The sequence below is a fragment of the Sinohyriopsis cumingii genome, chromosome 19, assembly GCF_028554795.1.
Source record: "Sinohyriopsis cumingii isolate HCF-2022 chromosome 19, ASM2855479v2, whole genome shotgun sequence".
NCBI classification, from domain to species: domain Eukaryota; kingdom Metazoa; phylum Mollusca; class Bivalvia; order Unionida; family Unionidae; genus Sinohyriopsis; species Sinohyriopsis cumingii.
The window spans coordinates 20812159-20884247 of record NC_142979.1 but is presented as its reverse complement, the minus strand read 5'-3'; the positions used below and the strand labels follow the sequence as shown (position 1 = coordinate 20884247).

Below are 72089 nucleotides of genomic sequence, written 5' to 3'. Positions count from 1 at the left end.
GTTGCAACGATTTGATGAAAACAAATATGATTACCGAACAATCGAGTTCGATTGAAAAAAGCAAATGTCATTCGGTATATGGAGCAGCTGTATTTGAGTAAAATGTTTATCTTCTTTTAGACCATTCCTATATTATAAAGGATTCAAGAGACCAAATTACTGGAAAAAGAATTTGCTTGAAGTGTTGTTTGGGTTGTCATGTTGATAACGCCTAAAAGTTGTAAAGAATTAGGCACTCTCTAGACGTTTTGATAAGGTTTTAAATGACTTACAGTCGATACGGTGTAGCCTCAAGTAAGTTCGAGTTTCTAGACATTTTAACTTAGACTCAGATTGTCTTGATGCTTGCGCGAATAGCAATCAAAGACTAGGGACACAATTTAACTAAACAAAAAGAACCAAGACACTGAAATTAAAGAATGGTTAAATGCACAGCTTTCGTGCGTGTTACAAACTGAAGCAAGTAAACGGTTCCCTACAGAAGATTGTATGATCTACGGCATACAGATTATGTTGACATACATGCATTATGACAAATATAGCGATAGATAAAATAACGTCTTGGCAGTGATAGACGTTTACTCTAACTAATCCCGAAGGCGAGAATGTACAAACGAAGACACGGAGATGATATGAATGATCCTTTCAGAGAATTCTTCAGACTGTAAAACTTTGGAAATATACATTTTGATTAAGAATATGAGTTTCGCTGATAAAGATAAAATATCTAATACTTTCCAATTTATTCACAAAAGCATATTCAGTGTAAAGGTTTAGCAGAGCCTTAAACCTACAAGTTGGACTTATCCTAAACGCAGCTAAGCCAAACAAGGCATATGATATCACTCATCACAGATCAATATGCATCACTCCAGTTGATGAGACTGAACAGACGTTTTGCATATTTCTTAAGAAACTCTTCATGTGGCGTTCTATAAAATGTACCATAATAAATGTGGCCAGATACTTCATCACCAGAATACGCTGCGCCCGCAAAGCATGTGTACGGTACACTTTTTATTTTGTTATCTATTATTGCAAATAATCTTCCATCGTCTATAGGAGCTACATCCAGAACATTACTATCGTATTAGTCATAGTCTTTGTAGTAATATCATACTTAGCTTCTACAAGTGAGCCAACGTGTCTAAATGGATTATTATGTCACGGTGCTCTTTTCATGCCATTTTCATACAACATCTTTCACAGGTTTGGTCGACACATGTAATATGAACTCCATGTTTGTTCGTTTGCTCTTGCGTGAAAACACATTTATAAGACGAGATGTATGTTTATATATTATGTTTATGATCTGAACATACATACATACATACATACATACATACATACATACATACATACATACATACTGGCATTGGAAAGGATGGACTGAATCCAAATAAAATATGGTCAAAATAAGTACTACCTGCTATGACATATGGATGCGAATTATGGTCCAACTTGAGCCAGTCACAGGTATATGATCTAGAAGTATGTCAAAGAAACGCTGCAAGAAGAATTATAGATCTTGATTAGCGCTCATCTACAGAAGCAACAATTAGCAGTCTTGGACTTTGATCAGTTGAGGGATATGTAGATAAAATCAAATTAGGTTTCTTCAATAAAATCTGCAGAGCTAATGGTTCACTAGCATAAAAAATTATATTCAACTTAACAATTCTTGACTTCCTGATACACGAGAGCGAGATCGTTGGTTTTGTTAAAGCTATATATCGTGTTCTTTTGAAATACCAGCTTGGCGGGTTTTTTTTTTTTTTCTCATTTATACGTGAACAGCCTATATTCTGTCCCGAAACCAATCTGGAGGAGGAATACTGAAACGGCAGTTTACTGCTGCGAAGAATCATTGTGGAGATCTGAGCTTGAAATGAAACCTGAACTTTTACATTATGCAAGTGTCCCTACTAATCTTCAACCACTTGCTGTCTCGAACCTTGGTAAATGCTTTCTAATAAAACTTGGACTTTCGCTAACATTGCCTATTTAATAATGTGTTCAGTTTCAACAGAGAATGAAAATAACTGTAAACTCTGCAATAGATTGACTACAGACAGAGTCAAGCATATGCTAATATACTGCCAAGCCCTAAACGACGAACGTAATACTATGTTTGAAAACATAATAGATGCAATAGACATTCTAGGCTTGCACTGGCTTTTATGTCAGGACAATGACTCATTATTTCATATCCTTTTGGGGAAGAGAGTGGACATCTTTGATTCTATGGATGATCAATCATGGCAGGCATTCATGTGTGTGGCGGCGGAAGGAATATACACACCGTACAGAAGAACAAATGAACTTGAAACTGATATCTGATATTATGCTTGTTCAGTAAATTGGGGAAATTTATCTTATAAATTATTTACAGGTTTTCTAAGGGAGAGCCAATGTGATAATCCATTTAAATCCTTCCAGTCGAATGTAGATAATTCCGTTTTTTTCCTGTCTTAATCTCTGTTCCTTATATATCTCGTTTGCAATGATTTCTCACTCGTGTTAGATATTGCGTTTTTTTCTTCTCTTATAGATTTATATATTACATGTTTAGTGTACTGTAAATCCATTAATGTCAAGCTATGTTCCTATCTCTGTTTTGTACTAATGAAACATTAACTGAATGAAATCTCGTCTGAAGAGTAAATAAAGTCATATAAATAAAGTCATACATACATACATACATACATACATACATACATACATACATACATACATACCAATAAACACATTGACATGCCTTTAGAATGAGGATATAGGACTCATCAAAGTGTGTCACATTAACTAACTTTTGTGAAGAGGACGTAGCCTACAGCAAGTTGCATCCATTCACTAAGTTTCATCAATCTTGATATAGCAAGATGTATACATTCTGCAAAAGACTTAGATAGACGTTAAAACAAAATTTAATCTTTAATATACAACTCCATGTGTGTTTGGGTTTTAAACGTAGCTTTAACAATTTTAATCATATTTATACAATGTCTGCAGTGTGCTAATTGATAATGATGTCTAGCAATGGCGCATCATTCCGCAGACTTGTAGCTTCGGGTCCCACCTAGTCACATTATCCTGACACCATGCCAACCAGTTCTAACATTAACCTCTTAATGCTGAGAGCCCAACGAGGCGGCTGCTAGTACAATTTTATGTCTTTGGTACAACTTGGCCTGGGTTCGAACCCACGACCTCTCGGATCCGAGGCAGACGCGCAAACCCCTCAGGCAACCGGAGCAGTAATGTATATATTAGTCCCCACAGTCCCACCCACAGGGAGTTGCTCCTTTGAACCTCATTCAAAACTGTTGACAACTACAAAGGAAGCAAATACAGTTTATTCAGTGATGGTTTATAAATGTTTTAAATGTTAGTACAATATCTCCTCGTGGAGGTGATTTAAAAATGAAACGGGTATCATTGTCATTTATTCGGCAATAAAACTGCATATGTGTCGAGCAGCAGGGAAGTCGTACAGACCAGGTGGCTCAGATAAATTTAACCCTCCCACCAAACATTTCTCCGTAGAAGCCTCAGATTTCAAAAATAAACCCTCCTGCGCAAATTAATCCGCAAAATTTCAACCCAAAGTGCATTTTCGGGCATAAAAAAAAGGCATCTTTTTTGGGGGGGGGGTGTTGTAAAATTTATTTGTGCCATAATGAATTATGGTGCAAGATTGGGTTGCGGATACTAATTTTATTTCACAATAAAACAATATAGTTGAAAATAAGATGAGTCGAAAAGTTAGCACAGTTGGAGAGCCTCAATCTGCTAGATTAGCGCGAGAGCAATTAGCGGCATTAAAGAAGCTAATTCCGACAAAACGATTATTTAAGAGAAATGTTCGTGGTTACGAAGATATGCAGCATGGAATTTCAGAAACTTCGGCAAAATGGTTGAAGCCAGTGACCGGAACAATTGAACAGGTTGTATATGGCGACGAAAAAGATCCAGATGCTAGAAAACGTGGAATATTTCCTATGTTGAAAGGTATTGAGGATCAATCACGAACATTACCCGAGCGATTAGCAATAGCAGCAGCGGCGCAACAACTTGCAATTGCTGATGGAGGACAACCTGGAGGAAAAAAACCTGGAGGAAAACCTTTAATGATAAAAGGAAAGTTTAATATTGAGAATTTAAGAGAAAATTTTACCGAGGAGGGATGGAATATGATATCGCGACCTCTCTCGGCATTGTATACTATAGAACAAATTGGTGATTTTGCGGAAAATTATTTTAGCGATCGAAATGAATATTTGACTCCAATAGGAAAAAAAAGATATGGGACTCGTGATAATTGGTACAGCATGGTATATAAAGTTTATACGGGAAAAACACATGTGAGTGTAGTAACGGATCCACGTTACAGAAGATTTTTAGAAGCGGCAAGAGATACACAAAGATTTAATAAGCAAGTAGCGGACGAAAGAAAACAAGAGGAAAAAGAAAGAAAACAACAGGAGAAGAAGGAAAAAACTAAAAAACGAGGGAGAAAAGAAACACCACAGGAAGATATTCAACAACAGGAGTCAATATTTCAACCAGAGGAATTAGAAGTTAGACCAACACCTAAAAAACGAGGAAGAAAAGCAGCACCACAGGAAGATATTCAACCACAGGAGCCAATATTTCAACCAGAGGAATTAGGAGCTAGACCAAAAGAGAAAACTCTACCACAGAAAAAAGAGAGAAAATCGAAAAAGAAAAAAGATCAGAGTGATGAACCGATAATTGTACCTAAATACATATACGATGAATCTGGTTGGTTTATTCCTGATCCTAGTTTACCTGCTGATAATTATTTGGATGAAGATAACATACATGTAATTCGTGAAGATGATGTTGCGAGAGTTGTAATTGCTTCAAAAACTGATTTGAAAACTAAAAAAATTTATTTGAAAAAAGATATTAATGCTGATAAAGTCAACGATCTTGTTTGGCATGCGATAGTTTATTTTGGTAGTTTAGGAAAACCAATAAATTATAAAGATGATGATTTTTCAAAATTTTTGTCGGATATTGTTAATTATCAAGTAAGGAAAGATGTAAAAATTTCAACACCCAAATTTGAGGGTTCTCTACCCAAATTTGAGGATTCGCCACCCAAAAGTAAAAGTTCGTCACCTAAAAGTAAAAGTTCGTCACCTAAAGATGAAAGTTCTGATTCATCCTCCTTTGATATTCGCCACTCTATTGAATTTCCTGAAATACGTGAAAAGTTTTATCCTCACACAGAACGCCCCTGGTGGAAAGACCCACCTCCGGAACCAACAGCTTCAAACTACAGGGGTCCCACTGAGAAATATTTATTATACGATCCTGAGGGTAAAAAACTAGAAAGACACCCGGCTGGGACTCCCCCATCTCCACCAGAAATATATTCACCACGGACGTCGTCGGGAACATCGCCGGGGTCATCATCAGAGGAGAAGAAGAAATCTTCAACGCCGTCAGACGATTTATTCTACGTAACGCCATTGGAATCTCCAGAATCACACACAGGAAGTGGATATTCAGTTTGTCCCGATAGTGTTGTCAACGATGTATCTCGTCTTGAAGTATTAATCGGAGGAAAGCGAGCAGGAAATAATTCCCGTGAGATAGTCAACGAAGCATCAGATATTTGTCAGCGATTATTCCGTGGTGGTATCATCGATTCTCACATTTACAAGGAGTTTGTCGATGAACTCATCGATTAAATCAACACAATTGAAATAATATGATTATTCACAAACATCAACGCAGACCTAATCAGGTCCGCATAGTAAACTCTCGATTGCCAGTATACAAATATATTCACGGTAATGGATTCGGCGATATCGTTGGAAGTCTTGTCACGCGAGTAATACCTAAAATTGGACCAATGGTAAAACAACTAGGATTGAAAGCGATAGGAAAGATAGGTGAGACTGCTGTTTCTGGTATCGGTAATTTGGCCAGTAAAGGCTTCAACGCTATCAAAAATAAAATATTAAGTTTAGTACGCAAAAAGCAACCTGTTAAATTACCCATTACCAGCGAAATGCCACCTGAAGTCAGTAAGGCCATAAATGATGCGGCAAATAAAAAAATAAATGATCTAGCACAGGAAGCTGCTATAACAAATCTAGTGCAGGAAGTTGCTAATATAAATCCAGCACAGAATGTTGCTAATACAAATTTAGCAAATACAAGTTTTGTTTCAGGTAGTGGTCTTCGTTTTAAACGATATTATTAGTAATAAATGTTCGCACAAGTGTCAAATGAAGTATTTGATATGGACGAGCCAGTAGGTAGGGATACATCAGTGCGAGATTTTCAGTATTTCTCGTACGATGTAGTTGAGCCAGATTCAAGAAATCGGAAGGAAATTCAAGTCCACGATACAACAAGATATTTTCTTCCATCTGAGGCGTATATCGAATTTGTTGGAAAAATTGTAAAGGCAGCTGATGGTACCAACTACGATGCAAATTTTGGTGTTGGTTTTGTCAATAATGGTATCATGGCATTATTCAAGAATGCCACTTACATGATTGATGGAAGAGAGATTGAATCAATTACGAACAACGTTGATATAGCAACGACTATCATAGGTCTAGCAAGATACTCGGATGATTTTACCAGATCAGCCGGTCCTAGTATGATGTTTGCCAAGGATAATTCCAACTACCCTGAACATTTACCATTTGATATTGGTAGACCGGTAGCCCCCAATGGCCAACCCGCTGATGTTCGTTCAGCGATGATTGCCCCCAATGGCAATTACAATCTTGGATTTGCCATAAGAAAAAATATGTTGAAGGGAGATGAACGAAAATTCTCCTGTGCAATTCCATTATCTCATATTTTTGGATTTTGCAGACATTTCAGAAAAGTTATTTACGGAGCGAAGCATACGATATCTTTCGTTCGAGATGCCAATGATGACAGAGCCATTTGGCGAGATCCTGGTGATCCTGGTAAAGTTGTCCTTGAAAAAATTACCTTGTGGATGCCAGCAATAGTTCCATCAATGATCATAGAAGAAAAATTACTGTCGTTTATGAATCAAGGAGGAAAATCCATCATGTCTTGGTTGACAACAATGACTGACTCCAACGAAAATGTTAATTTGGACGGAATTTTTACCTGGCGAATTGCGTCACAGCAGGGCTCTTCCGCACCTAGACATATCTTTGTTGCCCTGCAAAGCATGATTAGAGACGATCAATTACATAGTAACATGATATTCGATCGATTAGAGGCAACAAACGTATCGTTGAGAATAAATGGCCAACAGGAGCCATCCGAGGAAATAGCCATCGATTTTGAAAATTATTCCACGGCGCGCGCATATCATCGATTACTAAGTTTTATGGGACGTGATCAAAATATTGATACCGGATTGCAAATATCACAACTAGATTTTAATACTCTCTATCCCATCTATTACTTTTCCCTGGAACATCTCGATTTGGTAAAGCAGTCTGTCGTTGATATTCATTTCAAAGCCAGAATTAACACAGGAGGACCAGCAAGAGCCATCGCAGTAATTCTCAGTGATAGAACGATGATCCTGGAGGGTATCAGTGGTAGAATGAGAGTCATCGATGCACCCGTAGAGAACATGTAACAAAATTCTAAATTTAGATTAAGTGATTATTAATATGCCATACGATCACGTCAGCGTAACTCTGACTCCCGGTCAGGTGAAAAAACTTCATGCAGCAACAACAGCACGACGAGGTTTAAGTTTAACCTTAAAAAGTAATCAACTTCACGGTGGACCTAACAAACTATCGTTAACTAAAAATCAACACGGACATTTCACCAGAGCCAGATCAGCAAATACTGGTATTCGCTTGAATCTCTCGATAGGTGCAATCAGAGATATGATCAAAATAGGTGGTATTTTTCCTTTATTCGCCGCTATTCCAGGATTAATAGCTGCAGCGGCCCCCCTGATTGCAAAAACAATAGGATTAGGTGCACTTGGTGGGGCGGGTTCTGCAATAGCAGGAAAAGTTGTTGGAAAAATTATGGGAAAAGGATATCGCAAAAAAAAGAGAGGCGGACTTCTCTTACCCCTTCTTCTCGCAAAAATGATGCAGCCGCAACGACAAGGATCCGGCCTTTACCTAAGACGACCCCCGTACGGATCCGGGTTAAGTCGAGCTTACCAACCTCAAATTTAGATTTAATCAGTGAAGTAAAAAAAAAGAAAATAAAATTTTTTAGAGGCGTATTTATGCGAGATCAACTACCGGACAAACCAAATTCAACCGAGACAGGAATAATAAATCTCGATAAAAATTCCGGTCCTGGCACTCACTGGGTTGCGTATGCGATTAATCCTCGCGAAATCATCTATTTCGATTCATACGGATTAGCGCCGCCAAATGAATTTATCAAATATGTGTCAAAATTAAAACTTCCGGTTTGGTATTCAACACTCCCAACACAAACACTAGTAGATCCACCAATATGTGGCCGGGAGACAATTAATGTCCTTGATGCAATTTCAAAATCATCTCGTCCTTTTCGCAAAATTTTATTTGAATATACCGTAGATAAATATCATGGTTGACATTTACGGTAGGTCTCTCTTCAGAAAAGAAAAAAAAGACGTAGTCGACATCGATACATCAAAGTTTGCAACCAAGAGTGATATTAATAATCTTTTATCGCTGTCAGAAGTTGATCCTGGTGAAGTTGCTGTATTTCAAAATACCGAAGGGCGATTACAAACTAGTAACGTTAAAATAACTGACATAATCAAGCGAGACGAATACCGCGATCATATTAGTCAATTTACTCGCCAATCGGAGATGGTATTAAAATCTGTTGCTGATATCGCCGATATTATAGCAAAGTTACCCCTGAAGGCCGATAAAACATTACACGACGAACTTCAAGATAGAATGACAAAAAGACTTAACAAACTAAATAACGATCTTAAAAAACTTGACGATATTTTAGCTAAATTTAGCAAAAAATTTGACGAGAATATAAAAACATCAACTGATACTTCCTCCGCATCAGATAAGAAAGCCGATGACGATCTTAGCGAGAAAATAAAAAAAATCAACGAGGAAATTACTGGTATTCTTGCCAAAATTAACGAAGTAAATATCTTGATGAGCCAGAAACCATCGATCGACGATCTCAACAAAAAAATCAACGAGGAAATTATTAAACTCGGTAATGTTGTTGTTCCTGAATTTACCAAGGGGATTAACGTGATGCAAGTACAAATAAAATCCATCAACGATGAAATTAACGTGGTACGTGAATTGGCGCGTCAAAAGTTAGATACATCAACGTACGACGAAGAAATTCGAGATTTAAGCACAAAACTTCTTGCTGCAACAGCAAAGATTGACCAATCCGTCGATAAAACTGGTCACGCCACTGACGTAAAGCAATTAGGTAAAGAAATTGACGATATCAACACAAAAATATCGTCAATGAACCTTGGAAGATTATCGCGAATTTCGATACCAAAGGAAGTAGAAACAAAAAATATTGTCTGCAATGTGCCATTTGTGTTTAAGACATACAATTATGATTGGAACCCTGAAAACGGTAGTATCGGATTTTATTTCACTGTGCCAATTACCGGCATATATCGAGTATATGTTATTTCCAAGATAAAATTCAGCGTGATAATGGAAAGTGGCAGTAGAATTCATGAATTCCATCCTGGATTTTTTATTATTTCGATAGAAAAAAATGTCGGTACATCATGCCGTCTAGAACCGCCAGATAGAACCACCACAGGACCGGTGGATTATTTTGTAATTTTCGAATATTTATCGGGATTGGGAACAGTTGGTATTCCAGGATAAACATGGTAATCCCGTAATTGTTATCGTAGATTAATAAATGACAGCATCTGATTACCGTTACAATCAGGCGAGATCATGGCAGGATTCGTTGCGAAAACAACTTGACGATTATCAAACAAAAATAAATAAATACCAGCGCAAATTAGTTATCATTGATGTTGCTGTTTACGCGGTATCGGCCGTAGTAGCTGGTGCAGGAATAATTTTATCCGCGGTAACAATGATAGCGCCAATCGTAGCAACAATAATAATCTCGTCAACAACAGCAATCGCGGGTGTTCTTAATATCATCGCGAAAAAGATATCCTCGTGCGCAAATGAAAAGTTATCTTTGTACAAAAGTAAACTTGCTAAGATCAATGACGCATACTCGAAGTTATCATTGTTACTTTCTGAAAGTCTCAACGATGGTATTATATCCGATCTAGAATTTTCTTCAATGATTAGTATTTACTCGGAGATTGAACAAATGAATATTAATAATGTCCGAGTTAGCCCAGATCGTGACAAACACGACACCGCCAACAACAACGTTAATATCGCTAAGTTCAACGAAACCCGAGTTTAGTATTAATTTCTCAACCCCAATTAGCGTTAACGAAATTGCATTAACACAATTGCGCGTCTACAACAGCTGGCCTAATGTTAGATCGAAATCATTCGGTAATTTGATGCCAAATAATTCACTTGTTTTTGCAAATAAGAATAAACCCGATGGAACACCCGATTGGATCGTCGTTGGTATACCAACGGGCAGTTATGAAATTGATCAACTGAATAGCGAGTTTACCACTAGAATATCAAATTTAACCGGCGATGCTACTCCGGGAATAAAAATATCTGCACATGATCCAACACTATCGTCAATGATAGAAGTGAAATCACCGTACGTGGTAGATATTTACCAATCATCGATCAGGAATATATTAGGTTGGCCCGAGGTCGCACCTCTGATAAAACCAAAGAAATCGGATGTTATTATTCCAGGTTGGTATGAGGAGGCAATTCCAGAACTACCGGAACCAAAAAAGGAAGATTTTACAACCGACGAAGGATGGTATGGAGATATCAAACACAAGCCTCTGATCCACAGCGCCATCAATCTCATGAATAACCACAAAATTAACCTAGTAATATTCGCTTTCACTTTTATTAACGAAAGAATTCTCTCGTGGTTACCTCTTCCTAAAATCCCCCCAGATGTGAAAATCTTCGACGCTACCCACATTAACAGGATAATAGCCCCCATAGACGGTATCTTGGTAAGAAGAACTCTAGACGAGTTTATTCAAGAACACGAATTACAATTAAATTTATTGCGCGGATCATTTCATGAATGCATCCTAAATAAATCTGGTTCATGTAACGAAATTATAAAGCACGTGAAAATTTTAAATCAACTTGCGAATGATATTGAATATTATCATGATATGTTTATTCGGGCGATAGTCGACGATATATCAATTGCCGAATATGTTCTTCCTATTAGCAAATTCGAGTTGATCAAGAACTCGGGTGAGAAACAAAAATTCATGAGAGTATTTGAATTAACCGAGGAAACACTGCCAAATTTCAAATTTCCTAATTCTGATTTTGATGCGATGAGAAAATCCGTCACTGATACCATCGATGATTTATTTCCAAAATTACATGCCGCATGGACCAAAAAAATACATTCAGAATTGATTCTTAAACACAATAACGATCCTGACAAAGGTGGACGGCATATATCGCCGGGTATCGTTAATATAACGGAAGTTATCGCGATTTATCTTCACGCGGATGTTGTCGAGGGTAGTTACAACGTGGATTCGTCAGAATCAAATCAAGCTCATCAGGGTTTTATTTTATATTCATTTTCACCTAGCGCATCTCCTGGTTTTTTGATAATAAAAGAACCAATGAATCCGTTTTACCTGCGATGTCATAATCGATTATTGACAAGAATAAATTTCAAACTAACGGATCAGAAAGGAAATTTACTTGATATACGAGGAGAAACTGTAAGTATCAATCTTTTGGTGAAATCGTGAGAATCTCTGATTTTTAAATCACAAGTGAGATTTTCCAAATCTGTATCCCAGAAATATTTCTGGGGAAAAAAATAAATAAAACCCAGGAGAATTTTCAAAAAATTAATCTTTTTTTTTTGTTTTGCGGAGATATTCAATTATTCTTCGTCACTCTCCGAATCAAATATTATTGGTACATAGGAGAATTCGATCCAATTGCCGAGATTATATGAAAATGTAGCGTGGATTATTTTTTCTGCCGCTCGCCGCACTGATGCTGAACTAATATTATAATATTTCGCAGCTGATTTCATCGATTCGAAAGCGATCTCCTCACCTGTTTCTCGATTTATCGATTTAACCGCCTTAGCTGGTCGCCGTCCGCTACTGGTATTACCAAATCTTGCATTTTCACTCGGAGTTACCGCGCGAAGATTAGAAAGTTTGTTGTTAAGTTTATTTCCGTCAATGTGGTCGATAACCAAATTATCCTTGATGATTCCATGAAAACACTCGAATATAAATCTGTGAGAAAGATAATTTATTCTTTTATTCTCGTTGAAGTTACACGCCAAATACCCCGAATTACAAACATTACCGAGATGATACTTTGTTTTGATATTTCTGATATTACCATCGGCAGATGCTTCGTAATTCTTAATGGTAGGATGAGATCTATACTCGTGTGAGATTTTCATTGCAGGGATCGTTGATTTGTGATTCATATATGATATTCTGTTTGTTTAAATCGTAATTTGCTTTGAATCGATTAATATAATCTTCCTCACATTTTATCACTGACGAGGATCTTTTTTCATAATATCTCCGTAACTCACGATATTTTTTCCCTCCACAAGAGAAACATAATCTTGTTTTTCCTCGAATACCAACTTGGCAAACTAAACATCGTTGTGGTCCTTTGTTACCTCGTCGAATTTCGTATATATGAGCGCCACAATATTCACCTCTGCAGGATTTGTTACATGATTTTGTTGATCCAACTGTTATCCACGCGCATTGCTTCATTATATTTAGATATTTGTCTAAAATATAATAATGGATTTATTTGATCTTGATGAGGCAGAATATATCATTCCTGAAGTTGATAGTGCGAAGAAGGAATTTTTCGATGATGGAGCGATTCATGTTTGGTCGACATGGAAAACTAATTTCGTTGATGCTACGATGAATCTGGAGCGAGCGAAGAAGATAATCGAACATATAAAAAACTCACACAAAGAAGAGAGATTTATTTTCGGAATAAAATTTATTGCACAAATGCCCGATGACATTTGGATTATTCGTGATAAACGAGATCCGGTACGCGGCGGTAAGAAAAATGTTGTTCTTGATAAAAATTCAAAACCAGGATTGCTGCTGGGGATTGATGGTCCTTATTATGCTAGGGCGTATCCTTCTAGTGCTGTTGTTTATGGAATTTATCGGCTGAATAATAATCCTGATGTGAAAAATCTACCTACGATGAGGGAATCTCCGATAATAAACTGTGTAGCTGAGCGAGTTATCGAGCACATGAAAAATGCTCGTCGCGGATCTGGTCTGACTCAATTGAGATTGGATAAAATTAATTCATGGGCAAAGACAGTTGTTGATGGCGCATCAATCGATGATGTTGCTGCGTTAAGTAAGAAACTTAAATTTCCTATTACGGTTAAAACACTATCGGGTGAAATATTATATTCATCGCCGTATAATTCTCGAGGAACACCAATCGAAATTGTTGATCATAATTCACATGCGTGGAGTCAGTCGGTAATGATATTCCCACGAGATCGTGTTGTTAAGTTTTATCCCGTGGAATCCAAAGATAGTTCCGATGCAATGTTTAGATATATCAAACTATTAGCCAAGTCCGATCCAATATCGATTTGGTTATTCTCGAGCGAAGAAAGATACGATCAATTTATCTTGCCACGCGGAGATATTTACCGAGATGAAATATTACATGAATCGATGAAAAATATCGCGGTGAAGTATTCATCAAATCCAGATCGATTACTGACAAATTGCTTTACCATTTCGTCTGTTGCTGCTCATGCTGCTAGAGAAAGAAATTCGTGGAAACCTACAAGAAATGAATTTCTCAATGATATTCAACTTAGCTGTATCGAATACGGCCATGGAGGACTATGGAATACCAAATACTATTTCGAAGATATGATTTCCGTTGATATGAGCGCATGCTATCCTGGAAGTTTCCTTGGGTATGGCGATTGTGCAGATTACTTTGCTAAATTCGGCCATCCCACCAACGAGATGACGAGAGTTGCAATTAACGGACAATTACCTGATTTTGTAATGACAGGATTCGCTCATGTTACTTCATTCGAACTTGCTGAAAATTTGCATAAAATTTGTTATATTTGGTTTGGTCGGCATTTATCTCAGCGAAGATGGGTCCCTACGGTATTGTTGAGATATATGTTGGATTCGTCGATGTTGATATCATTGACGGTAAGTGAAGCGATTATATCGTATAGAAAGCAGACCGAGGTGTGGTTACCCACGGATTGTGAGAACGCGAAAGATATTGGAAGAAAAATAATTGGTAAATTTACTCAAGGAGGATCAGTTGATCATAAACATCGCCACGCTAGGTTATTTATCAATGATGCCGAGATGGATTTTATTATTGCTGATACAGTGTCTCGTGGAATATTTTGCAGTAGAGAAAATATTATTATTGATGGAGAAAAATTGGGTACAGTGATCACTTATCTCGATGGAGAATCCGCGCAGTATACTCATTTAAGATCATCGATGCTCGCTTATGTGAGTATTAATTTGCTGTCAATGATAAATAAATTTTCTGATATCGCGGTAAGGGTTGCAACGGATTCATTTTATATTGATAAGAAATATCAGTGCAGATTAGAAAATTTAATCACCGATGGTTCTTGGGGAACTTGGAGAATAAAAAACGAGGATATTCTAGATTATTGTGAGGACGCGGATGTAGAAGATTGCGATAAGTTTCATAAAGATAAATGTGATGAAATATCAACAGCATCATCTGCGTTTGATCCGATTTCACGAAACAAATTCGTTTACCTAAATGGTCCTGGCGGTAGTGGTAAAACAACACGAGCGATAAATTTATTTTCAAAATCTGATATGATCGTGTTGACTCCAACTCACAGACTAGCGCGAGAAATAAAGCAGCGTGGTGTTAATTCTTGTACTTATCACAGTTATTTCAAATATAGTGGTGGATTGTGGGATCCGGCTCGAATGGGAAACAAGTACGTTAATAAGATTATAATATTTGATGAAATTTGCACAGTAAATTTAGTTATACTAAAATCATTCCTAAGTTGGTTGGAAGAGAAAAACACCGCAGTAATAATGTGCGGCGATCACGGCCAACCTGATCCTATTGATGGCGAATCTCCTCATAGATGGCTTAGAAATTTTGTGGATTATTATAAAGAGATTGATACTGATTATAGATCTAATGATATTTTACTAACCGAGTTTAAAAAAATGATTCGGTTGCAACCTAATAAGTTTCAATGTGATGTGATGAGAAAAATAATTGATGAGACTCCGATGGATAATTTTCTAACTTTGTGGCGTCCAGATCATTTGATTGTTGCTAGCAGAAAAATTATTCGTGATACTATTCAGGAAATACTATTCAAACTTCACTGTGAGAAATTTCCAACGTTGAAGGTTCCGTTATGCTACAGGCCCGCTGATACTAGAAAACAAAATATTAATGTTATTTTGCCATGTGGAGAAGAAAAAATATTAGTTTTAAACGATATTATTTTCGTTGATATTAATCTTGTCAATGATGCGATAAACGCAGAAAGATCGCCATGGAAACTTGGATACGCAGCAACGATTCACTCGTCACAGGGATTAACAGTAGATGGCCAAGTTTGGATTGTCGATGATAGAATTTCCTGGTCAAATTTAGTTTATCTGGCCGTGTCTCGAGTAAGAAAATTATCTCAGTTAGGTAGAATTAGATTTCACATTAACGAAGATGGCGGTAATTGAGTATCCTTTGGAATTACTTGTAGTTCCTCTTTGGTAAATCCTCGTTGTGGTGCTAATGAATCTAGAAAATAAATTGCTGGCCTTCCCGATGATCTTGTTACGGCCGATATTTTATGTGTTGTAACACTCCAGTTTGGATCGGTTGCTCTTTTTTTGCCACCCTCGGCTTCTCCTTCTTTATACAAATACCTTACAATAACGCTACCTAGCACCGGCGAAATTATTGAACTTCGCTTTAGTGGTATATTTGGTTTTGTAATTGCAATTGCGGGTTTCATTGATATTGTTCGTGTTACTTCGTTATTTAGCGCGTTAATCACGTGAGGTAATCTTGTTACCCAATCGTGAGATCGTTTATCTTGGATAAATTCTCTCGCGTACTGATATCCGAATAATCGTTCTGCAAGAGTTTTATTGAATCTCTCAACGATAGCTTGATTGTGATGAACACCTACAATACCGCGACGGATTTTAACATTATTCTTTTTCATCAGTGAAGTAACCGCGCCAAGAAATTCTCGACCTGGATCAACCTGGAGAAGCTTCGGCCATGTTAATGGAGATCGTGAATAAATTTCGCTAAACGCCTTAGCAATATCTGTTGCTGTTTTATTCGATAACGGTTCCGCTTCCTTGTATCTGCTAGCGATATCAACAACCGTCAGAACATATTTGTATATAACTCCGTCGACGGTATCGTAAGGAAGAAACATAAGATCAGCCTGATGGACTTCATTAGGGACACTGACAGAGAAACTCGCATATGATATTTTCTTAGGCGGAGGAAGATAAATTTGCCAAACTGCTTGCCTCGATAGCCACGATTCAGCGACAGATTGCTTTACTTTTGCTGCCTTAGCAAGTTTGGCTATTGCTGATTTTCCTTTCCAAAATCCTCGCGGCGAATAATATATTTGCTCCATTATAAATTACCAGCACCTAGTACTAATTTACCTTTCATTGCTCCTTTTATCAACCAAGTTGCCAATTTCTCTTTGAAATTTTTATCAGGAATCGCGTCTATTGCATGAATTAATTTAATATCAGCAAGATGTCTTTGTTGTAAATCTCCGCTGCGATATGCAAGATCGTGATAGTAGCATGCGTTATCGATAGCGTTTACTGGATCCTCGCCAGGATTTGGTTGATTATTATCGTTAAGTCTTATATCTAGCCTTGTACCAGGTCCGCAGTAATTATATCCTGGTAAATGTTTCTCTCCGGGATATTTCGCCCAGGGAGTTCCAGGCAGATTTGTTAAGGAGGTTGCGATGTCTCCTCCGGTTCTACTTTTTTTTTTACAAATCTAAACTTAATTGTCTTACAAACCGCACATTCTCCCTTAATTGCATTCCTGTTGTTGCGTGTAACGACTTCGATTGGATTTATCGTAGCAGTTCGAGTGCGACACTTAACACAATATGAATCCATAATATTCTAATAACATGAATGTAATTGATTTTTCAGCCACAAAGAAACGCGAGCAAGTAAAGCACACCGAGGCATTACCAAATTCGATAAGAATGATAATTATTGGACCATCTGGTTCTGGAAAAACGCAATTGTTGCTAAATTTGATAATGAGATGGTTAAAATGGGATAAATTATATTTGATTGCACCGTCCGTTGATGATCAGCGATGTTATCAGGTATTAAAAGAATTTAGCGATAATACTGAGGATGGCACAATAGAATTTATAACGGATATCAATGAAGCTCCATCAGTGGAAAGTTTAGACGGTGATGCTAATAATCTTGTTGTTTTTGATGATGTGATGCTGGACAAACAAACTAACCCAGCTAGGATATTCTCGCGTGGCCGACACAAGAACACCGATGTGATTTACGTGACGCAGCGATATACGCAAATTCCGAAGGTAATTAGAGATAATTGTAATATTTTATCAGTTTTCAATGGCGTTGATACTCACACGCTGAGGAATATTCATCAAACTTGGTGCAACGGCGACATGGATATAAATAAGTTTAAAAATTTCTTCAGTCACGCTCAAGCAACACCACATGGTTTTGTCACGATTAATCTTCATGATCCGCGTAGTAGGTATCGAATCGGTCTTGATCAAATTTACTCATAAAATTGCAACCCAATCTTGCACCATAATTCATTATGGCACAAATAAATTTTACAACACCCCCCCCCCAAAAAAGATGCCTTTTTTTTATGCCCGAAAATGCACTTTGGGTTGAAATTTTGCGGATTAATTTGCGCAGGAGGGTTTATTTTTGAAATCTGAGGCTTCTACGGAGAAATGTTTGGTGGGAGGGTTAAATTTATCTGAGCCACCTGGTCTGTACGACTTCCCTGCTGCTGTGTCGTCTTGTCATACTTTATTTGTGAAAGCATGTTCATATTTAACATTATTCGACCTCTCCGGTGGCCTAGTGGTTAGAGCGTCTGCCATGGATGCCGTAGGTCGCGGGTTCGAACCCCAGCCTCATCAATATTATGATAATGTTACTAACAGCTGCCTCGCTTTGCACCAAGCATTAAGAGGTTAGTTTTAGGACTACATTCAAATCACAGACACACACACTCAACATTATTCATTTTGTACTAATGCCAGATCACCTACGCAAAACATAACTTCGTCTGAAATTTCGCATCCCTTTCCTAACATGTCTATATTTCGATCACGTTGCATAATTTCAGAACAAACGCATTAAATGTTTTAGAAGTAACAGGAGGGAGAAGGCGAATGGGAACAAGCAAATATCTGGTATAATTTATTTCAATTTTCAATTTCGGCAAAAAGTATTTCTCTGATACATTTATAGCATAGTACAGAAACTGATGGTACTTCGTCACTAACATCCTCTGATATTTATGTCATTTATTTCTGAATTTTAATTTATATTAATAATTCATGTCGTATTAATAATCCCTGAAAATCAAATATAAAAAATCTCTATATATTCATAATGCGGCATGTGTCAGGTATTTGCTTCATCTACAATGCGTGGTACGACCCTATGGTCTTAAAACAAGTAAAAGAAAAGGGTGAGAAGTTAAACATTTTGAAAAATTTAACAAATATTTTATTTCCCTAGAACAAAGTGTACATGTTTAAAAGGTACTTACGGTATTGCGAATTAAATCCAAAATAATCCTTGAATTACAAACATAAAAACCAATGACGAAAAGTCTGAATAAACTTAAAAATGGAAATCCAAATTAAATCTAGTGCTGAATGTGTTGATATGCCTGTAGCGGTTGGTGTAGTGGTAATGTGTTGTCTTTTCTTGAATCACAATAATATAATACTATAATGTATCCTTATTTGAATTGTCATTATTAATTCAAGTCTCTATTTCCAAGAATGTTATTTGTGATGAGCACTTTCTATTTCCAATGAATAAATAATTTGAATAAATACAAATTCTAACCCAGTGAACTACTCACCATACACAGCAATAATATAATTGATTCTACCACGATCTTAAAACACGAATGAATACTTTCTAGAAAAAAAAAACAGATTTTATAGTCCTCTCCTTGAACTCGGGTCACATTAAAACAATTCTATATTTAAAAAAATATTAGCTAATGGAAAATTTCAACTTGGAAGATTCCAGATGTTTGCAACATATATGAAATCTTAGTTATAGCTGGAATTCTGTTACTAAAATGATAATATAAAATGTAGTAAACTACTGGCAGGCCCGGTACTTTATGCGGAATTTCCAAAGTTCTAGACCCAAATTGAGATAAGCATGTTTACAAAATCAAAATCAAAGATTCACGTCAGGCTGAAAATGACCTTCATTTTGAACAAAGTCAAGTATAACATAAAGCTTTCCATAGTATATAATGGATAAATAAATAAATAAATAAATAGATTAATAAATTAAAATATATATAACAGGTATATGTATTCTTCTTTTGTTTGCGGAAATTCTTTGTGACTGAATGGTCAATGTATCCTTTCGATTTGACAAGAGGAAAATATGCTAGTTCATTCTTTCTTTTTAATCCTCTGGTCTTCTAAATATATTCAACTTTGCACGTGTCTTTGGATTTCCGTATGTGAATTTGTGGATGAATGAATGGAGATATATATATATATATATATATATATATATATATATATATATATATATATATATATATATATATATATATATATATATATATATATATATATATATATATATATATATATATATATATATATATATATATATGTGTGTTTGTGTGTGTGTGTATGCGTGTGTGTGTGTGTGTGTGTGTGACTTTGAATGTGTATATGTGTGTGCTTGTGTGTATTTCTACCTCCTATTCTTAAATCATACCCACCCAGTGTATTCTTTCTTTGAACCTTACAGATTCTAATCTACTACATTACCTAAAAGTACTTGTCTGATATGTACAACCTCTCCAAAACAGATAAAAGAGCAGGTCCTTATGTGTGTATATATATATATATATATATATATATATATATATATATATATATATATATATATATATATATATATATATATATATATATATACATGTGTGTGTGTGTGTGTGTGTGTGCTTGAGTGTATCTCTACCTCTTGTTCTCAAATCATACCAACCCAGATGTTCTCTCACTTTGAGCCATACAGATTCTAAACTACGATGTTATCTAAAATTACTTGTCTAATATGAAAAACTATCTCCAACACAGGAGAGCAGGTCCTTGTAAAGAGTGGAGGGTGTCTATTTTGAAATTCCAGCGGTCTCGTTTATAGTCATTCTTTATGTACTAGTTGTGATGTAACTAACCAAAATACTGATCCATTATTTATCTGTTTTCTTCATTGTTCACTTTAATATAGATTCATGTGAGCTGTCGTTGTTACCATCATTTAGCTTTGATTAAATGCCGATCTATTTTATGATTTAAATTTGAATGCAATGCACACACACACGCTCACGCACACACGTACACAGATATATGTATGGAGTGTAATGGATTAAATAGTGACTATCTATATAATTACTGGGGTACATTTGTATGTACGACTATCGAAACATATTGCACACATAATTATCATTAGGTCGGATCGACATATGTTCATATAATTGTAAAAATATCTTTATTGCTAAATAGTGTATATTTATTTTTACATTATTTTTTAATTCTACTTTTAATCTGAAACTAAGTTTAAGAGATCATGAAATGTGAACAAAACTAGTTTGAACACGTCGATACAGTTCTTTATCCTGTGCCGGGCTTCGTCGTATCAAGTACAAAAACGAAGAAAGAATAACAAATTTGCGAAAATAGCTGTACCTTTAATTAAACGTGATAACATCAAATTAAATCTGTTGTTTTAACTTCACTACGCCTTGATTTATGGAGAGTAATAAAATATGATCTTAACAGACAATGACACGGGAACATTGATATTTGTTTACCAACCATATTGCGACTTAACGTATGTGGTGACCTTATTCTGTCAAAAATCATAAAACGCCTCGGTCATAAAAACCGGTGTAAGGTTTTATTTTCTGCATACAGAGTTTAGATGTAAAGCAGACTCTTTGGGTTCAGGTAAGGTTTGTTTATTTTCTTCAGTTTTAAATCATGCCCATTGAAAACGAAAATATGATAACAAAACAGATTCGAAACTAGGTCTAAAACTGATCATTACAATAAATAGGCGAGATACAACTATAGACAAACAGGCAGACCCACAGGTAAACCTGTTTTATTATGATTATTTTATTTTATATGTTTATTTTCCACTTATATATTTCTTTTCTCAAACCGAAACACTCCAAGAAAAGTATATTTATGTCCGCTCGTTCCCGACATATATGTTGTACCTGACACACATCAGATGATTTTAAGACGATGGACCAAGAGGTACTAGAAAGCGCCAGGGAAATGCTCTGTCACAACGATTATTTCACATATCATATTGTGGCTCCGTTCTCATACACAAATGTATACACAATTTATATGTTGTTACATGTGTAAATTAACACAAGCACTTGTAAAAAAAATTCAATTGGGATACGCAAATGTAACAGTTTTCGGACACAACCCATCATAGCGTAAAATGTTCTTATTATATAAACTTAGTTGGACCATTCCTCTTGGACTGCGTGAACACATTTATATTATTTTAATGGGATATTTCATCAAACCTTCTTTTAAACCAAACATTTATAAACTTCAAAAAAGTAGTTGATCTGAAAATATCATGGAATGAAAGGAAAAAGCATTTGAAAAACTTACAATTGCAATCGATGCTTAAAATGCGTACGTAGACTTCAATTTTGTCTATGGACAAGCCATTTTGAGCTAAACATGGCCCTAGTTTAGAAACAATGTGAAGTGGTTCGCATGAGGTACGCAATTCTAATTTTTTACAGAATATACAAGTATAAATGCTTAATCATGGAATATCATTTTGGTTGCCACGTGTAGACCATGTGGAAAAAAATACATGTTTGTCTGCGTTGATTGGAAGCTTACATCACTATAATGATCAAGCGTTACCTGCATCTAAACTGACGTTTCTGCTACGATGCACACAAAAATGATTCTAATTTAAAACAAAGATATTCCTATGAAATAAACAGTGTTATACATGAAGAATTTGTTATCATGGCATATTTAAAGATTGCATGGATACCACATCTGTTGTGTCGTTTACGTTTATGTCATCAAAATATAAATTTGTATTGACAATTGACTGTATGACAAAAATATAACAGCGAATAAGTATGTCCAAAAAATTTGGAGGGGGACGTTAATTGCACTATTATAAGATTTTTCGTATGTCAGAGTCTGCATTGGTGATTGTTTGAATTCAAAAATGTTGTGTTGTGTTGTGTCTCCAGTCTGTCCATCCATTGTCGACTCATCTTCCTACGAAGATGTGCTCAAGATAAGCCAAGTTGAACGAAGCCTATGTGAATTTGCATAGGGTCATGACAAGTCTGATACCGAGACCTGAAGAGATAGACAATATCATAATGTTGAAAGTCACTGAAGACCTGAAAGAAGAGCTCTTCAAGGAGGAATTCAAGAAGGAGAAAGAAGAATGGACGGAGAAGTACAGACTTCATAAACAGCAGAGAGAGCAGCAGCAGCATGAACCTGGCAGAGGCTTTGTTAACAGTTTTATCGACACCAAAGAGTTCTTCTTCTCTTTCCGAAGAAGCAGACCTTATCCTGTGAGAAAGCCTGTCGTCACAGGAGGCCGTCATCTTATAATCTAAGCGATCGCCATAGCTTCAACTTCCCAAAAAAAAATTTCAGGGCTACCCCATACTCTCGAAAAGAAATCACATTCCATTGCCTATGATACGTTAGTCAGTTAGAAGAAAAAATACAGAAGTGAGTCTATCAGCACATGATTTCTTTATCTTGGTTAGAAAGTGTGACTCTAAGTTGTTCGTTTCCGTCGCTTATCAAAATTTTAAAAATAGTAATGTTCTGTAAAAAGTGAATGAGTGTTTCTTTTAGGTCTGTGCGTCTTGTTTTCTTTTGTTGCTGATAATATGGATAATGTAAGTTCGGGTACAACGAAATTTAAAGAATTAGGTCCAGAACTCGGTGTGGAGGGAAGAAATATACGCAACAGCAGCGGGAGCAAGAAATGCAGACCTAGCCAGTTAGCACTCCACCCACCTCGAGAATACAAATAACAGCTAGTCAACAGCCGACTATACCTAACAAACAACCCGTCCCGGAAAGAGTGGTGGCAAAACAAAGGTCCAATTATGTTACACAAACGGTATGGCAAACTCAAATGTAATTATCGGAGGCACTACGTTCTTTTCTCACTCCGATACTACAGGCAATCTCAGCTGAAAGAACAACCACAACAACAATAACAGCGACAGACACCATAGCAGCGGATTTGAAACTATCTACCTCAACTGAAGAATTAGTATCAGAACCAGAAGAGGAAATTGAGGCGGTTGAGGAGGAGGGGGACGCTGACCCTCGTTGAGAAGTACACCGAAATGGGGCTAGATCAAGCATTGTATGACGTCAACATAGCAGGGCAGTTTATTACAGCCATACAATACGTTGCCTACAAATCTCTAGACACCTTTAAACCAAGACCTTCTCAATGGGGATTAGGGGTCAGAGTTCTTCCCCAATTCTACAGACAAGCCTACACTGGATACCCCCTCAGTCAACTGGTAGAAACCGCTGCTTACATTACCGCCCATCATGGCTACGCATTTCCTGATATCAAGAATCATGAGACTAGGAGTGCGGGAAAGAACGTGAAAGCAAAAGAGAGACGTGTTACCTTCTAACACAAAAAACAGACTTTTTTTTAGGGCTCCAAAAGATTGCTTTTTATTAAATAGGGAACCATATTTGGCTTGGTATCCCTCCTTGACTAAACTATTCTCGAAACAAACTTGACCCATTGGAACACCACAACAAACTTAATTTTTTAAACCTAACAGTGACCAAACTGGTATATGTCGCTTAGACATAATAATTTAAAATAAGATCAGTATGGCTATTTTTATGTACACTAAGTACTAATATTAGAGATATGTTAGGAAGTAGGAAATTTAACAGACTCGTTAGATTTGAACTAATTGCACAGGTGGTTAACTAATTATTGGTACCTTTTATTGTCCATTAGCAAAAACGGGACTTGATTTGAAATAAGTACGGGCTAGCGTTTTGGTGAGTACTTAACATCCATGGCTGTCTTGCTGAGCACCTTTTTCCTCCTTTACCACGCTCGGACAGAAAAATGAGTGTGTGGTGAGACAATTCCCACTCATGTTTAAAGTCTTTCAGTCAGGTTGTTAAGGACTAGTTAGTCCTACACCTGATTGGCTAAATTTAAAAATAGTCTGTGAGTACATAAAAGCCTGGGGGATGAGGCTCTCTTTCCTTCCCCAGGAGTAATTAAAAATCACGCGGTGCGTTATTAAACCAGTGATACATGCTCCATTAGAGCGAAAATCACTTTAATTCAAGTAAGCAGGCAAGCAAGTTCGGGTACCGTCTCTAGCACTCTTGATGACACCAACTGTCTGGGTTATTTTCTTTCTTGCAAGCCCCTATGTTCCACTTCTGTTTGTGATAATAACTTGTGATACTTCACATTTTCTAAAGTAGAAATCTTTACAAGCCGTACAAAATACAAAACTTATATGACTTTGGCTTTTGACACTTGCACAGACTCTTCACTTTATAAGTGTCACGAGAAAATTGTATATCCAAGTTTTACCATTTTCAAAAACACGCACACACTTGCAGCTTGACCAGAAATATGTATATCTTGTTTTGTGGATAAGTCACAGACAAGTCCAAGCATATATAGGTGGTTATGAACGTTAGGAATATCCCCTCCTTTTTTCAGAAATATCAAAGCTTGTATGTGCATTTTCCCTTTTCCACTCTATATTAGTGCTTAGATTTGTTCCAAAAAAAGAAAAAAAAAGAAAAAAGAAACGAAATAATTTTGAAGAAAAAGAAACAACTGAATTTTGAATTCAGGTTTCTCTCTGTTTATAATTTTTTTCAAGTTGACGGTGCATGACAGAGTACATTCGCCTACCTTTCCAAAGTGAGAGGCATTTCTTCACATGTTATTGCCTTTGTTAAATTCTGTTTCATTGGTTAGTTATCGTTAATCTTTAATTTTTTTCATGCATTTCTTTTCGATAGAAGATTTAAGGCTTTCTATTGTTGTAACGGTATTTATGTTGTTTGGTCTGTTGATGAAATTATCTGTAGCAAAGTGCTTAAGATTTTCCAGTTTTTTTATTATTTCAAGCCCTACAAAAGGAGACCAAGTTTGTCTTCAAAGACGATTGAAACTCTAAATTACACGGGCGTGAAGGAAAACATCGTTGTGTTTAATCTAATCATGCTTGCCGTATCTCTTTGTGTTTTAGAGGTCATATTTCTTCTTAAGTAAATACACGCATCAATAGACAGACAGATTGGGTCATCATCCTTGAGTTTCACTGTACTTTCGGTTCTTTACTTCATACAAACCCCAAATTTATTAGTTTGAGAAAGAAAAGATAACATGCCCCTCAATACTGTAACACGTGAGTGTTTATGTTGAAATGTTTAAGTGAGATATAAAAAAATGGTCAGCTTGAAAACGCGAACCAATACTGTGACGCTCAGTATTTTGATGTGGTAAGAGGAAATGGTACAACACACACAAAGAGGGCTTGTAAGTTCACATTTCAGTCTGTCTGCACTGTAATGGTAACAACGCAAGAACATAGGGATTATTATGCCACACAGCCCTAGAACAAAACAATGCATCACCCGTTGTAAGCCATTTCATTGGCTATACTTATTTTCTTACCGCGTTCGCTTCGAATTGACTTAAGTAGCTATTCAGACAGTGACGAGAATGGCCATGCTTTACTGGGTCTATCCTATAAGCGATTTATATAAAAAAATATTTTTAAAAATTAAACTAATGCACGAACAATCGTGCCATGGGCGATCCCATGGAAATTGTGTCCGTCTTATTGCAAAATACATCAACATTTAATTTAACCGTGCAGATCGCTAGAACAAACCTCTGATCATATACATTTTGAAAAGTGTTGTGTGACACGGATCGCCATTGTCGCTTGGTGTCTGCTTTCTTGTTCGAAAAGAGATCGTTTCGTCTTGACTATAAAAATCTAATTTGACTAAGTTTTACGCACTACTTGAACTCATACATTTACGTTGTAGGTGTAAGCCGTCGTTCTCAGTTTTCTGGAAGTTCGTTTTTGCGTTTCTCAGATGTGATATTATTTTTTATGGACCGAACGAAATTTCTTTTGGCGTGAATCAGGACTCGTGGTTTTGTGTCATAATTGGAGAGCATTGATTAAAGCTCAGTTATGTCGTCTTCGAAATCGCTGACACGGATTTGAACTAAAACTTCAGGTTTTGTGTGAGGCGATACGGTACATCATTGCTTTTTACTTCCTCAATGAAATCGTTTCATCTTATTGCAAAATTACATTTGACTAGGTTTCATACGCAGCAGGTCCATGTATATAAGGAGAGTGTCTTAGCGTCAGAGTATTCATTCCGCTCTCAAACGATCAAGAAGATGGAAGAGTCAGCACAGATCGACCTGCTGGTCAAATATTTGCTAAAAGTCATACGAAAGCATAATTCACATGCGAAAGTGGCAACAAAACTTACTCTTTTGGTCGTTGATTTGATGAGAGTCATACGAAAGTGTGTAAGTGCTAATGAAGTTTGCTATATCTGCAAAGGTAAATGGGTATTTGTCTCCAGAATACCTGCTTCGTCTAAGAAAGAGAGACAAAAGTCAAGATACCTAATATCGTTGTCAGGAGAAAGGACACTGGAATTCAGAGTGCCCTACGAGAAAAGAGAAGAAACAAAAACAAGACGAAACAGAGAAGAGGGATTCAGAAGAAGAAGAAATTGAAGATGATGAAGAACTTGTGCCAGTAAAAACATGGAAATGGAAAAATTGACAATGTGAGCCGATGCGTTGGCCCTGATGTGAAATTTCATACTACCTTCTAAAAGAGAATAGACCAGAAAGAAAACGTAAGTGTCTCTTGGTCTTGACATTGTATAATAAGGATGGCGTGTTTTGGTTTTACTCACACTTTATGAAATTGTGCTCTTTCACCTCTCTCTATCCCTCTGGATCATGTTTTAGTTAGAATTGAAATGGAAGGATGTTTTCCTTCACGCACGCTCTTTAGGCATGCAAGTCCGTAAACAATAGTCAGTCTATTCGTCCATCATTTTGTGTCTTGATGTTTCCTAAATCACACACTGATGCCATAAAATAACGGGTTAAATGGGTTTTGTAGTGTTGGGAGTGGGGGTGGGTGGGGTGTAGGTGTTTGGCAGAGTTGGTCATTGCAGGTGAGGGCTTAGGTGCTTTCAAAAAACTTTTTCTTCTTCACTCTGTGTTGATGGAATATAATGGGTTATTTTCTTCACTCTCTGTTGATAGTATATATAAAGGGTTATTTCTTCACTGCGTGTGGATAGTATATAATGGTTTTCTTCTTCTTCCCTCTGTGGTGTGCGTGTGTGTGTGTGTGTGTGTGTGTGTGTGTGTGTGTGTGTGTGTGTGTGTGTGTTCGCGTACGTTGTGTAGATCGCATATTTGGTTGTTTTTCTTCTTCTTCCTCCCGAGTGTGGATAGTATATTTGCGGTTTGTATGCGTTAGCGACGTTGTGTGGATAGTGTATTTGGGGTTTGTATGCGTTCGCGTACGTTTGTGTGGATAGTTTATTTGGGGATTGTATTATCTCCCTTCTGTGTTGATAGTGTATTTGGGGTTTGTATGCGTTCGCGTACGTTTGTGTGGATAGTTTATTTGGGGTTTGTATTATCTCCCTTCTGTGTTGATAGTATATTTGGGGTTTGTTTTTTCCTCTTCCCTCTGTGTGTGTGTGTGTGTGTTCGCGTACGTTGTGTAGATCGTATATTTGGTTGTTTTTTCTTCTTCCTCCCGAGTGTGGATAGCATATTTGGAGTTTGTATGCGTTAGCGACGTTGTGTGGATAGTATATTTTGAGTTTGTATGCGTTCGCGTACGTTTGTGTGGATAGTTTATTTGGGGTTTGTATTATCTCCTTCTGTGTTGATAATATATTTGGGGTTTGTATGCGTTCGCGTACGTTTGTGTGGATAGTTTATTTGGGGTTTGTATTATCTCCCTTCTGTGTTGATAGTATGTTTGGGGTTTGTATGCGTTCGCGTACGTTTGTGTGGATAGTTTATTTGGGGTTTGTATTATCTCCCTTCTGTGTTGACAGTATATTTGGGGGTTTGTTTTTTCCTCTTCCCTCTGTGTGTGTGTGTGTGTGTGTGTGTGTGTGTGCTCGCGTACGTTGTGTAGATCGTATATTTGGTTGTTTTTTTTTCTTCCTCCCGAGTGTGGATAGTATATTTGGGGTTTGTTTTTTCCTCTTCCCTCTGTGTGTGTGTGTGTGTGTGTGTGTGTGTGTGAGTGCGCGCGTATGTTGTGTGTGTGTGTTTGTGTGTGTGTGTGTGTGTGTGTTTGTTCGCGTACGTTGTGTAGATCGTATATTTGGTTGTTTTTTTTCTTCCTCCCGAGTGTGGATAGTATATTTGGGGTTTGTTCTTTCCTCTTCCCTCTGTGTGTGTGTGTGTGAGTCTGCGCGCGTATGTTGTGTGTGTGTGTGTGTGTGTGTGTGTGTGTGTGTGTGTGTGTATTGGTCTCTGTTTGTCCCTATAAAACTCACTTTATCCCTATCAGATACACTCTACCTACCTACCTACAGTTGCGCGTATTCAGGTCAGCCACTTGCAACACTGTTGCCATTTATCCCCTAGTGTTCAGTACAGTGACGTCACTGACGCTGGAAATTTTGGGACTATAAATATCGACTTGGGGATTTCCACATTTTGTACCTATACATATATACTAGAATTCATAAACAGGAACGTCACTCAAGCTGAGGCTATAAAAAGATAGTGGGATTTTCCAAAGGAAAAACCCACAAGTTGGAGCTATAAATAGATAGTGGGATTTCATAGGAATTTCAGCTGATTATAGATACATACGTATTTATCCACGATCGTCACAGAAGTTGATATTGTAAGTAGTTACTAATTTTATCCATTTTAGTCTAAACCATTGTAACTTAATTTTCGGGGATATGTTTATTTTCCTTTAAATTCTGGGACAATTTCGTCATTTTAGCGTTACTTTTAGTCAGATCCATTTTGTCGTTGAGCATTTCCTTGATTATAGCTATTTATAGCATCATTACAATTATGCAAATTTTTGAACACCCCAGCAAGATTTCAGGTCTTGGTAATGCTTTATATATAAATCTCACGCTTGTACTAGTGTATGTATGTTTCTGTCTCTGTTGTGTTTGACCCTCTACCATCATTGTCCCTAGACAATCCCACCATGTTCAATTCCCCTTGACGCTATACAGACCCACCATGTTCAATTTCCATATGTTAAATTCCCTTTGACGCTAGACAGTCCCACGATTTTTCTCCATGTTCAATTCCCCTTGACGCTAGACAGTCCCACGATTTATTCCCATGTTAAATTCCCCTTGACGCTAGATTGTCCCACGATTTTTCTCCATGTTAATTTCCCTTGACGCTAATCTGACCCACGATTTTTCTCCATGTTAAATTTCCCTTGACGCTAGAGTTGCCCAAGGGGTCTTGTAATGCTAATTCCCATTGACGGTAAAGTGGCCCACTTTACTACTGAGCGCCAAGCGAGGCAGTTGCTAGTACCATTTGTATAAGACTTAGGTATGACTCGGCCGGGGATTGAACCCACGACCTCCCGCTTCCGAGGCGGTATATCATTCATATAGCGTATATATATATATATATATATATATATATATATATATATATATATATATATATATATATATATATATATATATATATATATATATATATGTTTAAGATCAAAATTTAACATTATCATTCCACTTTGATCTCATAAACCATTTTGACCCAAATAAAAATATTTGACCCGATACAATTTTTCTGACCCCATACTATTTTAATCCTCATTTTAAATATATGGAAAATTTCAACATTACCCCTAAAAGTACATATCGGATGCTGGACACAGGCGTTAAATTTCGTAGAGCCTCATATAACTAACTGTTACACGATTCTAGCTTGAACGGTGCATGTAAAATGAAAGATAAATAAAAGGTTTACCCCAAGTCAGTGAATCGTAAAATATGGACCGTAACGACTTACTACTAAAATGAGGGAGTAATGTTCTTATAGCAAAATCAGCCATTTTGAGAACTTAAGATAGGATAGTAATTTCATAGGATACTTAAAATGTTATTTAGTCCTCACCGAAAAAAAAAACTATATCTAAGTCAGAAAAATGTGCTAATTGATCACACTGACCACTTTGGTAAGAGTGGTATAGTAATAACCGATATATATATGCACGTATCTGGTTTAATGATTAAATGGTTAAAGTATGAATAGTCAAAATATAAAATTGAACCAAAGTCGGTTGAATGTAAAAAAAATTGTCACATTTACCAGTTTGTAAGATGAAGTTGTAGTACACATCCATCCCGATCCATATTCTCACCAAGTTTCTTGATTCCGGATACATTCCGGATTCCGGATACAAGCGTGTTATAAAGTACAATAGATACAAAACCATTGTGGTCATGAGCTTAACCTAACAACTTACAACGATTCATAGTGTGAAATGTATCTGACATGACCTTATTTTATTTGTAATGTTGTGGCATAAACAGAGCTCCATAAAAGAGTCCAATTTTATAATCCTGGAATAAAAAGGGCTATAGATTAATACTGAATGAGTGGAGCATGAAATATGGGACACGGTGATTACATCTGAATAAGTGGAGTATGAAATATGGGCCACGATGATTAAATCTGATTGAATGGAGCATGAACTATGGGTTACGATGATTAAAACTGAATGAGTGGAGGATGAATTATGGGTTACGATGATTAAATGTGAATGAGTGGAGCATGAAATATGGGACACGGTGATTGAATGTGAATGAATGGAGTATGAAATATGGGCCACAGTGATTACATCTGAATGAGTGTAACATGAAATATGGGGCACGGTGATTGAATCTGAATGAGTGGGGCATGAAATATGGGACATGGTGATTATATCTGAATGATTGGGGCATGAAATATGGGCCACGGTGATTAAATCTGAATGAGTGGAGCATGAATTATGGGTTACGGTGATTAAATCTGAATGAGTGGAGCATGAAATATGAGACACGGTGATTAAATCTGAATGAGAGGAGCATGAAATATGGGTTACGATGATTAAATCTGAATGAGTGGAGCATGAAATATGGGCCACGATGATTAAGTCTGAATGAGTGGAGCATGAAATATGGGTTACGATGATTGAATCTGAATGAGAGGAGCATGAAATATGGGCCACGATGATTAAATCTGAATGAGTAGAGCATGAAATATGGGTTACGATGATTAAATCTGAATGAGTGGAGCATGAATGATGGGTGACGATGATTAAATCTGAATTAGTGGAGCATGGAATATGGGCCACGATGATTAAATCTGAATGATTTGAGCATGAAATATGGGATATGGTGATTACATCTGAGTGAATGGAGTATGAAATATGGGACACTGTGATTACATCTGAAAGATTGGGGCATGAAATATGGACCACGGTGACTAACTTTAATAACAAAGGTGTAGGTTCACGATGCGTCAAGGTGCATGCCCTCACTAAGTTTCGTCGTTCATGGTATAACAGTTTGTTATGACACCCACTAAAAACTGTGTCCGATGACCTATAAAGAATACTTGATATTAATTACGGGTGTACATATTCATATCCTTCTGCCTTTGTGGACGCTTACGCTACGACAGTACAATGGTTTGCCTCTTTTACAAAGAGGTGGAAACACCCATGTGTGACTTTTTGTGACAAAGCACAATCAAAATCGCAAAATCGTATTTCAGTGGAAAATTTCTACCGCCATATTTAACCTCGACACGTTTCACATGTTAGAAATCTAGTTAAACATAACAAGAATCCTATTAAAGTATCAGTACGTAAACACTTTTTTATAAACCAAAAATCATTTATTTCAAAGTGTCCATTACCTATAACGCAATGGCTGGCCATTCATTTAACATTGGGGGAGGGTTGTTGTGTGTGTGCGTGTGTGTGTGTGTGTGTGTGTGTGTGAGAGAGAGAGAGAGAGAGAGAGAGCTGTCAAGCCATCGAGATCACGGAATTTGTTTTCATCACAATATTCTTAGACACACCTCCAATAGAAAATTAAATAGTCGGTCCATTAAAATCGTTTGTGAACTGTACACTTAATTCAGTCACTTTCAGTCAGCTTGTTTATCATCAAAACGGATTGCATCAATGAAAACTTACTTTTTATATTTTGTCTTACTTTAAAATTCAAATTAAAAAATATTTCCCTGTTCCAATGAAACTATGCATCATTGTAATCAGGATATTGCAGGTTAGCAAATATAGTGCCAACGGATGTAATGTTACGGAAAACAATCAAAGATTCGTAATCCCTCGGGAATCCGCACACGAAGCCTAATTGAATTACCTCCCTTAAATGTAAGCTATAAAGTAATATTAAGAAATTAACGTACAAAAACGTAAGAAACAAATTTCAATAATAATAATCTACATCGTCATCGGAGTATCTGTATTACAGTACATTCTATCACAAAATTTTACAAAGCACGAAACTTTAGAGAATCTAATGTGAATGGTATATTCATTAAGATGGTTTTCGCAACAACAACAAATATTTATTAATAGATTATGATTGAATACGTTTAGAATAAACTACAAGAGAAAGCTTTTAAGTCCCTAGCTAGCTGATTTCAGTATATTTGCGAAGATTTCATTTTGCAAAAATATTTTGATTGAATGAGATTGTTCTGAATTATTTTTACCTACCTCCAAAGGGTTACTCCAAAGGGTTACCTTGGGGTGGGGGTGCGGGTAGTTACCGTTCTTTAGCTCCAAACAGTTCATTCTTGATTTTACCAAAACCCTAAACTGATCGAATCATGTGCAGATTGATTGCTCTGAGTTGCTTTTCTTGTTGTTGTTTTGCTTTTTATTAATGAATTTTCAATCACATGGCGCACAAAAATGAACAGCTATGCTACACATGGCAGCTCTGTTCGCTGAGCCACTGGCGATGAATGTATATGTTTGATATTTTCCTCAATTGTTGCAGAAGAGTCCTTCAGCTTTGCCCTGTTTCTTAGGAGCTAAGTTTTCAACAATCTTCCTGCGAATGTATTGAGTATCGGCCTGTACGCTGGTTCTTTTCATGGTCATGTTCCATGTGCAACGTCGTTATCCCCATCACTCACCGTCACTCGTACTTTCCTTTTCAACCAGCTTATGACAATTTATTCTCTTTCCTTCAAAACCTAATTTTCAATGTCGTGAACTCTGCACATCTATACAGTGTTAGTGCTGGAATATTGCGGGACCTATTCCAATGTTTTCTAATATACGCGTTTGGCTGTTTGTTTGTTGTTATTGCATCTTCTTCGAGTTTTCCTTCTTTTGATTTTCCAGCATTTCCATTTGATTCATCATCTTGTCTTGTGCAATTTGTGTCCAAATAAGTATCCCGTCAGCTGGTTTACTTTTTCATTGTTCAGTTCAATTTCTAAAACGATTCTTTTCTTGAACTGTCTTCTTGACTTCTTTCAATGACCGTTTTAGGTCGTCCTTGATCACAATTAGATATAGTTCTTTAGCCAGACAATGTTATTCCTAAATGAATCGAATGGTACAGCTGAAAACATTCCAATCTTTTTATTCTCATGTAGTTTTTCTAGTAATAACTCAGATTTGTGCCGTGATTTAAAAATGGAGACTTGACCTCCGTATACTATTCTCTATGAGATTATTATTCGAGATCTCGCTGTCTTCATTCTGCACAAAGTACATTCCTTGGATATTGATTTATCATTGATTGCAATCATGACCATGTGGACCAAAATAAAAGTCAAATTTAATAATTTCAGATAATTATCTATGTCAGGGTATATGTATACATCACGCATATACATCTCGTGGCCTATACAAATAATAAATTCCTTACGTCGGCAAAATGTAAACAAAACGCACACTGTACCTTCATCTCACTCTCCCAATGAAGAAAATCATATACTTCTTGCTTGACTTATATTATTCTCGCAGAAAAGTTAAACTTCTGGTAGAATATAAATAATGTCGCATAAGTGTAATTTGGTGAATTCAACAACCTTTAGAGGAGTGAAAGAAATATTTAACTCGTTTAATATACCAGTGGAAATCTAACATTCAGGAGATGATATGTATTTGCTGAGAGGTTTTGTATAGGATTCAAGTGTGGACAAAGTTATGCGTGTTACAAAAGCACATTCACGTAAATGGAACTCTTTACATGTCAAGCGTGATCAAAATATCCTGCAATGTTTAAGAAATGATACTGATATGCAGATTAAATTGAACGATCGTAACACTGAAATAAACAGCATCAACCGTATAAGACACGTGGACAAAAGCTGGCAGTATGAATAACGAATAGATGATACATGGTCGGTTGAACCGATTTGATAAAAACAAATATGATTGATGAAAAGTCGAGTTCGATAAAAACAGCAAATGTGATTCAGTAATTAAAGCAGCTCTGTTTTCGAGTCAAATTTTAAAACGTTGCAGACCATTCCTATATTGTAAAGGATTCAAGAAACCGTAGCAAATTACTGGGAAAAGAATTTTCTTCAAATGTAGTCTAGTTGGCAAGTCGATAACGCCTAAGAGTTGTCCAGCATCAGGCACTCTCTGGGTGTTTTCATTACGTTTTAAATGCCTTCGTTCGAGACGGTGAAACCTCACGTAAGTTGGACTTGCACAGAAAGACAAACAACAGTATTTCAGAAATCTTAATTAAGACTCAGATTGAGTTGATGCTTGTACAAATAACAATCAAAGTCTAGGAACACAATTTAACTAAACAAAAACAAAAACGACACTGAAGTTAAAGAACGGTTTAATGCAGTTTTCATACTTGTTACAAATTGAAGCAAGTACACTATTCCTATACAGAAGATTGGATAATGCGCGACAGACAGATTATACTGACATGCAAGCATTATCACACATACAACGATGGATACAAATACATTTTGGCAGTGATAGCCGTTTACTCTAATTAATCCTTAAGGCGAAAATGTACAAACGAAGAAACGAAGGTGATATGAATGATGCTTTCAGAGAATTCGTCAGACTGAAAAACTTTGATGAAAATATGTATTTTGATGAAGAATGTGAGTTTTGCTGATAAAGATAAAACATCTAATACTTTACAATTTACTCACAAAAACATATTTAGTGTAAAGATTAGCAGAGCCTTAAACCTACAATGTGGAATTATCCCACGCACAACTAAGCCAAACAAGGCATACGATGATACTCATCACAGATCAATGTGCAGGACTCCAGTTGATGAGACTGAATAGACGTTTTGCATATTTCTTAAGAAACTCTTCACTTTGTGTCATATAAACTGAACCATGATAAATGTGCCCAGATATTTCAGCACCAGAATACGCTGCGCCTGCAAAGCATCTGTACGGTACACTTTTTTATTTTGTTATCGACTATTACAAACGCTAATTTGATCTCTACTAATAATTTTCCATCGTGTTCAGGAGCTACATCCAGAACATTGCTATCGTATTAGTCATAGTCTTTGTATTAATATCATACTTAGCTTCTACAAGGAAGTCAACGTGTCTAACTGGAATTTTAAGTCATGATGATCTTTTCTTCGTTATATTTCATGCCATTTTCATACAACATTTCAAACAGGTTAGGTAGACATCTGTAATATGAACGCCATGTTTGCTCCTTTGCTATTGCGTGAACACGCATTTATAAGGCGACATGCATGTTTATACATTATGGTTATGACCTAGACTGGTGCCTCTCTCTATACATTAACATTCTTAGTTGGAAACATGTCTCCTGCTACACGTTAACGTTTTTACCTTGTACCATATCTCTGGCTATATATTTACACTCGGATCCGAAACAACTTTTCAAGCCATATATTTACACTCTGATTTCTGTGTTTCACGCTGTACATTAACACTTTGATTCGGAACTATGTTTCACGCTATATATTAACACTTTGATCTGGAACTAGGTCTCACACTATATATTAATATTTTGATCTTTATATATGTCCCACACTATGCATTAACACGCTATTCTCCCTGGTCTATTAGTCCAGTATCACCATATCCTGTTCGAGCAACAACAATATACTCTTTAACAACTATCAAAAGGTTAATACTAATGCTATTCTAAAAGTGTTTACGTATATCAAATTTGAGCATCCCCCTTACAGTGTCGATTATATGACATGTATTTTGAACGTTATTGACAATGAGGTTTTTCAGCTTCAGTCACGTATTCTACAACTCAGGATGAGGTTTGCGTATTAAACAATGTTAGCTTTAACATTCTGTCTGTACATTTTTTTCGCCAGTCCTTTGTTAACATAGTTTAGCAAACCAACTGACCAGATATCTACAAACTCAATATTTCCAAAGCGTGTGTGGCAAATATTTATGGCACACGTGTCCAAAGATTCAGATTTATCAAAGTCGGTAATATGGCTTTTGTATATAAGCTGTATCGTACTAAATTACTTAATGTAAAACACATTTGTATTGTACTTAATTCCGTAGTGTAAGACAGTTGTTTTATACGTAATTAATGTAAGACACGATTGTATAATACTATATTACTGAACTTAAGACACATTTGTATTGTACTTAATTACTTAGTGTAAGATTCAGTTGTGTCATACTTAATTACCTAATGTGACACAGCTGTATCGTACTATATTCCTTAACTTGAAACACATTTGTATTGTACTTAATTACTTAATGTAAGACTCACTTATACTTGATTACCTAATGTAAGACTGTTGTATCGTACTATATTGCTTAACTTAAGACACAGCTTTATCGTACTAAATTATTTAATGTAAAACACTTATATTGTACTTAATTAATTAGTGTAAGACTCAGTTGTGTCATACTTAATTACCTAATGTAAGATATAGTTGTATCGTACTGTATTACTTAATGTAAAACACATTTGTATTGTACTTAATTACTTAGTGTAAACCACAGTTGTGTCATACTTAATTACTTAATGTAAGACACAGTTGTATCAAACTGAATTACTTAATGTAAGATACTTGTATTGTACTAATAACAACTTAATGTAAGAAACAGTTGCGTCATACTTAATTACTTAATGTAAGACAACGTTGAATCGTTCCAAATTAATACAACTTAAGACACAATTGATTTAATCTTATTGTTCTACGTAATTATAAAATGCTAAACAACGCTGCTTTCTAGTTTTATCTGAGAGTTGACTTGAGGCAGGCTGTTTCGACATTAGCTTCACGTGGACTTCAGTTCCAATTGTCAGAAATTTATTGTCAATTATATATTGTTGTTGTTGTTGTTCTAGGGTTTAACGCCATTTTTCAGCACAAGATAGGCTATACATGGCGGCCAGTATAACTGGTGGAGGAAGAACCCTAGAAAACCCACGGAAGAACCACCGACCCACGAGAAGCTACTGGTTGGCTTTCCCATGTACCCACGCTAGCTGATTATATATAGTAAGCACCAACGCAAGAAATCATGCGGCATAAGTTCAAATGCCCCTGAGCATTCCATGGCTTCATAGTTCGAGCGTTGTGTGCTTACAATATAAAAGATATTCTATATGCTTCAGTACTTTGTCGATTAGAAGGTTATTTCGACCTGATTTACATATTGTATATGTTTAATGTCATACACAATAAGCATTAAAACTAACTGCTTTTCGGTGTCTTCCAGACGTATTTTACCTTATCCCATCTGTGTCTATGAAAGTGACATATTATTGAAATAGGTTCCGTTTCCTTGCAGAGTAAATATAATCCCCGTGTATAAACTCCAAACAAGCAAACCAGTGTAATTCAAATAAATGAAGAGTCTTAATTGCTCATATAATATGCTTTTCGTTAGCTCTACATGACATGAAAATTATATTCCCCTTCGTAAGTACAAAAACGGACCATCGAATTTAATAGCTGGGTCATAGGATCATCACTGCAATATTACTCCTGACTTATTATATTCTTCTTGTGAAAATTCGTGTGGAAGAAAATAAAATTACGAATAAAAACATTACTAAAGTAGGGTAAAACGAATACAATCACCAGATAGCGCTCTTTATTTTGATTTACAAGGATTCATTGGCACAGTATGTATATTCAGTAATATCGTTGTATATTCTACCAAATATTTTTGCCTTCAGGAAATTTGGGAATAAATAGAATAATAATATTAGGTAGTCTGAGATAATAATGACTGTAAGTAGTTTCGCTCTGAGGAAATTTCGTGACGAAAATATAAGCAATACATTTTCGAATATTAAAATTGAACCATGAAAATAAAGTAAAATAACGTCATCAAATAAATATTACTCAGATGTCGGCCCCACGGCTTAAGGTTCATTCTTGACTAACATCAAGCAATTTGCCCGATGGTAACTTTTTTAAAGACTGAAAATGATTCTAGCACCTTTATTTAGTCTTTCTTCAAAGATCAAAGTTTGAGTGACGGTAGTATGTAATGGCATCCCTCCAGCAATAATCCTTATAAAATGCTACGAATGATTAAAACCTGTATGCACTTTACTCTCGCCTGTTGAAGACCATCATTAATAAGTTCTCAAGAATCGTGTATTGCGCCAAACGTTCAAGTGAATACCGAGCATATTGTGTTTAAAAAAATAAAAGCTTATTCCTTACTAATGAAGCAAATGCTTATTTTTAGATACATTGAACTACGGTTTCTTCCTCCCAAACATTGAGTGTAGTCAACGATTACATATCTGCCTTTTCTAGTCTCCTGAAGCCATAGTAAACTTTATCATCCAGAAAATAAATTCAGACTAAAGCGATCTACACGAAGAAATGTTAGACCTTTCCTAACTAATTTATGGAGGCTATTTTTTTCATTACATTGAACTTTAATTCTTTCTATAATGAAACAATTTGACTTTAAACGGCTCTATATATTTAGTATTGTGCTGACATACTGTTAAATCATCTACCATCCTACCTAACTACCCATCTGTGCAACGACCTACCCACCCATGTACCAACTTACTGCCTCTTATGATAGACAGAAAAAAATACATAATACAATTATAAATTCATATTCTTTTATATGCAGTCGAAGTAGAGATGATATCATCAGTTGATACATAAACGAGATGAATGTTTTGGTATTTAATTTCTTCAACGTCTGTTTCAGTAGCTAGTATCATTCCCACCCCTAGAAACCAGAATATACTGGGTGAAGTCATGGACTTTGAGTAACTTTGAAGTGAAACATTGAAGTACAAGCATAGTGCATGCATCAATAATGACCTTCCTTAGCCACAACTGGAGCGGATTCACATGAAAGGCCTGCTGCATGCAATCCACTCCTCTAATTTCTGTACTCGGTGACATGATCAATTAACAATTAACCTGTTGCTGGTAACCTATAATACTTTACATTGCATGGCGATTCATATGAAAAGTATACAACTGAATAGCCTCGGCCTGCATTAGTCAGAAAGGGCCTTATAAGTAGGCTCGGAGATATCAATGTATAGCATGAACACATAATCACAAAAAATTAACCCTGTTAGTATAACATGCAAAGAAGCCCACAGCGACATATTTCGGTTGTGCAGGTGTAGTAGCAACTTAGAAGCATTCCGTTATTAAGTCTTGTGAATGGAGCATGATCGACACCTATTAAATTAATTTTTGCACAAAATTCCAGCAAAGTCAACGAAGCATGAAACATATTACAAAGACTAATTTTGCACAAATATTGTAGTATTTAGCATAATGCATCCACGCACCAAATTTTTTTATACTAATTGGGACAGTATGAATTTAACATAAATATCACTAGCGGTTATGAGGTAAATGTAACAACTGATATCAAAGCCAATAAAAAATGAATAATTAGTCGGCATAAGCTTCTTTTGTTGTATGTGGTAGCAAAGATTTTCAACAACCATTAATGAAGTTTAAACACGAAATTTTAACAACATCACTGAAGCATCAAACGTAGATTCCATGGACTCATTTCGTAAACATATTGTAGTACTTATCATGATGCATCGGTTCACCAGGTCTTGTGTTTCTAATTAGGACAGTATGCTTACAACATTCAAAAACTTATTTAAGGTAGTAAATGATGAATAATAAGTTGTAATTAGCTTATTTTTCTGTAAATGTGTGGTAGTACAAGAAACTGTAAAACATCATCACGTTCATGAATATAGCATAAACAGTTTATGAGAAGTTATTGAACAAAAAATTGAATATGGGCCATAATGATATTACAACTGAAATTAGACAGTAGTGCTTATGAAGATACATACACTCTACAATTTTCATAAGTCTAGGTATATCATTGATACAGGGTACACACACACACACACACACACACACGCACACGCACACACACACACACCTGTATGCGGCATAATGTTCCAGTGCTAGACATCACTATAAACTTCCACACTGCAACCATCGTAGCAATATGACTGAACATTTTTTAAAGCTAACTTAAAGATCCAAATCACACTAAAACACACACACACACACACACACTCTTATTAATGAGAGGGGAGGGAGGAATGAAAAGCAGAAAATATTGCGATGGAATTGTGCACCACATTAAATGTATCTACAATACGGGGATGATTGATACTTGTTATCGTTTTTTTCATAAGGCATTAATAATTAATTAGTGGAAATTCATCACTGACCTGCGTCATGGGCTGATCTCAATTTGATATACTAATAGCATTGGTATATCCAATTACTTGATGCCATGTTATTTGTATACACAATACACAATACTAATTTTACTTCACAACCATACCATTTCTAGACAAGATAAGCCAAACAAGAGTATTTTATAATACACAAGTTTTCTTGAATACCTTAAGAAACAACAATTTTAGCATAATTTATTTATAAACTAAATTTTATATAATGAATATGTTTAATACATCAAAGTATAATTCTATTGGTGATGAATTTTACTAACCCTATTTATAGAAGCTCTATAAAATAAAACCTTCAAATGAAAATCTGGGCAATTCCCAATATTTAGACAAATCCGAAATTGGTATAAATCAAAATCTGGGCATATCTGAATTTTGGACAAATCCTAAATTCGGATAACATAAAATATGGACAAGTCCAAGTTTTGTATAAATAAAAATCCAGACAAATCCGAATTTTGGTATTGTAATAGCATAACAATTTCAGATATGGCTTTTACCTGAATAAAATTAGTCATGACTGATACAACTATGGATTTAGAATTTTGAAAGTTGGATTCGAAACAGACGGCTCCGACTTCAATGCTGTCAGTCTCTCGCCTGCAATGTTGTTGGTCTCACGTCAGCAATGACTGGGCCTTATTTATACTCTCTATACCCTTGGAGAACCTCGGATGTTTACACAAACATAAACAACGGGGACACTCGAGGACCTCCGATTCGGGCTAGAAACGGGAACGCTACCACCACGCGCTCAGCAACACAGAGGGGGCAGAAACCAGTTTTTATGTACAAATTCAATACCGGAATCAGCTACCTAGTATAAAAAATCATAAAAAATCAAACACAAAACTAACGTCAAAAAGGTCCATATTTTTAGATACCTACATTAAAACAAAGCATAAGAATATTATTCACTTGACCATAGAAGTCAATGGCAGTTTATAGCAGAAGAAGTTTATGCACCCCAACTCCTATTTTATACATGCATTTTTCACATCATAAAGCCATTTTTGACAGCATGTGGTGCTCACAGTGCAAACGCAAGCTCCTTCCCTGGATGCAAATTTTGAAAAACATTGTCTACTAAATAGTTTGATGCAGTTCAAAATAGCTGTCATCCAAGCCGTTTTTTAGATACTCTAGTTGCCTTGAACCCACGTGTCTACTATGGGAGGCTAGCTCTTCTTCCTAGCCGACTATTGGTATTTCACTATCAACATTCTGCAGAGAAACTATGGAAGGTGTATATGCCTGATATCAATTTCACGAACAACACAAGCCCGAAACACCTAGTTCACAAATATATCCATATCTATAAACAGTAAACAATAATAGCTGAAAAAGTCACACCATAGCCTTAAGTTAAGAAATTTGCCAGGGGCCAATTAACGAAACGGGACCCTGCCACCTTAGAATGCCGAGAACACTGGCGACATTACCAACTTAGCGGAACACGTTCTGGGAGGCAATATTTGAATAAAATACACTGTAAACAAGCAAAGCAACATAAAAAAATCATCATCTAGTAATACAAAAGTATCTAACAGTTACTCGAAATATAATAACGAGTTGCAACAATCATCATAATGGATAAAATGACTGTCGGTCGCTCTCATGCAAAGACGACATGTACTTTCAACGAGGGACCGTCTCAAGGCAACGTAATGTAAAACATTAAAAGAAATTATGGCTAGGAACTCAAAAGTGTATATAGCATCATATCCCACCCAATCATATTATATTGACACCTGGTCTACCAGTCGTAACTGTAACTTCTTAATGCTAAGCGCAAAACGATGCAGCTGCTAATATCGTTTTTTATGTCTTTGGTGTGACTCAGCCGGGATTGGAACCGACGACCTCCCTCATTCGCGGCGGATGATCTCATCACTTAAGTCACCGGGGAAATATTTTAAAAATTAGTCCCCACAGTCCCACCCCCAGGGAGTGGGTCATATGAACCTATTTCAAAACTGTTGCCAAGGACAAAGTAGGCAAATACGGTTGATATGCTGTAATGGTTTACAAATGTTGTAAACTTCGTTGGTAAAATGTTTCTTCGTGGAGGTGGGTTAAAATGAAAGTTTATGTATCATTACCAGTTATTCTGCAATAAAACTGCATATGCGTCGTTGTGTCATAGTTTAAGTTCACACGCATGTTTTTATTTAAAATTAATCGACCGCTCCGGTGGCTTAATGGTTAGAGCGTCAACCTCGGACCGGGGTGGTCGTGGGTTCGAACCTCGTCCTAGTCATACCAAAGACTTCTTAAAATTGTACTAACAGCTGACTCGTTAAAATCGAACACACACACACACACACACACACACACACACACACATTTAACATTAATCATGCTGAACTAAGGCCAGATCACCAATGCAGAACCTAACTTCATCTGAAATAACGCAGCCCGATCTAGTTTCAAAAGAAAAGTAAATTGGTTCCATAATTTCATAACACACGCATCAAATATTTTAGTAGTACCAAGAGGGAGAAGGTGAATGGAAACAAATAACATCTGAATATGTGCTATTTTTTTATTTCGATGTTTCATTTCGGCAAAAGGTATTTCTCTGATACATTTATAGCATCGCGCAGCTACTGATTGTACTTCGTCACTGTTTTTTTCTTTAAAGTGCCATTTTTTTCTTTAAAGTGCCCATTATTCTCCTTCCGTTTTGTATTTTCAATCACACTGCTCGCAACATTCTACAGTCATCCTACACATTGCTGCTCTGTTCGCTGATCCACTGGCATGTATTTCAAATTATATTTTCCTCTCTTTCCTTTAAAACCTCATTTCCATATTTGCACTTATGCATATCAAAACAATATTAGCGCTGGAATATTGCTGGACGTCTCCCACTCTTGTTAATATCTAATTTTGGTATGTTTTGCTTCTTGTGTCTTCTCCTAGTTTTCCGTCTTTGATTTTCCAGCATTTCCCTTTGTTTCCTCCTCTTGTCTTTTGCAGTTTGTAGTTCAAATGATTATCTCCTCAGCTGCTTTACTTATTTATTGTTCTGTTGCATTTGCAGCAAGATTCTTCTAATTAAACCTTTTCTTGAATTCTTTCAATGAGCTTTCCAGGTCTTCCTTGATGAGATTTAGATTTAGTTCTTTAGGCAGATACTATGCTTTCTAACTGAATCTAATCGAACAACCGAAACCATTCCGATCGTTTCTTTGCTCTTGTATTTTGTATTATTATCTAGTACTAATTCACATTGTAGCGGTGGGCTCAGAAGTGGCGAGTTTTCGTCTGTATACTATCCTCCCCAGGATTAAAGTTCTCGTTGTCTTCATCTACTCAAATTACTTTACTCAAAATAAGTATTTATGTCAGAGGATATGAAAACATCACGCACGTGCAGGACAAGGGGATGCTTTTAACATTTGTAAACTCCTAACATCTCGCTAAATGTAAGCAGAATGAACACTACGCCTTGATCTAAATCTCTCAAGAAAATCATTTGACTTTTGTTTGATTTTATTAAGAATAGAGAACATGTAATAAAGTCTTACTATACTCAGGCGCTGAGTTGAAGTCTGATGCAAATATACATACATTAGGGAAGGTTCGGCCTCACTAAAGCCATTAAAATATCTCATATTTCAAGTGACTATGGAAGTCAATACTTAGCCAAAGAACTGTAATATATATATATATAAAGAAAATCGTTTTCAATTAGGAAACCAGTCCAGAAGATATGGTCATTTCTGAGAAAAATACATAAAATATTTGTCCATTTATGCGAACATTTGTACCGCAGGATACTATGGCAACGATTACCACATTTTAAATATGAAGTTCTTTGTCCTGAAAATGTTCTTTCTTTCATTATATTTCATGTCTTTTGCATACAAAAGCCCAAACAGGTTAGGTCTACGCATGTAATTCGAACTTCACGTTTGTTCGTTTGCTCCTATGTGAAATCGAACACCTTTAGAAGGCGAAATGCGCGTTCAACTCTCTGACCTTGACATATGCCTTACGCTGTATTTTAATATTCTTAATTGGAACAAAATATTAAGCTATACATTTACACTCTGGTCCCGAACCAGGTCCCACGCTAAAAATTTACACTTATTTTGATCCATGTTTCACGCTTTACATTCTCATAGACTTGGAACTAAGTTAAATTTTATAAATTAGCATTCTGATGCTAACACACGCATCCTACGGTCAGATGGTCGTAAAAGTGTTCACTTTCACGCAAGAGCAAACGAACAAACTAGGCGTTAGAATTACATGCGTAGACCTAAGATGCTGTATGAAAATGTTATGAAATATAATGAAACAAATAACATCGTCACTTTGTAATCCCATAAAGCACAGCCTACGACCTGATTTTGTTAGTTATTTTATATCCCTCAGCAAGGCTTTAAAAAGGCACTCTCCAGCCCACGCCTCCAGCCCACGCCTTGTAGGATGTTACACATGCCTGTCGAGTTAACACTGATATGGAACTACGTATCGCTCTATGTATTGATTCTCTGATAGATAACTACATATCACTATATATTTCAACATTCTGATCCAGAAATATGTTTCACACTATAAACGAAAACTCTTGATTTGCAACTACGTATTCCACTATATATTAACAATAACATGGAACCAGATCCCATGCTATGATTTGCATATTTGACATGGAACCACGTCTCACACTATACATTAGTATTTTAATTTGTAATCACGTCTCAACATATACCTTTGCCCCTTCTGTTTGGAAACATATCTAACACTGTACATTAACACTTTCATTTGGACCGTTCCGGTGGTTAGAGGGTTCGTCTCAGATGCGGGAGATTGCGTGGTCGAACCACGACTGAGACATACCAGAGACTTATACAAATCGTACAAACAGCTGCCTCGTTGGTACCCAGCATTAAGAGGTTTATTGTTATAGTGTTTAGTGTTAGGACTAGTCGGCTTGTTGTCAGGATAATGTGCCTCAGTCGGACATGATGCTACATGTTTGCGGCATGATGCCTTCACTAACTGGTGTTATTAATACCTCTCTCTCATCTGGGGAATTCCCATCATTTTTCAAAACTGCCATTGTAAAGCTTCTGCTGAAGAAACCAAGACTCGACCATAACGAATTAAAGAACTAACGCCCAGTTTCTAATCTGCCATTCATTTCAAAAATCTTAGAAAAGGTTGTTCTATCACAGCTTGTATCTAATCTACATTCAAATAGTCCTTTTATCAATGTACAATCTGCATATCGCCCTTGTCACAGTACTGAAACAACTCTTCTAAAAGTAGTTAATGACATTCTCTCTGCGTTGGATAGCGGAAAGATTACAGTCCTCACCCTCCTTGATTTGTCTGCAGCATTTGACACAATAGACCATGATATATTACTTCACCGTCTCCAGCATGTATTTGGCATTCATGATACAGCCGTACTGTGGTTCAAGTCCTACTTGGTCAACAGGACACAAATTGTATCTGCAAATGGAATACACTCCAGCCCAATTGATCTATGTTGTGGTGTTCCACAGGGGTCTGTTCTTGGACCTGTTCTCCTCATTCTGTACACTCATTCGCTCTCAAGTGTCATAGATCATCATCCAGTGTCTCACCAATTGTACGCTGATGACGCAAGAGTTAGATGCAATAAAACCTCCTTTTAGCACAATAATTGATACATTTTCTGAAACGACGCTGATCTGAAAAATGCATGTCAGGAAAGAAATCAGGTTTCGAAAAAAATAAACTTGCAAAAGAAGGTTAAAAAGATTTAAATATGACGTCATTGTCACCTGATCAGTGCTTCATATGTGTCATTGGAATAGCCATTTTGTGACAACATTGACCATATTTTAAACGTTTAAAGTGATGAAACAACCAATGCGGCTTTTTACTGAATATATATTATGCATGAACAACTTATTATTAAGATCTCGGTTGATTTGTCGAATGTAGAACATGTGGAAACAAAACAAAAAAAGTTCGTTAGCGCTCATCAGTAGCCTGCATCTCTATAAACTGACGTTTCTGCTATAATAAAAACGAACATCATTCTGATTTGTAATCCCAGTATATGTTAGGATTGCATGGATTCTACAGTTGTTGCATCGGTTGCATTGATGTCATCAAAGTAAATATATTTTATTGAGAATTGACTGCAGGACTTAAATATAACCTCGAATACGTATTTCTTTGGGGCTATAATTAGGTTATTATTAGATAGGCATTTAAAAAAGTTTCCATTGGTGACTGTACATGTATTAATGGTGAGGAAATCTGCTTCTGAAATACCTTCAGTTGTCGTGCAAACTTACAATTTACATCCGGGTAGGAGTTTATTCACAGAACGAACTTGAAACTCTTCCGTAAATTTAAATACTTTGGAACATGTGGAATCTCATGTAAACAATGTATTTAAGCGGGCTATAATACGTCAGTGACCGCCATTTTGTATTCCTGAAGAATTTGAGGCAATTCTTTTCCTTAATATCTCGCCACAATCTTTTACTTTCAAAGAGATCTACTTGTGTAAACGTCGAGAATAATTATACTGCAAACAGCAGAACAAGAATAATATATTTCTTTCTATTTGGTTCAAAGGATTTACAAACCTGCGCCAACTGGCTGTATCGCATTAGAGCTTTGTATCTTAAGCTGATCTAGTTCCTGACCTTAATTCATGATTTTAAATAAACAACTTTTCTTTATAAAATATTTCTTAGTGTGAGATTCATATAGTGGAATCGAGGCTGTACGGGGATCACATGACATTGAATATGTAAATAGTTTCTGTATTGTTCTAGGATCATGTAGCAATTATTTCGAAGTTCTGGTTTTACCGGAAGGTTTTGCGCAGTAGCCACATTTAATAGTGATGTTATGGGAAAGAGTATTATTTGGGCTTTCAACACTTAGACTTTAAGGTGTTTTTGTTTATGTTGTGACCAGTTGGAGTTTAATTTTAAATTTTTCTTCAAATTATTTGGATTCTAAGAGATTATTTTTCCCTGGAAATACCTGTGCTCGGAATTAATTATTGGACAAAGATAGTGAACAATTATGGAATTCAAACACCGGAAAAGTATTTTCTGTGGTTCAACAAAGAACTGTTGAGACTTCAGTACTATGCTGAATACAGTATACGTCATCGCCTTCCATTTTGGATTTTCGTCGGGACCCGAACTCAAATTCATTAGAAAATTTTGTTACGAGGACTTCTAACCTTTAATTACTGGACTATTTTTGGATTTGATTCTTATTGTTGTTGCTGTTGTTGGGTTCAACGCCATTTTTGAACACACGATAGGCTATACATGATGGCCATTATTAATGGTGGAGAAAGAACCTGGGTGAACCCAGGAAAAAACACTTATTCACGAGATTTTATTCTTAAAATCGTAAGTTGTTTTCCTCATTGTTACCTTGTTTTTTTAAGGAAAATAAATTATTTGTTAAATTTTTATAAAACTTGTTGTTTTCACTTTTTTATTGTTACTGTTTATGACATGGAAGCAAACATTTTTGGTTCTATAACATTTTTGGAATTACTTTGAAATAAATTTGTATATACTCCTCGAAATCAAATTTGGATGTCATCAAAATAGAAAGTTATTGTAAACGTTATCTGACAAGTACAAAAGAATAGAGTGTTCAAAATTAAGTCCTTGTCTCGTATCTGATGATGTGACACTGGTCTAGAACGTCATAATATGCCAACAGACTTGATGTATCACAACTGCATTGTCCAGAACTCCTTTGAATACATTCACTATAATCCCAGAATAACAGTTTAGTCCAGAGTCACTGATTACTTTGAAATTCCAGCAAATAATCCAGACCAATGTTTCCTCTCAAAGTGTATCGAAGCATAATATTAAACACATCTACTGACAGATACTAAAACAAGATCATAGTACACAAGAATGAGCCAAATGTCCACGTCGTCGTGCATTTATATGCCATACCTCTATACATCGCAATATTAGTTTATTCGATCTATGTCGCAATACTTCATACCTGACTTATGTCACGATACCCACGTCGCAACAGAACCCACCTGACTGAATTATCCAATGGGAAATCATCCCAAAACTTGTACACAGCTTCGCCATTACGGTTAACTTTAAAACTTGTAAATATATATGTATAACCCTTATACAATATACAGTCATTCACTAAATGCAGAAACACAATATTGATATGCATATGTAAAAACAAAATATTTAGTAATCATGGATAAGAAGAAATTCATGTACAAAATCGACGATTATTGCTTTTATTATGTCAGAGCGATTGAAATATTTGATGAGTGCGTTCACTACAAGATAATTCATGACGGATACAAGTTTAGTTTGCATATAATTATAAACAAAAAACTGCCAAAGCGATATGAAGGATTTCGTAATGTTACATGAAACTAGTGACATTCTCGTGAAAGACGTGAATTGTTTATCGCAGATGAGTAAGAACTTTCCTTGAGTAACAACCATGAGCTGGTCAAACTCTTTCTATTTAAGACGTACAATGGCGAAACGATCTTTTATAATGGCATAAGGAAATTCTTTATCGAAGGAATGTACAATTTGAGCTATTCAACAATGGTATTTTTGAGGATAAATAAACACAAGGAAATGAATTTAAAAACTTGGTCACAATGACATATTTGTAAGATGAATTTGTAATATACCACCCCGACGCATCCTCTTGCGGAGTTTCATGATTTCTGGTAAAAGCGTAAACAATAAACAGTAGATATAAAACCCCATCTATTCATGAACTAAATTTAACAATGTACAACTTATTCATATGCATGTTAAATGACCTTATTTTATTTGTAAGGTGGTACAAACAGAGCTCCATACAATCATCAAATTTGTCATTCTGGCTTGAACAGGCCTGTATATTAAATCAAAGAGACTGGATCATGAAATATGGGTCACGGTGACTAATGTTTATTACGAAGGTTTAGTTTCATGATGTATCAAGCTGCAATGCTTACGTTTCGTCGTTGATGGTATAACATCATACTGTGAAGTCCACTTCGTCGTTCATGGTATAACAGTATGCTATGAAGCCCACTTCGATGTTCATGGTATAACAATGTCACGAACTGATTTCTATAACCTATAAAGAATATCTGACATTCATTACGGACGTACATATGTATATGCTTCCCTCTATCTTGCTACTTACAACGACAAGACATTAGTTTATTTCTTGTATACAAAGGTGAAAGCTCCCACATTATTTAAGGCAATAGACGTCTTGAAAATTTAATAAACATAAATTTTGTGACCTTCTGTTGCAAGAAACAATCGAAATAAAAAATCGTGTTGTGGTTGAATATAACTCTACTCCCTGCCCCACCTCGATATATTTGACCTCATCACGATTTACATGTTAGAAATCTAGGAAAGCCCCACAAGAAATATATCAAGTCTCACGACATACAATGTTATTTTTAACTATAAAACATTTATTCTTAACTATCCATCAGCATAACTTAAGAACGGATTATTTTCTTTTTTATTGATAGTAGTTATGTGTGTGTGTGTGTGTGTGTGAGAGAGAGAGAGAGAGAGAGAGAGAGAGAGAGAGAGAGAGGGAGAGGGAGGGGAAGAGAGAGAGACCTATCATGAGGACGGAATTTGCTTTCTTCAAAACATTTTTAAAAACCACTTCAATCGAAAATTAAATAGTCGGTCCATTATATCTGTGAACTGTACAATTAATTCAGTCACTTTCAGTTAGCTTTGCTGATCATCAATACAGGCTGCTTCAATGAAACGTGATACTTAATGCGAATAAAAAATATCTACATTAAAGTTCAAATTAAAAAATATTTCCCTGTTACAACGAAATTATGCCAAGTATCATTGTAATCCGGATATAGCAAGTTAGCAGATATAAATAAGGTCATGGTATGTACAGTTACGGTAAACAATCGACGGCAAAAAGATAATTAGTAATGTCTCGGGAATCCGCATACGATGCCTAACTGAATTACCGCCCTTAAAATGTATTTTGTAATTGAATACATTAATGTGCAAGGCGGCGGATGCAAATTGCAATAATAATAATCTAAAGTAATCTCTCATAATCTCTAATAATAATCTAAAGTAATCTCTCATAATCTCTAATGATAACCTAAGTAATCTCTCATAATCTCTAATAATAATCTAAAGTAATCTCCCATAATCTCTAATAATAATCTAAAGTAATCTCTCATAATCCCTAATAATAACCTAAAGTAATCTCTCATAATCTCTAACAATAATCTAAAGTAATCTCTCATAATCTCTGATAATAATCTAATGTAATCTCTCATAATCACTAATAATAATCTAAAGTAATATCCCATAATCTCTAATAATAATCTAAAGTAATATCTCATAATCTCTAATAATAATCTAAAGTAATCTCTCATAATCTCTAATAATAACCTAAAGTAATCTCTCATAATCTCTAATAATAATCTAAAGTAATCTCTATTAGTATATAATAATGATCTAATGTACTCTCAATTGACTTCTAGTAATAATCTAAAGTGATCTCTAATAAACTCTAGTAATAATCTAAAGTAATCTCTAATAATCTCTAATGATAATTTAAAGTAATCTCTATTAATTTCTAATAAAAACCTAACGTAAGCTCTATATTACAGTGTATGGTGCATCACAAAATTTCATGAAGCTCAAAACCATAGCGAATCTAATGTGAATGGTATATTCATTAAGCTGGTTTTCGCAACAACAACAAATATTTATTAATAGATTATGAATCAATGTATTTTTTTAAAAACTTCAAGAGAAAGAGCTTGTCACTAAATTGCTGATTTCAGTACATTTGCAAAGATTTAATTACACAAAAATATTTTGATTTAATAAGATTTTCCAGTCGTAATTTTTGCTGCTACATCTAAAGATATATCTTGTGGATGGAATAGTTATTTGGTCTCACAGTTTATACTTTATTTTACTTAAAACCCTATACTAATCGAATCATATGCATTTTTATTGTTTTGGATTGTTGTTCCATTTAACAAGTGCAAACTATGTATCTTTAGTGTGTGTGTGTGTGTGTGTGTGCATGTCTGTGTGTATACTTGTATGTATCTCTACCTCTTGTTCTTAAATCATACCCACCCAAAGAAGACTTTCTTCTTGAGCCCTACAGATTCTTAACTACTACTTTACCTAAAAATACCTCTCCAAAACAGATAGGAAAGCAGGTCATTGTAGACAGTGGTGTGTGTTTATTTTAGAATTCCAGCTTTCTCATTTACAGGCACTTCTTACGTAGTAGTTGTGACGTAATTAACCAATATACTGATCCATAATATTTTATCTGTTTTCTTCATTGTTCACTTTAATACAGATTGATGTGAGCTGTCGTTGTTACCATCATTCACCTTTGATTAAATGCCAGTCCATTTTATGATTTAAATTTGAGTGCAATGCACACACACATACGTTCAATAACACACATACACACATGTATTGGTGGGGCTTACTAGAGTAAAAAATGACTGTATAATTACTGGTGTACAATTGTTTGTGCGACCATAGCAACATATTGGACACATAATTTGCATTTTGTCAGATCGAAACATGTTCATATAATTACATCTTTTGCTGCTAAATAGTGTATATTTATTTTTACATTATATGTTCATTCTGCTTTTTCTCTGAAATTACATTTTAGAAATCAAGAATTGTCAACAAAACTAGTTTGAACACGTTGATACAGTTGTTTATTCTGTGCAGAGCTTCGTCGCATCAAGTACAAAAACGAAGAAAGAAACAACAATTTGAGACCACATTTAATTCAACGTGATAACATCCAATCAAATCAGTTGTTTTAACTTCACTACGCCTTGATTTATGGAGAGTAATAAAACTCTAAAATCTTGATTAACCATGACACGAAAACTTTGATATTTGCTTACCAACCATATTACGACTTAACGTAAGTGATGACCTTATTTTTTCAAAAATCATAAATCGCCTCAGTCATAAAAAATGGTGTAAGGTTTTATTTTATACATACAGAGTTTAGATGTAAAGCAGGTTCTTTGGGTTCAGGTAAGGTATTTTATTTATTTTTTTTTCAGTTTTGAATCGTGTCCGTTGAAAACATAAATTTGATATATAAAAACAGATTTGAATATAATTCTCAAACTATTAATTATAATTAATAGGCGAGATACATATATAGACAGACAGACCCACCGGCAGCCCTGTTATATTGTGATTTTTATTTTATTTCTTTATTTTCCACTTATATAATCCTCTTTTTACCCCGAGACTCTCTAAAAAAAGCATATTTCTGTCCGCTCTTTCCCGACATATGTGCTGTACCTGACACACGTCAAATGATTTAACATGATGGAACAAGAGATAACATAAAGCTCCAGGGAAGGCTCTGTTCTCGTACACAAATGTGTACACAATGTGTATGTTGATACAAGTGAAAATTAACAGAAGCATTTATTAACAATTTTTTTAAATCATACACATATATATTTGTTGGGTGTACTGGAGTAAAAAGTGACTGTATAATTACTGGTGTACAATTGTATGTGCGACCATAGCAACATATTAGACACATAATTTGCATTTTGTCGGATCAAAAAATGTTCATATAATTGTAAATACATCTTTGGTGCTAAATAGTGTATATTTATTTTTACATTATCTTTTAATTCTACTTTTAATCTGAAATTAAGTTTAAGAGATCAAGAAGTGTGGACAAAACTAGTTTGAACACGTCGATACAGTTCTTTATCGTGAGCCTGGCTTCGTCGCATCAAGTACAAAAACGAGGAAAGAAACAACAATTTGAGACCACATTTAATTCAACGTGATAACATCCAATCAAATCAGTTGTTTTAACTTCAGTACGCCTTGATTTATGGAGAGTAATAAAACTCTAAAATCTTGATAGACCATGAAGCGGAAACCTTGATATTTGCTTACCAACCATATTACGACTTAACGTAAGTGATGACCTTATTTTTTCAAAAATCATAAATCGCCTCAGTCATAAAAACTGGTGTAAGGTTTTATTTTCTGCATACAGAGTTTAGATGTAAAGCAGGCTCTTTGGGTTCAGGTAAGGTATTTTAATTTTTTTTTCTTTAATTTTAAATCTTATCCGTTGAAAACATAAATTTGATATAATATAAAACAAATTTGAAGATAATTCTGAAACAGATAATTACAATTAATAGGCGAGATACATGTATAGAGAGACAGACCGATCCACATTAACCCTGTTATATGGTGATTTTTATTTTATTTCTTTATTTTCCACTTATATATTCCTTTTTCGAACCTTAGACTCTTTAAGAAAAGCATCTTTCTGTCTGCTCTTCCCCGACATATGTATTGTACCTGACACACGTCAGATGATTTTAGCATGATGGAACAAGAGATACCATAAAGCGCCATGGAAATGCTGTCTCAAAACCATTATTTGACATTTTATTTCGTGCCTCTGTTCTCGTACACAAATGTGTTCACAATGTGTATGTTGATACATGTGAAAATTAACAGAAGCATTTATTAACAATTTTTAAAAAAAATTATAGTTCGGTAATGCAAATGTGGCATTTTTCGGACATCTTTTTGGGGGGTAAAATAATCTTATTATAAAAACTTAGTTGGACCATTCTTGTATTGAGTGGAATAGTTTATATTATTTTTAAGGGTATATACTATAAAACCGTCTTTTAACCCAAACATTTATAAACTTTAAAAAAAGTAGTTGATCCGAACATACCATGGACATAATGGATAAATAAGCATTTGAAAAACTTAAAATTGCAGTCGATGTTTAAAATGCGCACGTGTTCATGACTTTCATTTTGTCGACAGAAGAGCCATTTTATGCTAAAATTGGCCCTGTTTTAAAAAGTCGGCTGTGGTTTACATGAGGTAACCCATTCTAATTTTTAAAAAATATACGGGTATAAATGCTTAATCAGGAAATATCGTTTTGGTTGCCACATGTTGACCAGGTGAAAAAAATATAAGTTCATTTGTATTCCTTGGAAGCTTTCCTCTCTATAATGATAAAGAGTTACTTGCATCTAAACTAACGTTACTGCTAAAATGAACACAAAAATGATTCTGACGTAAAGCAGATATATTCCTATGAAATAAACAGTGTTATACATGAAGAATTTGTTATCCCGGCATATGTAAAGATTGCATGGATACCATATTTGTTGCATCATTCACGTTTATGTCATCAATACATACATTTGTATTGACAATTGATTGTAGGACCAAAATATAGCATCGAATAAATATATCAACAGATTTTGGAGGGGGACTTTAATTGTACTATTATAAGATTTGCGTATATCAGAGTTTGCATTAGTGACTGTATGACGGAAATGTCTTTAAAATTCAGTTCCAAAACTGCTGGAAAATCACCTAAGAAAGCAATTTGGGTGATAAATAAATATTTATTTACATCTGTCTTGACATATCAAAAGAGGATGTATTTATTTTATCAATTCAATTAAGACAGACGCATTGCAATTCGACATTAAATGTCAAATCAGTCGTCCGCAGTCTTTCTTATTATGTTTTATGCACCGTTTTCAGAATGTATCTGAGTGTTTCATATAATCTGGTTGCCAGATATCATGGAACATATAAAAATCTATCAATGGAATGATTCGTGTGTATTGGTTGCCAGATATGATAAATATGACAATTTATCAATGGAACTAACTCTATATAAAGAAATAGCTGAAATAAAACAAATTATTGCTGTATCATAGTTGTACGTTGACTATGGATACGTAAGAAAGCAACAGAGTTATAGTGTTGTTCTGCTGTTAACGCCATTTTTTAGTACACGGTAGGCTAAACATATTTGGATTTTGGTAGAAACCGGAAAATCCAGAGAAGAACCACCTGCCCACGGGAACCTACTGGCAAATTTTCTCACATACCTACGTTGGTCTAGCCTGAGACTTGAACCCACGCGGACAGTGGTGCAATGTCTGTAATCTGTAAACGCGAGCGCCTTAGACCACTCGGCTACTAGTGACCCTATGCTATATTATCGGTGGTCGTGAGTGTAGAGATGTTTTATCGCACGGTGTGTGTTCGAGTCACATCCCCGCCTTTGTCATTTTCGTTTCCGCAAATATATTGTTTTCTTATCAAATGTCATTATTTGTTAAAACAATATCTCCAATGAAACATGCTTCGTGGTTTTTCTTTTATCCTCATTCGAAGGAAATGATCATCCTGCTTTTAAATGTTTAAATTGCTATTTTTCATTCCTTCTTTGAACGTGTGTGTGCATTTGTCATGGTGCACCTGATTTGTCTGCAATTAAGTAAGTAGACAACCTATACGGACGAAGAATATTTTGTCATACCAATATGAAAATTGATATTACTTCTAACTCAAGAATGAGATAAAGAGAGCAGGCGAATATTGATATTGTTCATCGCATGTTGACATTCTCTTATATAATATTAAAGTTCCAATGAAAATGTCCAATTTAGTTTACATTATCAATTTGTAATGCGTGTATTTTATTACGTAATCACATTATTTACTAAAATTGAGTTTGCCCATAAATTACAGCTAGTTAGCAAGTTAACTAATCTTCCAAAGGGCGTGAACCACAGACTAATGCAACTCAATCTCCAAGCTCTATATCTGGATTCAGCCTAGCAGACGACAACAAGGCAACACTGTTCCCTAAAGGCTTATTGTTGTCAAAGTGAAAAAGGATAATATGAAACTGTCATTTGTTGAAGAACTGTGGAGGCAACTGGATACAATCGAAATAAACTTTGAGTGGAAACCTGTATATCCCTCAGAGACTATATGTACTCAACTGCACCTACGCGTTAACATTAAGATTAGTTTGATCATAATGATGCTGCCATATATAGACTTATGAAGGAGAACTATCGGCTACAGAAGCCCTGCTTAGAACACAACACTTTATCATCTACGAAGGTAGCCTTCAACAATATCAAGAGTAATGTCCCATGTAAGCTCAGAGATTTGCAAGACTTCTTACTAAATAATAATAATTAATAATAATAATAATAATAATAATAATAATAATAATACTAATAATAATAATAAAATAATAATAATAATAATAATAATAATAATGTGGACTTAGTACAACGCCTAATTGTCAGAATCTCCATCACTTTACAATAGTAGATAACACATAAAACATGCAACGACAAGGTTATATAAACAAACAGCATGAATTATAAAACAACATGCTGACAACAATTAAGAAAATCCACATTTAGTCTTTTTGTACATTCTTGTAGTTGAAACGGGCGAGTTTTAAGAGTACATATGAATGAGATCACAGTGTCAATGTATATAAGATCATCGGGCAGTATGCTTCACGTCACTGAGACGCTGGTACGCAAAAGAATGATATATGTATGAATTCGTTTTAGCAGTTGGAACAATCAGAATACGGGTGTCTGAAGATGATAGGTATATTGAATTGGAGCCATTCAACGAAATTTATAATAGGAAACATATTCTGGAACGAAAGAGGAACCAGTGCAGGTTAAAGACAGGTATAAGGTAGACAGGAATGACATGAAGAACTTCTGTGTCCTTGGATGACAATCTACTGATCACTGTCATCCGAAACGTCTAAAATACTGTGTGCTGTCATATGAACCATCCCCAGTCACCAATGGAGTCAAGCAGGACTGAAAGTTGGCCCCACCACTCTTCAGTGAAATGTTCTCTGTCGTGCTTACTGGTGCCTTCCGTGATCATGATACCGGGATTGACATTAGCCTGATGGCAAGCTCGTCAGTGTGAAATTACAGGCTAATTCAAAGTGACTGTACATTATTGCTCGTGATCTGCTATTTGCTGACGTCTGTTCCATGACTGCCAAATCTGAGTCTGACATTCAATACAGTACAGACCATTTCGTTTCAGCTTGCAATTATTTTGGTATCATAATCAATATCAAGAACACAGATGCACCAACCTGCACCATGAAAGCCTTACGTAGAGCCTACTGTCACTGTGAATAGCCAAGCCCTCGTAGCAGTGGACAAGCTCACATATCTCGGGAACGCACTGTCACGTACAGTCCACATCGACGATAAAGCCAACGCACATAATTGCTCAAGCAATTGATCTTTGGCAGATTATGTGCAAATGTGTGGGAGAGCAGATGGATGAGACTATAAACAAAACCTACCTATTGTCAACAACGCCATTGTACCTCCGACTCTGCTGTATGCGTGCTAATCCTGGCCCGTGTGCAGCCGATATGCAAAGGAAATGACTAATTATCACATGGGTTGCCCGAGAAAACTGATTTAGAGAGGATGGTAGCTAGCTCAGGGTCTCAGACACTGCGATTCGTATACGGCTCAGCATTTAAAGCATACACAATCTACTAAAGACATCACATTTGAGATGGGCAGGCCACGTCATCAGTATGTCAGACGAGTGACTACCAAAGAAGATTTTCTACGGCAAGCTGCAGGAAGAAAGTAGTCTCAGGGTGGTCAATATAGACGCTTCAAAGATTCCCTAAAACCATCACTGAAACACTTTAACATTGACCCTGCGCCATGGAAAGATGGTACACAGAATCTCTCTACCTGGCGAAGTCTCATCCATACTGGTGCTGTACACTTTGCACGGAAAATAATTGTAGACGCAATATTCTGTTCATCACAATATGGTAAATACTGGTTCAAAGCTGTATTCAATTTATTTAATGTCATATTAGTACTGTAAATATTGTAGAGTATATTTCACTGCGGTGCATGTAATCGTGTGTATTAAAATAGTACCTTCTAATATACAATATATTTTCCGTACAGATAATGAGACTTATTCTATATGTGTTATACGTGCGTACGGCTGAGTTTTGTCACAGACAATGGGCTAGGATCATTAAGCGTAATTGTATCGAAACCTGAACTCGGAATATTCTTATTCCCGGTGATGGTATAAGGTCTGTCGGTATTCAGCGAAGCAGTGACAGGTCGGCTTTCTTAGTTGTCATGCCAGTGTACGGTTTAACATTCTCTGATTATTGCTAGCGGAACACGCGGGGTATTTGATTTAGCGTCACTATGTCGTTTATGATGTGTCAACATGTTAGCGGTGCCTTTAAAAGACTTGAGTCCATGCGTGATAGGACCACACTCCTTATTTGTATTGTAATCTTGTTATTATGAACCAATACACCCTAGAATCCCGGTAGGAAACATTCAATTAACTTTAATTCTCAGCATCATTCCATTGCCGCTCAACATACTTAGGATTCTTTGAACAACGTGGTGACCCATGCCTACCGTCGATCATATTTAGGACCCCGAATTCCGTTGAATATTCTCATTGTAGTCCAATTATGTCTATTATCAGAATTGTGATGGTAATCATAGGTCAACGTTCTTTCTTTCACACTAAACAAAATGAAAAGAAAACACAAAAACACAAATAGATTATTTAAGTTTATTTGGCAGCCACCTGATAAAGTTAGCAGCCAATGACTAAGCTGAATACTACTAATGTGAACATGCAGACATACAGACTTACGTGCATAGATATATGCATACAAACATACAGCCATATAGACAGACACACAAACATACATACATACATACATACATACCATCCCAACCAGCTATCTGTACGATATTATACAACACTGTAACATACCTTACATACCATAGGATATACACACTGGGACAATATCATCAACTGGCTGAATAGAGTCATACTGAATACCGAAAAGAAGTGAAATGTCACAAAGCAACTTGCATATGCATTAGCGATAGGTTTTACATTAATAATTAATAATATTTACTTGTGCATATCCTAAACTGCACTCACATGTCGAAATAATCACAGTGTGAAAAACGTTTCATGTGTGCTAGTATGTTTTTGAACTACCTTCAAATATGGTGCAAGCTTACATACCATGCATATTTACACACGATTGGGAATTCGTTCACATTACAAACTTCAAACTCTCCGGTAATTTTGAAAAAGTTGGTAAACTTGGACACATGTAAACAGTGCATGTTAGTGTGGTATAATACGTTAGTGACCAACGTGTTTTCGTTGTTCTTTTGCTTTAAGGTTAGTCTTTTCCTTGATATATCGCCATGATTCTTTTCTTTCAAAGAGATATTCTTGTATTAAATTAAATGATACTGGTGTTCCAAACACTAGCAAAAAATAATATATTTATTTCTATTTCGTACACAGAATTTACTGGATATATTATGTCTACAATGTATCAAAGGAACAACTCGTATCTTTTGGGGCTACTAGTCTATTTGGTGGGTGTAACACAGCTGCCAATAGTGAGTACATCACCTGTGAATGTCTCCACAACAGGTCCTACGACTATACCAGGAAACGAAACGGTCTATCCTGCGTCAACATTGACGAGTTCCACTACAGAAAATACAGTTCTATTTGCATCCATATCGGCTTCTAATACAACGACGCAATTTGTAACTGCATATACAACAGATGCTCCGACTGTTTCTGAAGGAAATAATTCGTCCATGACAGGGATCTTCCACACATCTGGGTATGTACCTACATCGGCTGAAAATGCAACAGCACATATTGTGACTACATACATAACCAAAGCTCCAACGACTTTACAAGGAAAAGAGACAGTGGATATTTCGTTCACAGTTGCAAGTTCCATCACTGAGAACACAACTCTGGACATGGTTACATCGGCTTCTAATACAACACAGTTTGTGACTGCATATACAACCGCAACTCCGACGACTTCGCTGCAACGAGAGACTCTTTATGTTCCCTCTACTACTGCAAATTCTTCTGAGAGAATCTCAACATCAGCTCCCAACACTGCGTTGCTTACCATTGCTGACCATACCACAAGTACTGCAAGCGAAACGGCTACAAGCTTTGATGCAGAAAAGACATCATCCGTTATCAAAACACCCGCTACGACATCAATATCGATAAATGAATCTCCCTCTGAGACAACGACACTCCTGGAAGCATCATCCACTAGTTCAACTACAGGGAAAATGCCAACAGCAGAGGTAACTTCAGCTACAGGGACAACTTCAACCACCCAGTGCTCCACAACAACGACCAAACAGCCAAATAACGAATGCGAGATAGTCGGTAAGAAAGCTATTCTTCAGCTCTGAGCTCTAACTTGTATCCCTTGTTTTGCAGCCATATGTTTAAAGATCAGATAATTTTATGGTATATCTTTAAATGGCTCATCATTTTGTTTGATTTTTTCTTTTTTTTTTCTTCTTTTTTTTCTTTTAATTTTGTTTTTATATTTACTTAGTGTCGTCCTTTTATATATGAAATTTCATAAAACACGCAAGACCCTAGTTCTTTACAAATTTGGAAGAAATATTTGTAACCTTCTAGCTGAAGAAATACTCGTGTAGATATTTAGTTGGAAAGTACGTGAGACCTTCCACTCTTTCAGGCGACCATCCACAAAGCAGATCAGAGAGAAAATGGTTTTAGCTTACAAAATACAAATATCGTATAAATTACATATATTAATTACATATTCTGGGAAATGTCTTAAGACAAACATATTGTGTTGTCTCATAGTCAGTGAGATACATTTCAAATTCGAAAGCAGAATTTGGACTCATTCCACGAAATATGGGTAATATATTTGTTTTGTGGTCAAATCGATCTCGGAACACTGATGCAGATAGGGAATGACCTAACAGGATGGTGGCATATCTCATGAAAGATACCAGTTACGCACTGTTCGTTGCCAGTTATTTGATTTATCCTAATCAATCCCTGACACGCGTGATGCTTGCTGGATCCAGAGTACTTCAAGGGATTGTTATTCGCCATATGATTGTATTCTTTATATATACATATTTTGTAAGAGAATATTTAAATACTTTACAAATGTATACAGGTTTCAAACCTAAACCGTGTAATCGAGATTTCTCTGTCTTTTGTGTTACAGATGCTGACCTTTTGAGACAGCTTGAAAAGGAACTGAGAGATGATGAAGGATACAGAGATAAAATCTACATCGACAGTCGAAACTATTCTACCTTTGGAATTGGCCACAAAATCACGCCAGATGACCCAGAAAATGGTAAGCCGTTGGGAACAAAGATCTCCGAGGAGAGGATCAAGGAAGCGTTCGAAGCCGACGTGAAGGCGGCTATAGAGAGTTGCTGTAAACTTTTCGATGATTTCCAGAATCTACCTAAAGAGGTCAAGCTGATTACACTGAACATGAGGTTTAATCTGGGTCATACTGGATTGTGGAGATTCAAGAAGTTTCGAGAGGCTGTTAATAATGGAGACTGGGATAAGGCGGCGAATGAAATGGTACACAGTGAATGGTACACACAAGTAAAGGACAGAGCCAAACGGCTCGAGGAAAGAATGAGGAAAGTAGAGAAAAATTGTTGATAAGTGTATTTTGTTTACACGCTTTATATGTTTAGTTTTCACAACTTGTTAAAATGGATTCAGCTTATCGCTACTAACCATATGGTTGCATATTCAATGTTTCCACGTTTTGTTATATGTGTAACTATTGTATTAATAAATGAAAATTTGGCGTTGAATGAAGTATTTTAACGTGAGTAATACTGAGCTTTTTTCCATAACAACTAACAGATTATAAAATAAATCATCGCTGGCAATATCTGAAACTTTGGCCGTGCACAATGTCATCTAAACATAACGACGAAGACAGGAACAGACCCAACAAAGATGCTGAGACTTTTGAACAAGGAACTGTATCCAATGGATACATAATAGCACAATGAACAGAGACAAATAGATTATGCCCTTGAACATTTATTTGACATTTTGCATTCCAAAATAAGTGTACAAAGTGCAAACAAATGTTCGACAGGATTGAAAATTTAACACTGGACATACATAACTACCAGTCACTCAGGGCAAACTCGTGCATATATTTGCCTGAACAGGTTAGAAACAAACTAATCCGTTTTAAACAATGCACAACTTAAAGAGTAGGTGTTTCTTTTCAACATTAAAATTAAACTATCACTGTTGGATACTCATCGAGGATTAGATTTTGAGACAATCACCGAATGTTTTTAAATACTCATGAAGACGATATCTTACAATTGTGAATGGTTAATGAAATGCACACTTCCGTAAATAATAACCATATTAATTTAATCTTTCTAACTGAATTGTTCCTATTTTATATCGTCATATCAGAGAATTCCATAAAATATTTGACTTCGGCCATAGTAAATTTCTTTTGTTTTCCTTTTCACATGTTGATCTAAGGTCAATTCACCTCGATCATCGTTCATATCAAACTAACTGTATCTACTATACTTTCGTAGCTAAGATGACCTAACCCGTATATAATCACATCATAAAGGTTGCCGAATGTCACAACCATTTTTTTTACCAAATATTTTGTACATATTTTACATTTATTTAGCTGTGGTCTACGCATTTCAATACATGTTCTTCCAACAAACATCGTGTCTATTTTTAGATGCATCTAAAGTATATGAATATGGCCTTAAATAACGGCTGATTAAAAGACCTGTACGAAGCGATATGCCGTGAAAATAGCGTTGTTATAGAGCGCGAGGAACTATTGTGCTGCAATAAAGAAGGTGAGATTCTAAATCACACATTTCGTGCTGAACGTCTCATTGGATATTTTGTACGGGGTCACAACTTTTCCTCGGAAGTTACGGCAGCAGTGGGAGCGGTGTGGCATCTTGGCGATTCTTGCGGCTGTAATTAGTTTATGCTCTAAAAGGTTTAATATAAACAATACATGACCTAGAATACATTTGACACAGACTGACGAATGAAATTATCTCAGGTATTGAAGCTGAAATCCATATCTCTATGTATGAACATTGCAGGTATAGACGTTGCAGCCAAGCGCCATTATTTGTACAAAGGGACAATGACATTCATGCTAATAGAAACTACATTAAACCAGTTTGCGGAACTGATAATGAGAAAGTAAAACACATTGACATGCTGTGATATTCACTTGAACCAATATTTATAACAGATATAGCGATGGAAGATATAATTCGTGTCGTGCCTAATAAAAGAGAAAAACATTATGAAAGATAGATCTGAAAGCATGCTTATATTTTGCTATACACTGCATAAATTATGAGAACACAAAATTTGGATACAGTGTAGAAAATTCAGTATATATAATGCCTAAAATGGGATCAGTTTACACGAATCCTTTTAAAACACTCTCAGCTTCACAGAAAAGTTATATATGTTGCTTATTGTGATTTAGAAAGCATCATTGTACCACATTGTGGTATGGAGGTCGCATCCTCGTGACACCAGTAAGGTGTTCCAGAGCAATGACAAAGCTAGCTGATCGAAATAACTAAGAACGTTCCATCAGTGATCTGTTAGTACCTAACATGAAACGCATATATGTTAGAAATCAGTCTTTGAGAGCGTTACTAATTTCATTAAATTTCTACTACTCCTTTAGCTAGATCGGAAAAATAGCGTTGCAACAATTTTGGTATTCTCAGATGATAGGGAAAAAAACAAATTTACCTCAACATTTGTTTCGAAACAATAGAAGCTATCAACGTTTCCGATCATGATCGTATAACTGGAATATTTAGAGGTCCTGCTCATAATAACTGTAACTTAATGTGTGTGTGTGTGTGTGTGTAGATAGTTATGATCAGAACTCGCATTATGATATAAAATTCCCATAATTTCCTGTTTGTATCTCCTGATCGGATAATGAGAGTAATGTTTTGAAACCATACTAATATAATTATGAGCCCCATTTGAATATCTTTTTATCCACGGGCCTGAGAATGATTCCACACCGCTTTCACAATTCAGCGTTTTGACGTTAAGGAACCGCTGCACTCACTGAAATGTAATATTTAATCTGGTTACATGAAAAGAGACATTTGCAATAATTCATTAAAACTTATTTCATGTCGTGAAAAGATAATTATTTATTTAATACTGAGCAAGTTTGGTTAACTGGGTTTCATATTTATGATGCTTCTTTTATTATCTCATGCATATCTGTCAACTCTTCTGAGTTGGGGAACGCATTTGATACTGGATTTGTGACATTTTGTTCTGTGACATTTGATCCATTTTCAAAATAACATACTCATGTGATAGCGATAATTATATGGTGATTCCAAAAATATAATTAATTCTAATAACATAGTCTCACAAAAGTATGTTATAAAATGAATAAGTCCCTCACTCCTCCTGTTGTAATGGACATGGGCCTTACAAATCCCTTTCACGTTCTCAAACAAATGCCTTTGATGATGTCAACACAATCCTGCATCAGGTCTCGACGCTGGTCAATCTCAATTATCCGTATACCGAACTTTATAGCAGTTATTAGGATCTCACCTTGGTCCCAGGCTATCTTCACAAAGACTAAACTCGGTGAGTCAGCAACTACCATGACACAATGTTGTCCTCTGTACACACACACACACACACACACACACACATACACAGAGGGTACAAATGTTGTTGTCATAGGGTTTAACGCCATTTTCAGTTCAAGATAGACTATACATGGCGTCAGTATATGTAGTGGAGGAAGAACCCGGGAAAACGCCAGAAAGAACCACCGACCCAAGAGAAGCTACTGGTACGCTTTCTCACATACCCTCATTGGCTGAATGCGAGACTCGAACCCACGTAAGTTCTAAAAGTATTTATTTAGGCAAAAATTATTCTTAAACCTCTCGTTTGGATAGCATTTGTGATTCAAATATTGAAATTTATTCAATTGATATATCATAAGTGAATGTATTTTGTTTGAACTGACAGTTGTCATCTGTCCTGCCTGACCGACAGCTGTCATGAAAAGATTGGAAAGTATTCATCAACACCGTGCAGGTGACAAAAGACCACAAACAAGTGAAGCTGAGAACATGGTGATACCCAGTCAAATTCACCTTCACACAGGTCAAGTGGGGTGCAATGTTACAGTGCTATTCCTCTAGCTGACATGGGCATAGGGGCCCCCAGGAAAATCCTCAAACTGATTTCATGTCACAATCCAGAAGCAGATGTCTACAAAACAGCAGCATCCGAAGGCATTTGTAAAGGACACTTCTCCAGGAATCAGTCCTAACGGTTTCCACAGAAACTTCTTACAGAAGTCGACGTGAGACAAGATGAGACATTGTTTCTCCATTAAACAGTTAACAAACAATCAAGGTTTGGGGAAGGGATTCAGAAAATGCAACTGTGGAACAAACAAGCGCTATACCAATCGGTGCAAAAGATTGTAAGCAAAGGCAAAGTGTAACAGCGGCTGCTATTTTTCGCTGTCATGCCCTAAACAAGTCCAATAATTGGAATTTTGAAGTTGGATGCACAAGTTGGTGTCATTAGTTTTCAATAAATAAATTCATAGTTCGAAACAATTGTCGTCATTAATTTGCACTATATTGCCAAGTTTGTTGAGCAAGTTCAAAAACCAATTCTTTATCATACACACAAATGTGCTTAACTCTAGCTGACATTCCTATTGGTAGAAAGTTGGTATGAGCGTCATTGATTTGATGAAATAAGTGGACTATGTGTTTAAGTAGTGATATTTCATGGACTCGTGAGTAAATCAGTGATTTCGCGAACTTATACGGAATTTCAGGAATTTCGCGAAACCACTGATTTCACATTTGGACTGTAATATATATATTCTATTTTGATAGTGTCGCTAGATTTTATAAAATATCTATACCATACATGGATGATGTACTTATCACTTACAAGTATAAAAATGATATGAAATTTCACTTCAGCATTCACACTTTAGGTGTTCTGCACGACTATTGCGCACAAACTATACAATAATGCTTTCACCTACGAATGTCCTTATGAAACTCTGTAAACTTCACCCCGCTGACTATTATGGTTCACAAGAATTAGAACAGGATACCAACGTAAAGAAATCCGGTATTCAGTGGGAATTGTTTAAGATTATGACATTTTGCAGTTGATAGAGTTATGAATATTGGGGGGGGGTTACTAGTTTGACACAAAATTTGATTTAGTAGACTAACATATACACACATATTTCTTTGTCTTGATTGGTAGATGAACACAAAAATATTTCTCTTTTTTATCATTTGGTAGAGGTACACCTACACACATAATTCTGTTTGATTTGGTAGAAGAACACATATACATATTTCTCTGTTTTATTTTGTAGAGGAACACATACACATATTTCTCTGTTTCATTTGATAGAGGAACACATACACACATATTTTTCTGTTTTATTTGGTAGAGGAACACATACACACATATTTCTATGTTTGTTTTAATTGGTAGAGGAACATATACACAAATATTTCTGTTTGTTTTATTTGGTAGAGGAACACATACACACATTTCTCTGTTTCTTTGATTTGTGCGAGGTACACATACACACATATTTCTGTGTTTGTTTGAAGGCAGATGAACACATACACACATATTTCTCTGATTGTTTGATTTGGTAGAGGAACACATACATATATTCCTCTGTTTCTTTGATTAGGTAAAGAAACACACACACATATTTCTCTGTTTCATTTGGTAGAGGAACACTAACACATATTTCTGCACAGCTCTGACTACACTGTAATCTAGCGATACATTATACAAATTGATGAATAAAACCAAGGAATAAATGGATGATATGAAAGATTTTGTCATCGTATTTGATGATATACAAATTGATGAATAAAATCAAGGAATAAATAAATGGTATGAAAGAGTATGGCATAATATTTGATAATATACAAATTGATGAATAAAGTTAAGGAATAATTTTCGCTGTCACGAAACAAGCACTGCAATTTAATATACTTGGAGCAGCCGTATTACGATCTTCCAAAATATATTTGACGCAACACGGGCTGCATTGTTTTGTTTTCTTCCTTAGACAACCACGATATACATTATACTGCACGAGAGCATTGTCATAACCTAGACTGTTGAATTTAAAGAATGCTATTACAATATTAAAACGAGGCAAGACTCATTCGTTTCTAGTATTCCATTGAGATGTAGTAGAGGTTGCTCAAATATATCATTGTGGCTTGGACAAATCGTATTTGCCAGAATAAATATTGTGACAAAGATCAGCGTGTGGGTCAGAGATATTTATTAAAACATGCAGTACGATGTCATTTGTCTGCGTAGAGCAGTAAAAAGACGAGACGGATGATATGAGAAAATACGTGGATAGAACCCAACAATTGCACGTTTATGTTCTTGCAGTCAAACATTTGCGAGCGAGAATTTCTGCTCAAACGTTATGTTAGCCAGTAAAAACAGCAATAACTAAGGCAGCGTGTGTACACAATATAATACAGGACAAACACATTAAGAACCAAACTGTTACTGATCTGTCTTAGCAAATCTGTTTCTTGTGCTAAATACCAAACGGAAAATCATGAACATGTATCAGAGCCACATTTTCAAAAACTACAAACATTAATAGAACAGACGTCACAAACGTAGGCACCGCATATGAATCAATTTTTTAGGTGGACATATCTAAGGCAGCATGTGATCATCATGATATTCTTTGGCTTGATGATCATACCGAAAAGAGATGCAAAGAAATGGATTTTCCTACATGATCTTTTGTTATGCTGTGAAATGGCCTTTAAAGAACCCAAGTGTGAGCTCATGTAACTTAAGAGTATTTTGTCCAGACAGACCCCAGGGAACGTTAAGCTCTTTGACGAGTCTCTTTTTGATGAATCTACTACATAATATGAGTACATGGAGTACGTGTTTATCGTTTCGCATTAAAAAAATAAAGCTGGAACAATAATTATTGATACTAGAAATGAATATGTCTGCTTCCTTGCTAAGTTTTTCTTGAAGTCAGACGATATTTACAAAGTACAGCTGCTTGAAGTCAGACGATATTTACAAAGTACAGTTGCTCCTATTTGCTAATTTTGCTAACGCTGAAAATGTAGCTTTTGCAGACAATGCTTGGAGCTCCATCAAGACTGCGCTATGGCAGCTTAGTAGAAGACGTAAGCTGTATTATAGGACACGGAGAGTATCAACTTACTCGTCTTTATCACTATGAGCAATACAGAGTGAAAAAAGCAGCCGTTATCATTTTCCTCAAGATATTGTTTTATCTCACCATGAGCTCAGGTTATGGACAAATCAAATATATATCGCCTATATGTTTCCTCTGTAACATGTGAGTGAAACGTTGATTTGCCCTATCTGCATCATGATACCAACGATGGTCGTTATATCTGGATTTTAAAAAGATAAGTTCTAATGTGCCGCCAACACAATAAAACAAAAGTGCATAGCGGAACGTTTCTACCCGGTTTTCGGTGTTACGAATCTGGACTTATAATAAGTAACAGAAAGTGTGATACGCAACAAGCTTTGTAAAACTCAACCAGTAATTTATTTATCTACGATGCAAAGTTAAAATATTTATTAAAACATTATAGGAACTTCCGGTATAATAATTAAATCCCACATAACCCTAGAATTACAGACACAAGTCATAATGATTAAAGTTCTGAATAAGATTTAGTGGAAACTCAAATTAAATCCAACGCTGGAAGTGTTTATTTGCCTGTGGTGAACCGTGTAGTGACGACGTACCAACAGACTTTGTGTTGAATCACAATAATACAATCCAAGAATGCGGGAGGTCACGGGATATAACCCCGGCCGAGTCATGCGAGTTAGTGTTAGGACTGGTCGGCATGGTGTCAGAATAATGTGAATGGGTGGGGCATACTAATACATGTTTGCGGCATGATGCCCCAATGCCCCAGTGATGGACATCACTTTAAACTGCCACACTGCAGACATCCTAACGATATGACTAAAAGTGTTAAAACTAATATAAAACTCCAAATCACACACACTAACATAACTTGGTAGTATAAAGATTTTACCATAGTAAAACTTTTCTCATACATGTTTTGTTTTACTCCTGGCCCGTTTGACTCTAAACTATCAAAGCAAAATGCACAAATACGTTAGACGCAGAGAGACAATTATATGCTTCTTGTTTGTGCTTGTTTGTTCTTATAGCTATGTAACTTCACACACACACACACAAACAAACACTCAGAGATATGAATCTATATATATATATATATATATATATATATATATATATATATATATATATATATATATATATATCATTTGTCTCAGCGGATAACTCCTCATTTTGGACACTTATTAATTTGCATTGAAATCAACGTGCATTTATACATCATTGTTTTAAGCTAGGAAATAATTGTACATTAGAAATTAAAGTTAACGGATCAACACGTATGAACCAAATAATTTAAAGCCATGGATACTATGATTTCTACCGTGCGTGGGTGGGATATGGCGGCTACTAAACTAAACAAAATACATATTGCGACTTTTTTAAACGTCGTATTATCCAGTGATGCGGTTTATTTAAATTACGTTCTTAGTTATTTATGGAGATTAATAAAATATTATGATGCTTGTTGAGACGATCTTGATAAATCCTGAGGCGCAGTTTCAAAGTTTATTTAAGACGCATATTACACGGTTGACTGACTTTAAAGCTTAATCTATCAAAAGATCTTAACCATTTGTGAACTTTATTAACACCAGATAGGCTGTACTTTGTAAAGACAGAGCTTAGGAAGAAAGAAGACTTCGGATTCTGCTAAGGTATTTCATTACATCTTCAGTTTTAATTATATAGATAAATACAAAAAGGATTATGAAATTAAGATTTTTTAGACAAAGTCTGCAATAAAGAAAATTATTGATAGAGAATTGATGACAGACATAAAGACGATAGGAAATCCCATCTTATGATTATTTGCAATTTCTTATCTACGTATTAGATCCTAGTTTTCTTATTTTAATTTAAAAAACTATCGCAAATATATGTTGTATAAATAGCATATGTAAGATGCTATTAACAGAAACAACCAAGATAAGCCAAAAAGCGCCACCATAATGTTACCACGAAATAATACTTTGCAAATTTTATCGTGACTCTGTTTCTAGTGTAGACACTTGCACACATTCAGTATTGTAAATGTGGAAATCAAATCATGCACGTACTAACACAATGTCGTGTTCAAATTTCTTAGTGGAATCTGGCAATGTGGTCCTTTAGGTAAATCATTTTCTGACAGTCAGAAATGGTTTCTATTGTGCAACCTCTTGTGTAATCTAGTATCTCTGATTGTTTTGCAACAACTTCAAACTTGTGATGCAGAAAACAACATTAACAACAACAATAACAACATTACTAATGATCATTACCTCGACGTCGGTATGATATTTCTATTTATTAAGTTATTTTAAGTCAGTGATGGAGATATCTGAAAACATCTTCTATTTATGAAATATGTACAAGTTTTAAATTGCAATATTGATGCACGAAATGACTCTAATTTAAATGAGATTCCACAGAATTCCTACACTCTCACTTACATATACACACAGACACGGTTACCCTCTCTGGGAAGGTATCAAACTGTACAAAAGGAAATATATTTATTGAAGCAATATGCTACTTCAATAGTGCTGAATTTAAAACGAATATATTGACGATTAATTAGCTCCTATATAAATCTTTCAGTAACTTTAAATTAAGCAGAATGTGTTTGTGAAAGCACCATGATCATCATCATCATCGCTGTTTTTGTTGTTGTTGTTGCTTTTGTTTTTCTAGTTGTTGATTGTCACATTCCAATACAGCCAATTATCACTGTTTTTATACACAGAATGC

The 72089-nt window shown here is 35.7% G+C and overlaps 2 protein-coding genes across 2 annotated transcripts in view; both read left to right on the top strand.

Annotated features, from left to right (window-relative positions):
* Positions 1–21383: 21383 nt before the first annotated feature.
* Positions 21384–62740, top strand: LOC149775250 (uncharacterized). The gene is made up of 3 exons (XM_089944375.1): positions 21384–21411; positions 60548–61453; positions 62232–62740. Exons 2-3 carry the CDS (start codon positions 60565–60567, stop codon positions 62738–62740), a joined length of 1398 nt encoding a protein of 465 aa, XP_089800501.1. The 5' UTR covers positions 21384–21411; positions 60548–60564.
* Positions 62741–70920: 8180 nt separating this feature from the next.
* Positions 70921–72089, top strand: part of LOC149775249 (uncharacterized) — a 10133-nt gene continuing 8964 nt past the window's right edge. Inside the window, exon 1 of the mRNA XM_089943291.1 lies at positions 70921–71014. The gene's annotated coding sequence lies outside the window, so the exon portion shown is untranslated. The remainder of the gene's footprint in view (positions 71015–72089) is intronic.

What these genes read in the sequence shown, in the direction of transcription:
- LOC149775250 (XM_089944375.1), top strand. Translation starts at nt 60,565, where the DNA reads ATGTCTACAATGTATCAAAGGAACAACTCGTATCTTTTGGGGCTACTA. An exon ending in TAACGAATGCGAGATAGTCG is followed by an intron (nt 61,454 to 62,231) that starts GTAAGAAAGCTA and finishes AAATGTATACAG; the next exon opens with GTTTCAAACCTAAACCGTGT.